The sequence below is a fragment of the Melanotaenia boesemani genome, chromosome 16 (assembly GCF_017639745.1).
Source record: "Melanotaenia boesemani isolate fMelBoe1 chromosome 16, fMelBoe1.pri, whole genome shotgun sequence".
Lineage (NCBI taxonomy): Eukaryota > Metazoa > Chordata > Actinopteri > Atheriniformes > Melanotaeniidae > Melanotaenia > Melanotaenia boesemani.
In genome coordinates this window covers 28,070,584-28,131,531 of record NC_055697.1, presented here as the reverse complement: position 1 = coordinate 28,131,531, position 60,948 = coordinate 28,070,584, and the positions used below count along the sequence as shown (strand labels likewise).

General features: G+C 39.9%; 1 protein-coding gene across 3 annotated transcripts; it reads left to right on the top strand.

Annotated features, from left to right (window-relative positions):
• The first annotated feature begins 403 nt into the window (after window positions 1–403).
• LOC121656146 (zinc finger protein 239-like) lies at window positions 404–12,733 on the top strand. 3 transcript variants are annotated; one of them, XM_042011206.1, is made up of 4 exons: window positions 404–482; window positions 3,044–3,185; window positions 11,661–12,199; window positions 12,536–12,733. In XM_042011206.1, the coding sequence occupies exons 2-4, from the start codon at window positions 3,081–3,083 to the stop codon at window positions 12,687–12,689; spliced, it is 798 nt and encodes a 265-aa protein (XP_041867140.1). In that variant the 5' UTR covers window positions 404–482; window positions 3,044–3,080; the 3' UTR covers window positions 12,690–12,733. The 3 variants fall into 3 exon arrangements, with proteins under 3 accessions (XP_041867140.1, XP_041867139.1, XP_041867138.1); XM_042011205.1 differs by having other exon boundaries at window positions 11,661–12,367; XM_042011204.1 differs by having other exon boundaries at window positions 11,661–12,733.
• Window positions 12,734–60,948: the final 48,215 nt, after the last annotated feature.

Genomic DNA, 60,948 nt, shown 5'->3' with positions numbered 1-60,948 from the left:
CAAAGAAAGTCATCTGAAAAATTTAAAACTAATTTGAAGCTGAAAACAACAGTCGTGACTTCCTAAAAAAAATTCTGAAGCCACTAACTTTCTGTCAGAAAGAATTCCAGTTTTGTCCTTGCTGCTGCATTCACGGAGCACCAGGAACACGGGGTTTCAAAACTACTAGTAGGAGTCATACATGATAAATGCATCCACTGTTTAGTCATTGTTAATAAATATATGAAGTAAGTTTTAAGTCTTTCGTTTTTCTTCAGTAATGCCGCCATGTTTTAGTTTTATATAACTTCGGGTTTACCTCGAACTTGATAGAAATATGAGTTGAGTTGTCATGTTTCCTACGTACCTGAATGTAGCATGCTAGCTGACAGTTACGCATGCGCCACAGTGTCTAGTTCGAAATTGTGATATTTTGGCGGGTACAGGCGGAGCAAAGTGCTGTTGGATTTTCTGACTAAAACCAGAATTGAAAAGGAATAACAAAAGGTAAGGGAGTTAGTTGTAATTTAGGTTCTGTTCAAGGATATCTTGACAATCTTTATAGTTACGTAAAAATGTATACAGACGCAGCCGCGAATCCATCAAGGGCAAATGGCACGCCATTTTCACTATTACCATAGTTGCCGTTGTCAGTTGGATCTCGGCGCAAAAAAAAAAAAAAAAAAAAAAAGTTGGATCTCGGCGCTGCTGTGAGAAGTGTAGGAGTTTTTAAGGTCACTTCTCTGTTTGAACTCAAGTTCATACTTAATCAGTATAAAAAAAAAACAGTTACTGAAAAAAAGCACTGCTTCTGGACTCATATCAGTCCATCACTTGATTATAATGTCCCCTCCTGTTTGATTTATTGCTTGTGTTGTTCCAACTCTCACATGTAAGTCGCTTTGGATAAACGTGTCTGCTAAATGACTGTAGAATTGAATAGAATACTCAGAAGGTGGATCAGATATATTAATTAAAATCCAGCAAACACTGTACCGAATTCAAATGATGGGATCAGTAGTGGCATTTCTTTGGTTGCCAGCTCATTTTGGGGTGAGAAGGAATGAATGGGCAGATAGGAGGGTTAAGGAGTGGTCCAAGAAGCAGGGTGTTGGTTTGACAGTTAACTATGGTAAAATGGAAGTAAGAAGTATCATTTAACATAAAATTAAAGAGCAATGGCAGAAACAGTGGGAAGAAGAAAGGAAATGACAAAGGTTTTACAGAGTACAAAGGACTGAGGGAGAAGGGAGGAGGTTTATAGGACACAGAAAATACTATAGTGTTATATCAAGACTAAGGGTGTGTCCCAAACCGCGCACTTCTATACTTCGAACACTACATTTAAGTGCTTAGTGCGCTGACACAGAAATTTCAGTAAAAACTCAGTGCACTGAAAGTACCCGGATGCTGCCCTAAACTCGGCTAAAAATCTAGTGCGAAACGATGGACACTACACGCACTAAATGGACGCCATCTTGCTGACGTAGCGGAAGGGGAGGGACTTTCAACCAGTTTTTCAGAGCTGGCAGCCACGACTAAGCGGTACCGATGCAGGCGGAGGGTATTTTCTACTGTTGTAAGTATGAAGTTATTTGATCAAAATTCTAATATAAACTGCAGCATGCTTCTTATCTCTTCAATCCCTGATGACAGTTATGGACCTGATCATTTGTTGGAGGCTGCAGTAGAGTTAGCAACGTAAATGTTAGCAGTTTTATAGCCGATTTCGCGGATCTAGATGGGCTATAAGTGTTAAAAATGATTAATGCTATAGGTTCCGTATGTTTATTCATGATGGTTGAACCTCCAGATGAAGCACTGCAGGGTCTCTGGCGTAAACGAAATGGTCCCTGATCTGAAAACTGATTAGGAAACACCGCTGGTTAGAGAACCGGTCCGTTTCGATGGTACCACTGACGAAGCCGTAGCTGATTGTACATCACTTTAAATAAGAGTCTGCAAAGTACCCATAAAGTACATAATAATGTTTGCTTTTATATAACCTGCCATTCTGTGTTCACCGTAGGTCACTGTGGCATCAAACTACCGAGCCAGCAGTGGCACTGAGGCATTTACCACCTGCGGGCCAGGACGCTGCTGTGGAGAAGAGGAGGCGGCAAGAGAGAAATGTTTTAATAAAAAGTTTAAATAAAATGTTTTCTGTATCCCTGTTTTAGCGTCTTCATTACTGCTTTTCATATTTTAAATGATGGTTTCTAGTATAATCGGTTTCCTGTTGCAGACGTGAACGTATTAGTGTAAACACCAATAAAACACATGTATAATGTAACGCACTTAAATTCAGTTAAGATATCTTTGCTTATTTAAAAGCTGTTTTTTAGTGTTTTAAATTGCACTTTATACTAACAAGCATGGGGGAGACATGCAAAGACACATGAACGTGTGCTGATGGTTTCTATTGTTATCTGCTGAGATAGATTAATACAGTGGAGGCCACGGTTCTTTGTTTCACTAAGGAGGCCTTTTAAAAGGCATTTAATAGCATGCAAACACGTATGTTAACGTGATTTTGGAAGAAAAAAAAAGTATATTAACAGAGCGGCGCTGCTAAGCTGGTACGTCACTACCGGTAAGTGCAAAACGTTAGTGCTCAATTTGGATCAGGACTAACCCACAATAGTGTGCACTACAGAAGGTAGTGCTTAGTGCGCACTACGCACTACCTTCCAGTGCACTCATGTAAGTGTGCGGTTTGAGACACACTGTAAGATTGGGACATACTTGGCTTAACACTGTGTAGGAAGTGAAACATGACACAGGTTGGTGTACATACTGCAAACGAAATGATAGAACATGTAATGATTTACTGCAACAGATATGAGATAGAAAGGAAGGAAATGTTGGATAAACTCAGGGCAATGAAAGTAATGTTTGAATTCCCGGGTATTTTACAGGATAGCTCAGGAGATGGTATGTAACTGATTCATAATTAATTTACTATCTAAAACAGCTGATTAAGAGAATATAAGGGACAGTTTTTTAATATTTTTGTTTGTTTGTTTTCTCTCTGTCCTGTCCCACTCTCCTTACCATTTGGTGGCAGTAATGTACATCTGTACATTGTTTGCCAATCGCCAATGAACTGCAGAAGAAGAAGAACCAGAACGGAGGAGCAGACTCAAGACCAGAACCTGACCAACAGGAACAAAGGAGACTCGTCCTCTGATACCACCGGTCAACAGGTCAGTGTTGAGGACACTAAAAACACGAGGACGAGTCTCGAGGCTCTGTGTCTCATCCTTTGTTTCTTTTTTCTATCAGAGGTGAAAAAAGAAAAGTAGTAGTTTGTGTTTTCATGTTTTTACTTGTTAAAAACTGCAAAGTATCCGACTTCCTCCCGGACAGAACCCAATGTAGGAGCTACATCTGCAGTACAGAGTAATGGAGATAATATATCATGTTACTTTTACCCAAAACGGGGCCTTATGGTGCGTTCAGGTTGTCTCATAATTCTGAGAATTGTTGACGTCATTATCGAGTAGTTGGCGTTCCTACTTTTTGACGGAGAAAAATGCCTCAATTATGGCTGTAATTTACAATGCTCGAGGGCAGCTCATTAAATGCTGCTGGACAATGTCTCCATCGAGCAGCACTGCTGAGTCATGGTAGTTATTCCTGATAGGAAATGTATCTTCCAGACTAAGGAACATGCACTCAATGAGTTGGATCCACACCAGAATAACAACATGTAGGTCACTTCAGTCATTGTTTGAATGTTGTTCCCTCAGTGAAGTTTTCAGTTCACGGTAGCCTCCTGAAACACAGGCCGGTAGCAGGCCAGTAAAATGCTGGGAGGATGCAATGATTGTTAATCTCAGTTAGTTTACTTGATATGAAACAGAAATGCAAAACTCTACACGGTATTTAATAGCATTAGTTCAACGCTACCATTTTAAATTAGCACTATGTAACTTTTCCCACCTTAAAACTGCATCTCTGATTAGTTTTGACGGCACAGTGACATTTATAATGTAGATTCCTGGAGCTGTCGTTGCCCAGCGGCGTCCAGAGGCTGAGAAACTAAACTTCACAACTTATGCTTCCAGGACGCTGCATCACGTTACAACTGAGTTTCTCTTTACACATCGAATCACACACTAACAACTAGATATCAACACACTGGCTGTTAGGCTAGGATGCTGCTGCTGGGATGCAGGATGGATGCTGAATTAACTGTTGTTAGGGGTCACTGAGAAAATCTGCCACCGTTCCATAGTTCTTGTTTAGAGGCAGAATGACACTTATTATATTGATGAAAACCTAATGTTTTGCATTTATAGGTCTTTTTTGTACCAGAATAAAAGGCCATGCTGTAGTACAGCCTGTTATATTTGTTGTATGTTTGGTAATAGTTAGTTATCTGTGTATTGGTTGGTTCAGATAAGGAGACCACAGTTTATTAGTTAATTTGTTTGTTAAAGCTATAGTTACTCCTGGCCACAGGGTGGCAGCATTGTTCAAACTAAGGTTAATTGTGAAAGGAAAAAGAGATGAATACGGCTAAGCAACTCAAAGCTGTAAGAATGTTTATACGCCTATTAAACCAGTGAAGAAGACGAGAGTGTCCCGTCATTTATCCGCAAGCGACCTCAGCTGAACCCAATAATATTCTCTATAAAGCCCAATCTATGTTCCAATATCTGTTTTTGTTTTTGTATACCCTACACGTTCAAAGGTTTAGGATCACTTTCCCATTGCATTTAATGGGAAAGTGACCCAAAACATTTGAGTGGTAGTTTATATATTTTTATTTTGCACATACAGTCCAGACTCCATGTTCTAATGAATATTATTTTTTTTATTGAAAGAATATGTTGGACAAAATGTATAGTCCTTTTCTTTAACACAGAGTATTTTAAAACATATTTTGTTTTGTTCGTATTTCAGATTATGTTTTCGTTATTCTAGTAAAGATTTACAGGTCTCTGTCTTTATAGTGAGATTTGAATAATATAGTTTTCTGGCAGTATTTTCCCTTTGCCAGATATAGTATCCTCTAAATATAATACACAGTTTCAGTTCAAACTTGAGTTTTTTTTTTTATTTATTTATCATGTTTACACACGTCAGGTCATCTGTCGTTATTCTCGCAAATATGGGGAGATTTAACTTACTCTACTAAAGTATTGAGATTCTGTTAGACTGTATTTTTCCTTCAGCCTGAATCTGTTTCCTCATGAAGAGGAATGAATGAAGAAGAACTTCCTCATATTTACTAGAAAAATGAAACATGATCTGTGTGTAAAATAAAACAATTACAGTTTTAACACACTGGTCTTCATAGAAAGAGGATACTGATTTTGATAAAGCAAAAAAACAGCCATAAACATCTACCACAGCACGTGTCTCTACTTAACTTCCATCCATCCATTCATTGGCTATCCCTGTTGCTATCAGGTGAGAGGTGGTTTACACCCTGGACATGTCACCAGTCCATCACAAGCCCAACACAGATAGATAAACAACCAGTCACTCACTCCAGCGGAGAATACAGAAACATCAATGAACCTAACATGCATGTTTTTATGTGGGGAACTGTTGTAGAAGAATTACCAAGAGTCCAGAATGAGTAAAAGTATATGAGGTTTATTACAGGAGAAGTATAAGAAAAAAACAGACCAAAGCTGCAAATTTGCAAGAGCTGTCTTGTTAACTCCAGGGGCAAAGAAGAGGACTCTGATAAGTTACATTTTAGGAATCAGTTTTATTCAACCTGATCGAAGCTGAAGGCCAGTCTCTGGGCTGATAAAAGGAAGGAGAGTCTGTGAGGCGCCGTTCCCTTATTGTTTTGCCCAAACAGGCTGCTATTTTCTAAACAACTGTTCGTATCAAGCTGCTGCCCCGTCAGTCTCAACCTTTCCCCATATCATGAGTCTGGAAGGAAAGTGGTCAGCCTGACCTCACACAAGAACACACCAGGAGAATAATAACGTCAATGTTCTATATAAAGGAAAATACACATTATAAAATCTAATTGAGGATAATAAAGGAATAAACTTATCATATGAATACAAGAATGATTCCACTTGTGATTGTTATATGAGTAAATATGATTGATTACCATATGCATTAAAATTACTTCCACAATTCCCCTCTTCTGATTAAAAGAAAACCACGTATTTCTGCTAATCACAAATCATCATCAAAGGCATGAGGAAAAAAAATCACAACAAAAGGAATCAAGAATGTAAATCAAAACACCACAACAGACACTCATCACTGCAGAATGAAACAGGGCAAACACACCTACAAAAAATCTGGAACGACCCCATCACAACAACAGGATGAGCAAGAAGGAAGAAAAAGAGCTGCTGTTTTTGTATGGGAAATAAGAATAAACCCATGAAGGAAATGAGCGAAAGCAAAGTCTGGAAAAATCACAGAAAACAAACCACACCACACATCACATCAGACAGGTGAGTCATCCTCACTGTCAAAATCCAGAGGCAGACCAGTGTCATCATAGGAAAGGGGGCAGTTGTTAACGACAACAACAGACTGAGCAGGGAGCATGGAAGCCATAGAAGCAGCGAGCGTTTTGGTCAACACAGCCTGTAGGCAAGGGAAAAAACAGGAGGAGAAAAGACAAAACAAGAGGAGAATGGAGAGCACAGGGGTGGCGAATTTAAGGTCGACCTGCCACCAGGGGGCAGAGGACAGCCAAGCCCACAAGTCCCCACCCCGGCGGTCATCAGGAGAAGCCATCTCCTGGAGAAGAGCATGTAGGTGCTGCTGAACAGAAGTGAGGTTATCAGAAACGTCGGGCACCCATGTGCAACATTAAGACCCAATTACCTGACACGTACCGCCCTGCTCAGCCAGCAGGAAATCAAGGGCCATCGTGTTCTGGAGGGCCATAACACGGAGGGCTTTGAGCTCAAAGACTCAAAACCAGAAGTAACATTAGCAGTAAGGTTCTCAAGCTCCACAGCCAAGCGATCCATATTGTAAGCATTATGTACAGTACCATATGGAGTAATAACTCCACCAAGAAACTTAGACCAGGAAGTCACCCTCTCCCTCTTGTGGAGGCGAGAGCGGAACCTACGAATAAGTGCAGGTGTCAGAGAAGAGGTCACACGGACATGAGGAATAAGATAAGCCAGGTAGCAAGTGCCACACCATGAAACAGGCAGATAAAGGTAGGACTTGTAACCACAAACCCACACCATATTAGAAGGACAGCCATAGCGCTGGGGTGAAGGAAGGAAAAGGTTAACTGACTGCAGACCAGAACCTGAAATGCCAAAATCAGCAAAGGTGACATTAGACTGTACAGGAAATGCAGAGGACATGTTACATGGAAAACGTTCTTCACGTACAAAACCACATGGCGCAACAACAGTGTGATTCCAAAACAATGAAGTCCCCAGATGGTAAACAGATGAAGCTCCGCAGGGGAGGTGGAAGCAGACCGATGCAGGGGGAGTGTGAGTGGACAGAGGAACAGCCATCACGGCGTAGAAACAACTTTATTGGTACGGGGGGGAAAGTGGAAGGGAAATGGGCTGGCCTGAAGGAGAAGTCCTGGAGCCAGGGGAAATGGGGTCGTAGAAACTGCAGATCCAGGAAGTGGGTGACATTGTGGGTATTCGCAGTGAAAGCAGCAAGGACACTGAACACTGTGGTAAGATTCACGGGCCAAGGCTGAAGGAGGGGCGATGCAGGGGTCGCAGAGGGGATCAGGGAGCAGAAATAACAGGAGGAATTTGAAACTTTCAGAGCCGTTTGCTTAGCCAGCTGGTACCAGAGGTTATCGTGGACATCATAATGATCAATGAGGTGACGTTTCACCTCCTCACGGCGTCGGGCGGCAGAAATAAGCAGGAGCCACCACACCAGCAGGAATGCAACAAGCCAGAACAGCAGGACAGCGCAGCATCTGCACTCAAACACCTGAACCCGTTTCAGGAACATGACCGGTGGTAGTCACCACTTTTCCACAAGGGGACACGAAAAACCAGGGTTTAGCAGCGTGATCACTCAGACGAAGCAGGTTCTACCTCAGACAGAGGAGAAGATGAAGGAGGAGGTGATGGAAACCGCTTGCAGTGGCTGGCGTGGATCCAAGTGGCCCTCTCGGCAACTTTAACAGCAGTGTCAGTGGCCAGCAGAACCTGGTGAACCTCTGGGCCTTCCAGTGTTTCCGTCTGAAGTTTTTTACCACCACCCAGTCACCTGGTCTGAAATCATGCAGCGTGGTCTCGGCAGGGATTGGGAGTGCGGACTTCACCATCTGTGAAATGTCAGAAAGCACATGGGACAAGGTTTTGCAGTAAATCAACATTGAGTCCTCACACACTGAGGTTTCAGGGAGTGGTCTGCGAGCTGGCCCAATACCAAGACCAGAGGGTCTGCCAAAAGGATCTCGAAAAGACTGAGATTGAGCCTGGATCGTTTCCTCATGCGCATATGTCAGGACATATAATAGTCCAATAGTCCAAGAGAGGCCTGTTTCTGCACAGCACTTGGTCAGTTTGGCCTTCAAAACTCTATTCTGACGTTCAACTGACCTGGCTGACTGCGGACGATATGCACAATGGTGTTTTAGATCGATACCCAGAAAAGCTCCAACCTGTGACACAACCTCATAGACAAAATGTGAGCCGTTATCAGAGCTGATCCTGCGAGGAATTCCCCCGCGAGGGACAGTGTCGGTCAGCAGAGCCTTAGCGACTACATGGCTAGTCGCATGCTTGGCAGGGAAAACTTCAACCCACTTTGAAAACATGTCACACATCATCAGAGCAAAGCGCTTACCTTCAGCAGGGCTGAGCTCAACAAAGTCCAGCTGCAGGTGTTCAAAGGGGATGCTGGGCGGTTCGTGAGCTGCTGGTGGCATCTTTATTGTCTTACCTTACCTTTACAGCACAGATCATGCACGATTGACAGAAGCGCTGAGCATAAGCACTGAAGCCACGTGTGTACCAGTGAGTAGATAAAGCCGCCATGTCACCCTTTTGTGCTGAGCCCGACTAGGCCCCATGGGCAAAGGCCCGGCCACCGAGCGCTCGCCTCTGTGCCCCACCTCCAGGCCTGGCTCCAGAGGGGGGCCCTGGTGACCCACGTCCGGGCAAGGGAAACCCTGGTCCTTGCTTTGTTATCATCATAGGGGTGATTTGAGCTGCACTTCGTCTGGTCCCTCCCCTAGACACCTGTTTGCCATGGGTGACCCTACCAGGGGCATGAGCCTCCGACAACATAGCTGCTAGGAACATCAGGACGCACAAACTCCTCCACCCCGTGGCGGCTCACGGAGGCGATATTAGGGCTGGGCGATATGGACTAAAAATAAAATCTCAGATTTTTTTATAACCAAATCCGATTTCCGATTTTAATCAATTTTTTTTTTCTTTTACAAAACATAAATAAACTTATTAAAAACATTTATTTCTTTACATAAATGAATGGCAGCAAAAATAAAGAATACAATGTCATAGCTTTTCCACCATATAGACAACTTAATATCATACATAAATATGCAACACAACAGCATTCGTGATCTCTTTCCATCTGGATCCTTATCATACAGGATCCACTGCAGAAACAATTCCCCTGATGAAGGTTGTCTCTTAACTAGGGTTTGTGGGTTAAAGTGGACTTCTGCATCTCATAGAGGGCAGCATTTCTCACTGCAGTTATACGCACAGCTAAATGCCATGCGTGAGTGAAGGGTCACTTCACTGAAAATCTGTCAGACAAACACTGTTCTTGTGTGGAGAGAGGGCTAAATCTGCTGCTAACTAACTATGGAAAAAAATCCAGATTTTCATAAAAATAAATCTCCTGAAATGGAAAATTCGATTTATGGATTAGAAGATATAGTGTTGATGAGTTTCTTAAATCCTGGGTTGTTTACTGTGTTAACTGAGCGCTGGTCTTTGACGAGAAAAAAAAAAAAAAAAAGTTATGTTTGTTTATAACGTTTATCTCTCTTTTTCTCTGGGAGCTGCTGGATTATTTAGTCTCGACTCACAAATTGAACATTTTTCTATTCTCTCGTGTCACGTCACAAGCAAGCCCCCGTGTGCACGTCTACGTGAACGAGCTCAACGTTTCACATGCACGAATGTCACCTGTCGTTTGGCTGGAGGAGAGCAGCGATTTTCGCTTCATCGCGCAAGTTCCATAGAAAATGAATAGAGAAGGAGCGACGTCACCTCCCGTGTGTCCAGTCCATAACTTGAGAGGTGTTTGCAACTCCAGTTGAATAAAACCAAAACGGCTGGAGCTGTGGGAGGAGTCTACAGCAGAGCGCTGCAAGTGGCGCTCGATTTGTAACTGAAAACAGCACAAGAGTAAACTGAGAAGGAGCAAATAATCGGACCATCTCATTTTTATGATCTTTAAAAACCCAGATCGTAATTGTGATTAAAATTCGATTAATCACCCAGCCCTATTTCCTTGTTGACTTGCTTAGCTGAGTTTTCCTGTGCTGCATGGGTTGAGGCGCAGTTAAAAAGTGCTAGAAAAGTGTGATCATATGACATCACTTTTTCTACCGTTGTCAGAACATCTACTGGTTTTGTTGTGAACAATACAATATTACACACCCCCTATTGGTTACTTTACTTTGCTTCTATATCATGTTGGGATGTTGGCACCAGAAAAGAGAAATGAATGACACTTCCTATAAAAGACCTATAAGAAGTGTTCATGTGATTTTTTTTACACATTGTTTGAGTGGTGAGATTAATAATGCATAAAATTGTAATAACCATAAAAGCTATATTATTTCTTTGATTATAGATTCTTTGGTAGGATTATAATTGGCACATCCTTCCCAGTACAGACACAAAAACTTCAATAAAAAGAAGAGATACATCTGTATGTTCAGCGTCATGTTTGAGGCTACAAACAGGTTTGATGTGAAGCAGAGACTTTCTGAGTTGGAGAGAGAACAGTATAGTATTTAAGTTTGAAAACAAGGAAGTTTGCTCTGAAATCTAAAAAGTAAATACCCTCATATTTCTCTACCTATCAGTGTTGTTAGGGTTCTTGTGTCTTCATTGATTCAAAGCATTTTACAATACAGGACTGGACCAGACAGCATCCTCACATTCAGACTGACACCTCACTGAGACTAAAGCAGCTTCAGGGTTTTGAGCACAGACCACAACAACTAACCACAGAACAAGGAATTACATGACTTCCTTCTGCTGTGTCTGCAGTGAGCCAGTTGTAAATAAAAATCAGTTTATGGTACCAGAGGTCTGAGGGTAAAAACACAGCAGATATACTGATGGACATCAGGAACATAAATCGAAGTGACAGCTGTATCACCTCAGCTGAAGAGGTGTCTCCTGTATGAAAACAAACAGCTTAGAAATTAGTGCTTCCACAAAATGCATGAAAATGATAAACAGAAAATGAATGTAAACTCAACTGTACAAAAAAAACTCATGAACTAATTTCAGAATGCTTTTTAAACGTGAATGTGTTGTCAGAAATTCTGTCTTGGCAGGCCTCAGAGTTTACACTTCATTTTGGAGATACTGACACCTCTTATCAGGAAACTTCAGTCTGGCCATGTCCAGATAAATAGGATGTAGTCAGCATAATTTCCTACAGACTGTGACCATTTAGTCTCTTACACTTAGGTCCATAACACTTAAAGTTTGAATAAAATGTAAATGTTTTCTTCCTGGTCATTACAGAAACATGGAGGCCAAAGGAGACTTAAACGTCACAGTGGTCAAGGCTGTAAGAAAGTCTTCATTGGTGCATCACAACCAAAGAGATGTAGGAAGACTCACGCTGGAGAGAAACCATACACCTGTGATCAGTGTGGAGCAGCTTTCAGTAATGCAAGTCATTTAAAACGTCACCAACGTAGTCACACTGGAGAGAAACCGTATAGGTGTGATCAGTGTGGAGCGGCTTTCACTCAGTCTAGTGCTTTAACAGTACACCGCCGTATTCACACTGGAGAAAAACATTATACGTGTGATCAGTGTGGAGCAGCTTTCAGTAATGCAAGTCATTTAAAACGTCACCAACGTAGTCACACTGGAGAGAAACCTTATAGGTGTGACCAGTGTGGAGCAGCTTTCACAGAATCTAGTGATTTAAAAAAACACCAACGTATTCACACTGGAGAGAAACCGTATAGGTGTGATCAGTGTGGAGCAGCTTTCACTCAGTCTAGTGCTTTAACAGTACACCACCGTATTCACACTGGAGAGAAACCGTATAGGTGTGATCAGTGTGGAGCAGGTTTCACTCAGTCTAATGCTTTAACAGTACACCGCCATATGCACACTGGAGAGAAACCGTATAGGTGTGATCAGTGTGGAACAGCTTTCACTCAGTCTAGTGCTTTAACAGTACACCACCGTATGCACACTGGAGAGAAACCGTATAGGTGTGATCAGTGTGGAGCAGGTTTCACTCAGTCTAATGCTTTAACAGTACACCGCCGTATGCACACTGGAGAGAAACCTTATAGGTGTGATCAGTGTGGAACAGCTTTCACTCAGTCTAGTGCTTTAACAGTACACCACCGTATGCACACTGAAGAGAAACTGTATAGGTGTGATCAGTGTGGAGCAGCTTTCACTCGATCTGGGGATTTAAAAATACACCACCGTATTCACACTGGAGAGAAACCGTATAGGTGTGATCAGTGTGGAGCAGCTTTCAGTCAGTCAAGTCATTTAAAACGTCACCAACGTATTCACACTTAAGAGATACCACACATGTCCCAGCAAACCACTGATTTTCTGTCAGCATGAAGGCATTAAAATGTTGATCTAAGTTGGATAATTAAATAAGTTGGTTACAGTATGTCTCCTGTAGTATGTTTCCTTTTCATGGGGGTATTTCATGACAGTTGCTCAAGAGACATCCGGAAAAGTCAAACCAGTACCATCTCCTACTTAAGCCTCATGTCGTTCTAGGAACACAGCTCAACCTTATTTAATCCAGACTGGCTCAAGACAGACTTGCATAAACTCAGTCCACACACCTGGGATGTCTAACAAGTCCAAATGAAAAGCTGTTGACAGGAGGGACACTAGAGGCAGAATGCGAGCACCATTCTCCTCAATCGCTGCCAGGAAACCAGGACTTTTTTTTTCTTTTACATAATTTTCCACAAATATCTACATCCCTTAGAGGAAAGTCTGTTTATCCTCTTTTTATAAAGGTTTTATGTTTTTCTTTATTTAAAACCTAAAAACGGAAATAAAAATGTGGTTCTTCAAAAATATCATATGGTGACTCTTCATTAAAAATATATCTATTAAGTTGCCTTTTTGAAAAGTCTCGTAACATTTGCGTCTCTAAAGCAGTTTTATTTAGCTGGCTGAGGAAAAAAAAGGCTCTTTGGATTGGAAAGGCTGCAGACCCCTGAACTAAACACATAAACAGGTTTAGCAGCAGTTTTCTCTTTAAACAGCAACAGTTAAAATATTTCATCATATATATATATATAAAATCAAATATTTATCAGAAAGAAGGATAAAATGTTCAGGATTTACTAACTAAAAGGTAAAAAGTCAGCAGGATGAATTTAAAGCTGTGAAGCTGTTTCCTTCTTAACACAGAAGGAACAATATGTGATGAATATCAGCATCAGGTGAACAGACAGAAAGCAGGATTAGAATCTCACAGCTTCTAGATGGTGAGGAGAGAGAAATATTCACAATATGCACAATAACTTCCATCCATGCACTTTTAGTGCTTCATTATCCAGATTTCTGGCCTATAAATTCTCTAAATCTGCATTCTTAGCTTGACTGTTTAGCTTAACCTCTGCACCTGCACCCTCCGCTACCGGGAGTTAAGGGGTGAACATCTCGTTTCCGAGTGTAATGTCAGGTCTGTAGATGTAACTTTAAACGTGTGGTATCCACAGAAAGTCCAGAGTCTCAGCTACCAGCTCAGTAAAACCATTTCTGTCACCAACAAACACAGTTAAGACAACAAACAATTCAAAGAGCAGCTACACAAAGTCTGAAAAATATGTAAACACAAATGATGTCTCCCCGTGTCCACCCCACGGCATGAACACGAACAAACGACTCCTCTACTGAAAGCTCACATCTCACACAGCTGGAAGGTTCATCTCGCTATGACCAAGATTCACCAAAGCAGAGGCAGAAGAAGGTCCAGTTTATGCTTTACGTTTGCAAAAACATATTCATATAATGTCTTTCCTTTGCTGACTTGCATAAATTAAAACCACATTTATTAAAAAAATAATAATAAATAAAAAGTTTCCCATCCAAAAATCGGGATGTTCTGCCATCTGCATGGGTTTAGACAAAGAGAAACGTCGGTTCTTCTTAAGTTCCAGACAGAAAACGTCTCTTCATTTTAATAAACCCGTTCTCTCCTGATTACATCAGACGCACCGCTGCAGCAGGGAAGGGAGACATGGACGCCACGTTTCTGTCATCAAAGCCAGCGCCCAGCAAATAAGAAGAAAAAATTAACGCAAGGAATTAATGCCGTTAGTTAAGCGTTGCATTAGTTAAGCGTTGCGTTAGTTAAGCGTTGCGTTAGTTAAGTGTTGCGTTACTGCGCGATTAACGCGTTAACGTATAATTTTAAAACTCACCTTGTCATTTCCATCTGAAGAGATGGTCTTGCAGAACGACTGATTGAACTGTCATTGTGGCTGTTCTGCCGCTGTTCTCCACACAATACAAGCATATTAATTAGCCACATATGGCTTGGCCTTTAATTCAGAATAAGTAATGAACTTAGACTTCAGATTAATACTTAACCCTGTAGTGTGATTAGTGACATCACTATTACAACCCCTGGCAAAAAGTATGGAATCACCAGTCTTTGAAGAGCGCTCATGCAGTTGTTTTGTTCTGTAGAACAAAATCAGATCACAAACATGACACAAAACTCTAGTCATTCCAAATGGCAACTTTCTGGCTTTAAGAAACAATAAAAGAAACGACGAAAAAACATTATGGTAGTCAGAAAAGGTTACTTTTACTGACCAAGCACAGGGAAAAAATATGGAATCACTCAATTCTGAGGAAAAGAATATGGAATCAGTCTATTTTTTTTCCTTTCCCTAAATGAGCACCTGCTTCAGATTAGATCTGCTTGTTAGTCTGCAGTTAAAACCACACCTGTGACCACACCTTGGAGACCTGTTTTACCAAGGGGACTGGCATGAACCATGGCTCCCACACAGGAGATGTCGCCTGAAACAAAACAGAGGATAATAAAACTTCTTGAAGAAGGTAAATCTACACGCAATGTTGCCAAAGATGTGGGCTGTTCACAGTCAGCTGTGTCTAAGATATGGACCAAGTACAAGGAACATGGGAAGGATGTTCAAGCTAAGCGCACTGGTAGACCAAGAAAGAAAACTTAAGGAAATATGTCTTAAAAACAGAAAGTGCACAACAAAACAAATGAAAAACAAATGTGAGGAAATTGGAGTCAATGTATGTGACCGCACTGTGAGGAATCGCCTAAAGGAAATGGGATTTTCATACAGGAAAGCAAAACGAAAACCATCATTGACACCTAAACAGAAAAGAACAAGACTACAATGGGCTATGGAGAAGCAGTCATGGACTGTGGAGGACTGGATAAAGGTTATCTTCAGTGATGAATCACGGATCTGCATTGGAAAAGGTGATGATGCTGGAACTTTTGTTTGGTGCCTTTCCAATGAGATTTATGAAGAGGACTGCTTGAAGAAAACATTAAAATTTCCACAGTCCTTGATGATATGGGGCTGCTTGTCAGGTAAAGGCACCGGGGAAATGACCGTTGTGACTTCCTCAATAAATGCACATGTTTACACTGACTTTTTGGACAGTTTTCTTATCCCATCAATTGAAAAGGTGTTTGGGGATGATGATATCATTTTCCAGGATGACAATGCATCTTGCCATAGAGCAAAAACTGTGAAGGCATTCCTTGAAGAAAGACGCATAAAGTCAATGTCATGGCCTGCAAATAGTCCGGATCTCAGTCCAATTGAGAATCTGTGGTGGAAATTGAAAAAAATGGTCCATACCAAGACTCCAACCTGCAAAGCTGATCTGGCAGGGGTTGTAGCTGTGCCCCGCTATCTTTCAGCCGATGTTAGTAAGTACAGTAAGTGCCGGGCTGACTGTACAATATCAGCCTGATTAACCTCCCATCAAAAATACACATCAAAACAACAAAATACAGAATTTTACAAATAGTTCTCAAATGAAAAACTAAATGTGTAGGTGTTATTAATTTAATAAATCGTGTAATATAAGGAGATAGCGAATGTCTTGGTTAACCATGGTTGGTCGCATGACGTTAGCTTTGCTAGCAAAACTAGCTAACAAAGTTTTGATGGCTGAACACCACATATTTAAAAGTTACCAGTAGATGTGAGATATTACGCTATGTTAAAGAGAACTGTGTTAGGTATTGGCTATATTTTTCATATAGAAAACCGACACATACAGTCGTTTAAAAGTTAAATACCAGAGGCAGCTGGCCCATAGGGGGCGCTGGGGCACTGCCCTCCCAGATGTGGAACGGGAAAAATATATATGTATATATTTTATATATTTATATTTTTTAACAAAATGTATATCATCAATGTCATTTTTACTTAATAGTGTGTTCCTAAATGCAATCTAAACTATATAAACACCATTTCCACCAGCTGACTCTCATTCAACAGTCAATTTCCCCTGACGTCCCAGGTTAGTAACATTTTGGTCTATTAATAGAATTCTTCCTGGGCGCTAGTGAAAAGCTCCCCCGATTGTAGCGAAATAGCCAATTGTGTACTGTTACTGGGGGGAAAACAAAAAAATTCATCCAATTAGCGTCGCTTAATTTTAGGATTTGGGGGCGCTGAAAATTCAGCCCCTCAGGAAATGCCGCGAAAGGGATGAGGTCACAGGTTACTCATTCGAAGTGATAATGGCGCTGTTAACCACAGTTGAGGGGCAGCTTCCACCAAATTCGGTGAGATCCCTTTTAAACTACCCTTTTGCGAGAAGGACGATGGTAGAAAAAATATATCTTAAGGAGCTGGGACCTGACAAGCCCGAAATAGCCATCACCCAGCCAACCAAGGAGAAAGGAAAGGCCTATAACAGGACCTTTAACAGAAATTGGTTCCAGCGTAAATCCTGGCTAACAGGCTGTGGAATATCTAATGCGCTTTTTTGTTTCCCCTGCATAATTTTTAAAAGTGACAAGTGTGATTTGACGTGGACAGATTCTGGACAGACTGACTTAAAGCACCTCTCAGAACGCATTAAGAAGCACAAACGATCAAAAGTTCACATGGAAAACTGCATAAAGCTAGCTGTGGTTGGAAAGATAAGCATAGCGGCGCAGCTGGACGAAGGGCACCGCATCGCTGTCAGAAGGCACAATGAAGAGGTGGATAAAAACCATCATATTTTATCTAAGATCATCGACTGTGTGAAATTTTGTGGTGCTTTTGAACTATCAATGCGGGGACATGATGAAAGTGTTTCTTCAGACAATCCTGGAATTTTCCGAGGTCTGGTGGACTTAATGGCATCCATAGATCGGGACTTGAGGGAACACCTTGAAAGTGCGACTGTATTTAAAGGCACTTCAAAGACGGTTCAGAATGAGCTGCTGGACTGTATGCTGGCAGTTCTGCAAGAACGGATCGTGGATGAGGTAAAGACAGCAAACTTTTTAGCTATCCAAGGTGATGAAACTACTGACATTTCCACACACTGTCAGCTAGTCCTGGTGCTGAGATACATCGACCAACGCAACAACATACAAGAGCGTTTTTTTTAATTCATCAAGCTACCCAACGCCTGTGCGGATGCAATAGCTAGCGCCTTAGTGGAGAGGCTGCGCACCATCCTTCCCGAGGGACAAGAAAAAAAGTTGATCGCCCAGGCCTATGATGGGGCTTCAATAATGAGGGGTGCCACTGGAGGAGTGCAGCATAAGATCCAGGACATCTATTCAAACGCTCACTACGTTCACTGTTATGCCCATCAGTTAAACCTGGTAATGCAACAAGCAACATCTCACATCCCTCAGATCAGTCACTTTTTTTCCGACATGGGGGGATTTGCTTCTTTTTTCACAAAATCAAGCAAGAGAACCGCAGTGCTGGATGAGGTGGTGGCGCATCGACTTTCAAGTGCATCGTCAACACGTTGGAACTTCAACAGTCGTGCTGTTAACACCGTGGACAAGCACAAGGGTGACCTGGTGAAGTGTTTTCAGATCATCCGGAACAGAGAAGCATTTGATGGCCCTACAAAGAGAGAAGCCGGCGGCTATGTGAGGATGCTGGAAGATGAAGCTCTTTGTTTTTTCCTAGCATTGTTTCATAAGATCATGCCACACGTAGACATGCTATATAACCAGCTGCAGAAGAGAAACATCGATGCTGTCTACATCACAGGAGCCACCCAGAGGTTCATTCACAGCATGCAAGCTATCAGGTAGGCTAAATGCATTAATAATAATCATCATCTTTAGAGCATTTTATACAGAGAATGTAGCTCAAAGCTTCAGCAGTTTGGCAAAGGAACACAAGACCAGCCCAGTAGCTATGTTAATATGTAGTGTATCTATGATATTTCGATGAAAATATAATGTGATGTTTAGATGACATATAATTGCCAGTAATTGTAACACTACGGAAGCGTGGAGCTGTCACCCAAATAAAAAAAAAAAATCGGACCTTATCACGTTATAACGTGATATGTTTATTGTAAAAACGTAAAACGTATCACGTTATAACGTGATATGTTTATTGTAAAAACGTAAAACGTATCACGTTATAACGTGATATGTTTATTGTAAAAACGTAAAACGTATCACGTTATAACGTGATATGTTTATTGTAAAAACGTAAAACGTATCACGTTATAAAGTGATATGTTTATTGTAAAAACTTGAAACCTATCACGTTAAAAAGTGATAAGTTTATTATAAGAACATAGCCTGTACTGTATGCAGATGTTGTTACGACCTTTATTGGAGCAAAATACATTTTATGGAAAATATACTCATCAAGCAGAAACATTTCAGTTCTTTTTGACAATGATTAATTGTTCTACTCTGGTTTATTGTTGTACAGAAATGTGGGACAGTTATGAGAAACACGTAGGTCACCTGCCTGCGCACCTCCAATAAAGGTCGTAACAACATCTGCATACAGTACAGGCTATGTTCTTATAATAAACTTATCACTTTTTAACGTGATATGTTTTACGTTTTTACAATAAACATATCACGTTATAACGTGATACGTTTTACGTTTTTACAATAAACATATCACGTTATAACGTGATAAGGTCGGAATTTTTTTTTTATTTGGGTGACAGCTACACGCTTCCGTAGTAACACAGCCTTGGGTTTGATTAATATATCCCTCGCCAGTTTTCAGAACTTACTCTCAAAATTCCTGTATTGGATCAGGGAGGCTGTTCCTAATCTGGTGGAGGATGAGGAGTACAGAAGACAGGTTTAGGAGCCACCCACAAAGAAACGGAGGACACTGGGAGAAGGCACGCAACACCATTTGAGCACTGGAGGTGAGCACTTGCTGCTTGTTCTGATTTGAACCAGATCATCAGATCAAATCTAATGAAGATGCTGGCTATTTGATATAGTAATCCTGACTGAAATGTATATTGTCATAATATACAATATTTTAAAAAATTACATGTCATTGCATAGGTATGTGACACCATTATGAGCCATGCCAAGGAGAGGTTTTCATTCACCAAGTACCTCGTCAGCGCCACTCTGTTGCAAGGAGACTTGTTCCAGCAACACAGCAGAAAGTTCCCAGATTCAGCACTGGAAGCCACAGTGGAAGCCTATCCCTCATTGGATAAGGCCAGACTTAAGACAGAACTGTCCTTGATCTATGAAAACGAGGAGTTTCAGAGTTGCAGTGGTGCATTGGCTCTCTATCAGGTTTTGATTGAAAACAATCTTCAAGACACATTCACTAAAAGCGTAAGTCTTCTAAACATCCTCATCACCACGCCGATGACAACATCAGAGTCAGAGAGGTGCTTCTCTACTTTAAACAGGATAAAGACTTTCCTTAGAAACACCATGGCACAAGATCGGCTCAATGCTCTGGCCATGCTCTCCATAGAGAAAAAACTTACAAGAGACATTCCTGACTTCAACAACAGCTTCATTGAGAAATTTGCCACACAGAAAGACATACGAGCAAAGTTCTTTTACAAATAATAACTCTCCACCCCATTCAGTTCATCTTCTCTCTGTCTGTCAATTTGTGTAGGTTCAGTTGATATCATAGCTGTACCTGAATTTTGTTTTTGATACCGTTTTTTTTTTTTTGTTTTGTTTTTGATTCTGTTCCTTTCTAAAGCCTAAATTCCTATGTGAATTGTTAATATACTTTATCTGTGATTTTGAGAAGAAAATTAAATTATTATTGTGGAATTTAAGCCATTTTCTGACTGTTAATTTGAATGGTTATACTGGAGTAGGCAGGGAAATTTAGCGGCACATCAGCCCCTTCAAGAATTTTTTTCACCAGCCGCCACTGTTAAATACTCACCGGGGAAGTATCGCCCAGATGTGCTGCCATCTTTGGCTGCCTGAGCCAAGTCAACCGCTGACCAAAGTGTCCGTGTCAGGTGACTGATGGAGCGTGAAATGATTGGCTGAATGCCAGTTCAATGTTATCCTGGATTGACTAGTTATCCCAGTAGCCCGGGTGTTAAAACTAATTTTCTGACAGCGAATTTTAACCACCGAATTTGGCGTGTTGAATTTGGCAGTCTGATTTTTTTTTTCCTTTGAATTTTGACTCGACATTTCAAACACTGAAAAAAAAAACGAATTTGGCCTGTTGAATTAGGGGAATCTGATTATTTTTTTTTTTTTTCATTTGAATTTTTATCTTCAAATGTTGACTCCTGAATTTTAAAACACTGAAAACATAGGGGTGAAAATAAGCAATTAAAATTTTGAAGCATTTAATTAAAATTAAAAAAAAAAATCAGATATGTTAATTCGCTGCATAAAATTTTGCTGCTTGAAATTCAAGGGCTTATAAAATTCAAAATCTGGTGGAACAGATTTACTTCCATATGTCTTTGTTTCATTCTGTGATCAGAAACCTCTTCATCATGTTGAGGAATGCTTCAAATCCTAAAAGTCACCTGAAGGAGTGAGGAGGCTGCAGGAGGAGCTATAAGGAGGATAAGTGATGGATTTCTATGTTCAACACATTTTTGATCAGAGCAGCTGAACATTGATTTTAGATGTTTACTGACTCACGACATAAACACGGATCCTGTGACTGAAAGCACTAAATTATAACTGTCACTGGGATTTTATTTACCATCTGATGTATAAACATCCATCCATCCTTTTTGTCCTGCTTAGCCGAGGTGGGATTGTGGAGGTAGCAGGTTCCATACCAAGCTCCCTCTGGATGTGTGAGCTCCTCACCTGATCTTCTACAACACTGGTTATTAACCCTCCATCCACTGTTTGCTGGGCCACATACACACTGTAAAGCAGTTTTTAACCATGGGGCCAAGACCTTGCGCGCCACCTACAGCGCAGCAAAACAACAACAAAAAAAGTTCAGTTCAGCTATGGGCAACACAAGCACATATGTTATCAATTGGAGACACTAAAGCAGGGATCATGGATCCTGGCAGAGCCGGTATCCTGATGGTTTGACCTACTCATCGTAGTGGCATACCTTTGGTTAATGCGCATGCGTACCACAGAATGTGGCAAAACTGTGCACGCGCCAAAATTGACCGATCGATTCAGCGTTCCTCCAACTTCTGTCATCAGAGCGTAAGCACACAGCCGACTGTGAAATTATTAGCGGTACATTTTTGTGAATGGTTGTTTGTCCCCTAATTGTTGACTGGTGACCTGTCCAGGGTGTACCCTGCCTCTCACCTGTTAATGCTGGGATAAGCTCCAGCTTACCCGCGACCCGTAAGCATGACATCATTTTTTTCTTTTTTGTGGCTGTTTTGTTTTGGGTTGTTTTTTTTTTTTTCTTTTTTTTAATAAATATTTTGGCTTTTGCTTATTTGGTAGCTTTTTTTTCATTAATATCAGAGTACACAAAATTGAGTTTGTGCTTTGAAATTCATCATTTTAGAGAGAAAGTAGAATCATCTTAGAGTTGTGAAAAATAATTTAGTATTTACCATTGAGTCAACCCAATTCCCTGTATTATTATTAAGAAATATATTAAACATTCTTCTAGAGCACTTAAGAAGCTTGTGAACAAACAGCAGGATGACTGGGACCTGTACCTTGATGCAACTCTTCTTTCACTGCGATCCAAAATGCACCACCGTTAATGTTAATGTATGGGAGAGAGGCCAGATTTCCATCAGAGGTGCCTGTTGAACTGCCAGTAGGTCTGTCTTGTTTTTCAGAAATCCCACACATGCTCGCTGTCAGATCAACAACAACTATTCAGACACATTGCCCATATTGCTCAGCCTTATCTGAAATTTATAGTTTACTTTTCATGTTTATAAATATATACCAATTTTGTGTTTGCCACACAATCCAAAAATCATCTATTTTGTTGTTGTAGCTGTCATCAGTTATCCTCCCTGAAGACTGCAGGGACTTTTTCAAGGAAAGTCAGAAAACTTAAGACATCACAAGAGAAAACGTCAAGGAAAACACTGAATTGTCACAACAAAAAATGACAGAGGCATTTGCAAAAAGAGTCCAAAAAAGTACAAAATGAGGAGTATAAAGAGGGAGATGAAGTTCTTGTGATGAATGCATGAAGAAAATCTGGTAAGGATGAAGTCTAGAGGCAGACTTTACGGGACCGTAAAATATTGAGGAGTTTTCAGGAAAGATTGCAACGTTAAAATCACTGCAAGGCACCTGTCTAAAACCAAAATATAACATCAGTCACCTGAAACCGTACAAAAGAAATTATCTGGCAAAAATGAAGTTGGGCCTGCTTTGGAAGACATACTTTCACAGTCAAAACAGAGTTCAGCATCCAGGACAAGTGAGCAGGACATTACAAGGGAGACGTTATCATTTTTGTTGGAGAAGAAGAATGTCAGGAAGAGTCAGGTCAGTCCAGTCCACAAGTTTCATCCCAGTCCAGGACCCAGGTTCCAGCTCAGACCAGTCCTCCAGTCGCTTCCCAGTCCAGTCCTCGGGTTCCAGATTAGTCCAGTCTTCAGGCCCCGGCCTCGAGTAGTTTTCCTGAACAAGGTGCCAAAGAAACTGAAATATAAGCGTGCTGGTTCTGACCGGTCTTGACCTGTTCCTGGTCATGTCTGCATATGTTCTTTACAGAAAAGGAAACCTGTTAATATTTACAAGACTAATTTGAAATGATTTGTATTGCAGTCCACAAACTGTGGTCTTCTAAAGATACAGGACAAGTAGAAGCAACTGTGGGACCATACAAACTGTATGACACGTCCTTTCAGTCACTGTCTGGAAAAGGTTGGCTTTCAGATGAAGTAAAAGTACATCTCTGTTACATGCAAGTTCACTCTTTCACGGCTGTATCTGATTAATTTAACACCTGTTTTTTACAGATCATTGATTCATACCTACATTGCATTCTGAAATCAAACACGATAAATGCATCTGCAGTTTCTGAATAACTTTTAATCATTTATCTGTCAGTTATAGTTTTTTATTGTCTTTAGAAATTTTAATAGTAGAACCATACTTTCACAGATACCTGTGCAGAGGTTGGAAGCAGTAATTGGATCCTCTGTCTTTCATCTTGGCCAGTTCAGGGTAGTTCAAAAGGTCATTTTAAATTCATTGCAGACTATTTGATGATATACACACACATTTTGGAAGGGAGGATTTTAAGTGCATTTTGCCATGTCAAGATGAAGTTACTCACACCATCAGCTTGGATTTGTCCTGGTCTACGCCCCAGCACAAGAGATCAGTGTTCATAACCACAGACTCATGTACACGCTGATGAAAATGGTGAAGCTGCACAGACCTCAAGGGTCAAAAACCAGCATGAAGAAGAGAAATAATGTCCTTATTCAGAGTTGATTCTAAATAGTTTAATTTTGTATTTAATTTTTAATAATATTAAAAACTTCAGTGCTGCCTGTCTGCGGTCTGAAGAGTTTAGTCATTTACAGAGTTGACTTTAAATAGATTGGAATATTTTTATTAAGACAATTTTCAAACAAACAGTTCAAAACTGCACTGCTGTGAAGTCAGTAATTTCAGGGGATCAGAAGGAGGCAATCAATATTTTATTACCTCTTAATGTAGTATTATTATCACAGTCAAATGCGTTGTCAGGTTCAATGATACTTTGTGTAGCACTGTGGTGATGTTTTCATTAGAAGTTACCAGTTCAGTGTGCTTGACTCAATAAGGCAGTAACACAGTGAGTCCTGGAATATGTTGTTTTGGTTGTTAAATAAGCAAAATCATAGCAAAATCATTTTACACATACAGCAGCAGACACATTCGAGCTTTAAGCAGCTTCAGGATAGAGAAGTACTTCTAAGCAGCCTCCAAACAATCAAGGATACAGATAACATCCTCTGTGGTATGAATAAATGGGATGTAAGAAAAGACAAGTATACTTTTAATAAAATTTGTAAACTGTATGTGAATAAATCACAGAACTTGTGTTGCATTAAGGTTACAATTATCCTGTCATAATAATGTGCTTAGATCAGGGCTCAGCAGCTCCGGTCCTTGAGGACCAAATTAAATGGTCCCAAACAGATTTTTAAGTTCTGCACAACGACCCATTAGATATAGAGTCTGGTGTGTTGCAGCAGGGAAATGTCAATCTTGCAGGGCGGCAGCCCTCAAGAACCAGAGCTGATAAGTCCTGGCTTCGATGACATCAAAGCCAGGCAACTAATCAAATATCTTATTAGTGAAATGGTTCTAATATATGAAAACTTATTAAATATCTCATTCCTTAAATACCTTATAAGTCCTTGGCAACCTTATTACCAAATCTATGTAGGACAGTGTCACATCTGGAATGCATGCACATGATTTCTAAGGCCCCTGATATTCGTTTTGAAGCCATCGCTTTCTGCACAGCATCTGCTGACTGCGATCCTCCTGGTGGCCAGGTAATGACACTGTACTTTCAGCTGTGGAAGGCAAGTGAGATACAAAGATTAAAACCACCAACCACACACTACAACAGAAGATAAAGGTTTGTAAATAACCTAAATTCGCATTCATTCCTTTTGAAATGTACTTCTTAAGTACTTTGTGTGACTTCATCTATAGCCTACTGACAGCCAAACACTTTCAGGCTTTTCCATTTCAGCCTGAACATAGTTCCATTTATTTAACACTATAAGGGTGTCCATCACAGTTAGAGAAATTATTATAGCCCTCCAGACCAGGAGCCCTGTGCATGAGAAACTCGACAACGTAGATGGAACAAAACGCAATGCAGCTAAATACAGAGAAGATAGATTTTTTTAATAAAGGAGGAAGGCTAGCCCTCAGTTCTTACCTTAAGACTAGAAAGTTAAAAACTAACATCCACATCATGAATCAAGGAAAAACATTTAACTTTTGGTTCCAACATTCATTCATCTCCTGGTACTTAACACCAAGAGAAACAACTATTATTCTTTTAGCAATCGTTTTCTGGTAATCTGGTGTCTTAGAAACAGCTGAAATGAGAAAAAAGCCAAACTCACATTTACTTTAAGCTTTCCCAGAATGAGCGTTCAACATTAAAAACTCAGCTTCTGTAAGAATAGTGACATACACCATAAAAAAACTGGCTTACAGTTACATACAGAACTGAATTTAAGGTCCCTTTTGAACATATGAGATATGTTTAGTGTGGATAAACCTGGAAAGTGTCTCAGATCTGGAGAGAAGGTCAGTGAGATCCCAGAGTAGAGACCAGATAAGCTGAAACGTTTCAGTCATTATGCTGCCCTCTGCTGGTAGCAGCTGGTAGTGGAATTTAAAGAAGGGTTGCCTCAAACATAGTTATTTAATAGAAATATTTTTATATAACCACCTTTAAGTAAAACTCTACTTTCACTTGTCGTCACTCAGTTTTACACTTCCACATATTTTTAACATGTAAGTACTTTTATTAATTTCACTCATTTCATTTGCATTTTAATGCTTCTTAATTCAAAATAATCTTGATGCATTATGTGATGGATTTTATTTTTCTCTCATTAATAAATCTTTTGATGTTAGTTTTTCCTAAAACTTGATCTAAAGCACTCTGAAATGCCTTTGTGTGTGAATTAAACCACTTTATAGTTTTCAAAGAGTAAGGCAGGCCTCTCCGGGTGTGATAGAAGACCTCAGATACATTCCTACTCAGTGTGTTTTGGATTAAAGAAAATAATTACAATCCTATATAAAGCCAGGAATGTAGCATAAGTAAAAAAGTGAGGATAGTTTGGTTTCTTTCCCCCAGTGCTCCATAATAAACTTGCCTCTGTGTGGAGAGCAGATATTTACCTGCAAACGTTCAGACAGAGGCAGAGTTGAGTGTTGCAGCAGGATGGAGTTCTCTAAATCACTGCTGGTCCCGGTGACCACAGCGCTGCTGGTTCTGCCTTTTCCTGTCCTATTTGCCATGACGTGCTCCGACAGTCGACGGTCATGTGACTCGTCTGGGATGTCCAGGAGGAGGAAGACAACATCAAAGCGGGAGAGGAGGGCAGAGCCCATTCTATAGACAGACAACAAGTAAACACAAGTGAAATGCTACAGTAACATGGTTATATCCTCTATTTTAGGTTGTAAAGCATATCTGGAGGAGTCTAAAAAAAAAGAAAAAGTCTAAAATTTATTTAGGCTTTTATTTAATAATGATTCAATATATTCTATTCTATTAAACTATTAAAAGTTCTCCATGTCAGGTACAACTACCTTAAAGCCCTTTATTAACATGAAAATATATTCTATAAACACAGATGGTGCAAACTGCTCTGTTAACACATTCCTGCTTTGTTTCTCTACCTTGGTCAGCCAACACCAAGGCACCGGCCTCCAGAGCATAATCCCCCGTTCCTGCATCTCGGGACAAACTCACTGTTAATCCTAGAGGAATAAACAGATAATATTCATTTTCAGATCTGATTCTATTAAATGAAAAAAATGATGGAAAAAAATGTTTTAACTGTTCGATCATTCTATAATTACAGAGTTTTCTATTTACCTTGAGGTGACGTATTTCCCATGCTGCAGGGGCAGAGACAGCACGTTTGTGCAGGTCTGGCACCTGAAGGCCATCCTGGTACACAGAGGTCTGATGTTGCTCACTCTGACCACTGTTCCCTTCACAAAAACCAGCCGTCCGAACACACTGGCACGTAACGTCCGCAACGGAGTGAGCGGTTCATAGTTATACAGCCTATAGGAGATTTAAACAGATCAAATCATCGTTATTCATGCTGGACAGTCACACAGTAACGAGGAAACAACTCACTGTACTTTCTTGACTGTGCGCATTACCTTGCGCTGATGTGAGGAATATTGATGATTGGTGTAGGAAGCTCGCCCTTTTGTAGCTCAGCAGCTTGTTTCTCCAAATCTGTAGTCAACACCTAAAACACGCACACATCATCTATTAGGATTCACATAGAATATCTATTCAGTCGACCATTTAAATACCCTGCTAATAATCATACAGAGTGGGAAATAACAGTGAAATCATTTCTGTTGAACTTGTTTTTTTTTTACATTAAATATTCATTTCTTATATGACACCGTTGAAAATAAAACACTACACAATAAAACAATAAAAACCAATGAAAATAAAAATTGATAAAAGATAAAAACAAGAATACAACTAGAAAAATAAAACACGCAAATGTCAAGCTCAGTTTTGTTCAAATGCCAGAGCAAAGAAGTGGGTTTTGAGTAAAGACTTAAAACCAGCGACATACTGAGCAGCTCTGATGTGAAGGGGAAGCTGTTCCACAGCTTTGGAGGCAACAGCCCTGGATTTAAGTCTAGCAGATGACCTCAGAGGACCTCAAAGTCCTGGCTGGAGCATGCTGGTGTAGCAACTCTGATAATTATGAGGGAGCAAAACCATTTAGGGCTTTAAAAACAATAATTAGCATATTATCATTAGCCAAAGCTAACAATGCTAAGTAAACCAGGAGAAAGGAGCAAATCCATCAAGAAGCCACCAGCCTGCAGGTTGAGTAACCACTCCCAGCTCTGCCTCCGTTACTACAATCAATCAATCAGTCAAATTACCTTGTTTATTACACAGTGTAATTTTCTAGTGAGCAATTACAAACGTTAAAACAGTTCCTTTCCCTCTTACGTGGTCCCACAAACAATTTGGATCAAACTACATCGCAACAAAGCGCTAACAAGCACTAGAAACAGTTAATTACTGCTCACCTGAGTCAGGTGACACTTCAGCCTCACCACATGTGTTTCTTTAAACTATCATCACAATCAAAACAGCATAATAAAAACTTATCAGCCTTGTAGTTTCTTGTTCTTTGTCTAATAAAGTAAATGTTAGCTTATCAAGTGAACTCTGTGGCAAACGGAATACATCTCGAGGCGTTAACGTCCCGCTTTGACCAGCGAATGTTTCATTACATCTACTTGTTGGATTGAGTATCATAAGGGAAAAATATGGAGTGTAACGGAAATTAGTTTCTTTATATTGTATAAAATTCTATTAAAACAACGGTATGGTTGTGTTAATTTATAAAACTACATATAAACTTACCAGTCAATTAGAAATACAGAGTATACCTGAACGCCGCACACTATATTTTTTGCAGACGGCCTGGTTCTTTACAGTCAAACCACTGCAGCTTTTATGGGTTTTCCTCTATCAGTCACTTCATTTGTTTAAATTCAGGACCCTCTTTTAGCTGCACTCTGTTCAGACAGCCAGTCGAAAACGACCCCACATGCGCTACGGCAAGCACGCAAGCCATTGGCTGTATGGCATGTCACGGCGAAAGTGCTCATGGGAATTGTAGTGATTCTAAGTGAGTCTATAGTCTGTAGTTCGTCCAGGCTCACACGGTCTGGCGTCATGCTGACGTTCTCGAGTGAGTGACGTTACAAAGCACTGGGCGTGTCCAATAGAACCTCTATGACAGAGCTGTCAGGTTTCAACTTTAGTTTTAAACAAAGACACACAGAAATAGGTTCACTGGTTTATAGATATTTTGTTTTTACAAAGTACTTAAACATGTCTTCAATGTATTTACAGACCACACAAGGAAAACACAAGGAACTTTGTGGCAACATGAAAAACAGCCTTCTTAAGGAGCTTCAACAGGAAAACAACAGTTTAAAAGAGGAAATACAATATCTTCAACACATGATGAAGAATAATTATGAGATGCATAAAGAAAACAATGGCCTTAGGCAGGAAATCAAAGACCTGAAAAGAGAACTTGATAAGGCCAACAAAACTCCAAGAAATCCTGGATTTACGCAGACTGACTGTTTAATTACAGAAGAAAATGAAGCGCTCCACTATAAAATTTCCAGTCTGGAAAGCGACTTGTCCATCCTAAGGATAGACTTGCAGTTAAAAGATGTAGAAATTGAAGGGATGAAATCTCAGAAAAAGGTTGAGGACCAGATCTGTAAAAACAACAAATCCAAAGAAGGCGTGCAAAGAAACGTCGGGATGTGGAACTGGACAGCTGGCTGTGTTGACAAACAGGCAGTTCTGCAAGAAAAACTGTCTTTAAAAGAGGCCGAGGACGATTTACAACGTAAGTTGACAGTTAAAACATGGTCGCAGGAACGTAGCATCCTGACAGATAAAATTAAAGTTCTGGAAGAAAAACTTAATAAGGCCAACACAGATCTGAAAAGATTTCAAGTAGGTGAGGATGCCTACCAGTTAAAAGAAAATGAACTCCTCAAAACGATTTCTTCTTTAAAAAGCGCTAATTCTAACCTACAAGAAACAATAGAATCTCTCAACTTAGAGAAGACGAAATTAGAAGATATGTTACACACTGAGGAAATTAAGACGACAGAAATGCAGAGACAGCTGAAATACCAGGAGCGTAAACATGAGGATTTAGTGAAAGACTTAGAAAAACAGCTACAAGTTAAAACTGATGAATACCAGAAACTTCATCAACGCTGCCTGCCTTTAAAAAGGGATGTGAAAGATTTCCAACATAACTTGACAGTGAACAAGAAATTGTCGCAGGAATATGATATCTTGAGAGACAAATTTAAAGTTGTGGAAGAAAAACTTTATAAGGCCAACAAAGAGCTGAGAAGATTTCAAGATTTAGAAATGCAGCTACAAGTTAAAACTGATGAATACCAGAAACTTCATCAACGCTGCCTGCCTTTAAAAAGGGATGTGAAAGATTTCCAACATAACTTGACAGTGAACAAGAAATTGTCGCAGGAATATGATATCTTGAGAGACAAATTTAAAGTTGTGGAAGAAAAACTTTATAAGGCCAACAAAGAGCTGAGAAGATTTCAAGAGTTAGAAATGCAGCTACAAGTTAAAACTGTTGAATACCAGAAACTTCATCAACACTGCCTGGCTTTAAAAAAAGGAAATGAAAGATTTACAATCTAATTTGACAGTAAATAACAAATTGTTGGACATCCAGAAAAACAAAGTTAAACTTTTGGAACAAGAACTTGATGTGACCACTACATATCTGAGAAAGCTTCCAGAAGGTAAGGATGACTCTTTGGAAACGTCTACCCTATAAGAAAGATTAGAGGCAAGGCAAGGCAGTTTATTTGTAAAGTACAATTTATGTACAGGATAATTCAAAGTGCTTTACATGAAACAAAAGCATTACAGATATTGAGAAATATTAAAAGATTTAGTGAAAGACTTAGAAAAACAGCTACAAGTCAAAACTGATGAATACCAGAAACTTCATCAAAGCTGCCTGCCTTTAAAAATGGATGTGAAAGATTCCCAACATAACTTGACAGTGAACAAGAAATTGTCACAGGAATATGATATTCTGAGAGACAAATTTAAAGTTGTGGAAGAAAAACTTTATAAGGCCAACACAAAGCTGAGAAGATTTCAAGAGTTAGAAATGCAGCTACAAGTTAAAACTGTTGAATACCAGAAACTTCATCAACGCTGCCTGGCTTTAAAAAAGGAAATGAAAGATTTACAATGTAATTTGACAGTAAATAACAAATTGTTGGACATCCAGAAAAACAAAGCTAAACTTTTGGAAGAAGAAGTTGATGTGACCAAAACATATCCGAGAAGGCTTCAAGTAGGTAAAGATGACTCTTTGGAAACGTCTACCCTATAAGAAAGATTAGAGGCAAGGCAAGGCAGTTTATTTGTAAAGCACAATTTATGTACAGGATAATTCAAAGTGCTTCACATGAAATAAAAGCATTACAGATATTGAGAAATATTAAAAGATTTAGTGAAAGACTTAGAAAAACAGCTACAAGTTAAAACTGATGAATACCAGAAACTTCATCAAAGCTGCCTGCCTTTAAAAATGGATGTGAAGATTTCCAACATAACTTGACAGTGAACAAGAAATTGTCACAGGAATATGATATTCTGAGAGACAAATTTAAAGTTGTGGAAGAAAAACTTTATAAGGCCAACACAAAGCTGAGAAGATTTCAAGAGTTAGAAATGCAGTTACAAGTTAAAACTGTTGAATACCAGAAACTTCATCAACGCTGCCTGGCTTTAAAAAAGGAAATGAAAGATTTACAATGTAATTTGACAGTAAATAACAAATTGTTGGACATCCAGAAAAACAAAGTTAAACTTTTGGAACAAGAACTTGATGTGACCACTACATATCTGAGAAAGCTTCCAGAAGGTAAGGATGACTCTTTGGAAACGTCTACCCTATAAGAAAGATTAGAGGCAAGGCAAGGCAGTTTATTTGTAAAGTACAATTTATGTACAGGATAATTCAAAGTGCTTTACATGAAACAAAAGCATTACAGATATTGAGAAATATTAAAAGATTTAGTGAAAGACTTAGAAAAACAGCTACAAGTCAAAACTGATGAATCCCAGAAACTTCATCAAAGCTGCCTGCCTTTAAAAATGGATGTGAAAGATTCCCAACATAACTTGACAGTGAACAAGAAATTGTCACAGGAATATGATATTCTGAGAGACAAATTTAAAGTTGTGGAAGAAAAACTTTATAAGGCCAACACAAAGCTGAGAAGACTTCAAGAGTTAGAAATGCAGCTACAAGTTAAAACTGTTGAATATCAGAAACTTCATCAACACTGCCTGGCTTTAAAAAAGGAAATGAAAGATTTACAATGTAATTTGACAGTAAATAACAAATTGTTGGACATCCAGAAAAACAAAGCTAAACTTTTGAAAGAAGAAGTTGATGTGACCAAAACATATCCGAGAAGGCTTCAAGTAGGTAAGGATGACTCTTTGGAAACCTCTACCCTACAAGAAAGATTAGAGGCAAGGCAAGGCAGTTTATTTGTAAAGCACAATTTATGTACAGGATAATTCAAAGTGCTTTACATGAAACAAAAGCATTACAGATATTGAGAAATATTAAAAGATTTAGTGAAAGACTTAGAAAAACAGCTACAAGTTAAAACTGATGAATACCAGAAACTTCATCAAAGCTGCCTGCCTTTAAAAATGGATGTGAAGATTTCCAACATAACTTGACAGTGAACAAGAAATTGTCACAGGAATATGATATTCTGAGAGACAAATTTAAAGTTGTGGAAGAAAAACTTTATAAGGCCAACACAAAGCTGAGAAGATTTCAAGAGTTAGAAATGCAGCTACAAGTTAAAACTGTTGAATACCAGAAACTTCATCAACGCTGCCTGGCTTTAAAAAAGGAAATGAAAGATTTACAATTAAATTTGACAGTAAATAACAAATTGTTGGACATCCAGAAAAACAAAGCTAAACTTTTGGAAGAAGAAGTTGATGTGACCAAAACATATCTGAGAAGGCTTCAAGCAGGTAAGGATGACTCTTTGGAAACGTCTACCCTATAAGAAAGATTAGAGGCAAGGCAAGGCAGTTTATTTGTAAAGCACAATTTATGTACAGGATAATTCAAAGTGCTTTACATGAAACAAAAGCATTACAGATATTGAGAAATATTAAAAGATTTAGTGAAAGACTTAGAAAAACAGCTACAAGTTAAAACTGATGAATACCAGAAACTTCATCAAAGCTGCCTGCCTTTAAAAATGGATGTGAAGATTTCCAACATAACTTGACAGTGAACAAGAAATTGTCACAGGAATATGATATTCTGAGAGACAAATTTAAAGTTGTGGAAGAAAAACTTTATAAGGCCAACACAAAGCTGAGAAGATTTCAAGAGTTAGAAATGCAGTTACAAGTTAAAACTGTTGAATACCAGAAACTTCATCAACACTGCCTGGCTTTAAAAAAGGAAATGAAAGATTTACAATGTAATTTGACAGTAAATAACAAATTGTTGGACATCCAGAAAAACAAAGTTAAACTTTTGGAACAAGAAGTTGATGTGACCAAAACATATCCGAGAAGGCTTCACGTAGGTAAGGATGACTCTTTGGAAACCTCTACCCTATAAGAAAGATTAGAGGCAAGGCAAGGCAGTTTATTTGTAAAGTACAATTTATGTACAGGATAATTCAAAGTGCTTTACATGAAACAAAAGCATTACAGATATTGAGAAATAGTAAAAAACAGCAACACATAAGAATTACAATAAAATCATAAATTACATTAAAATGATTAAAAGCAAGATAAGCTAAAAAGTTATTGTGAAGAATTCATGCCTAGGTGCATGAGAAAAGAAATGTTTTTAACCTGGATTTAAAAATGTCTACATTTGGTGAAAGTTTCATCACCACTGGCAGTTTGTTTGCAGTATAACAGCTAAACGTTTAGTCTGGACTCTGTGTCCGGACGAGTTGACCAGAGTCTTTGGATCTAAGAGCTCTGCTAGGTTTATATTCTCTGAACATATCACAGATGTGTTATGGACTTAAACCGTTCTGGGATTTGTAAACAATCAGAAGGGTTTTAAAATCTATTCTGTGACTGACTGGAAGCCAGTGTAAAGATTTCAAAACTGGTGTGATGCTTTCAGATCTCTTAGTCCTGGTTAGAACTCCAGCAGCAGCGTTTTGGATGAGCTGCAGATGTTTAATGCTGTTTTTAGGAAGTCCTGTTAAAAGACCACTACAGTAATCCAGCCTACTGGAGATGAATGCATGGATGAGTCTCTCTTGGACTTTCTGGGAGACTAAACTTTTAATTCTGTTGATATTTCTGAGCTGGTAAAAGCTTCTTAATGAAGCTTTGATGTCAGATCTGAATCCATCAACACTCCAAGGTTACGAACTTGGTCGGTGATTTTAAGAGCCCGAGTCTCCAGGTGTTTACCAATGCTGACCCTCTTCTCTTTGCTACCAAACAGAATAATCTCAGTTTTGTCTTCATTTAATTGTAGACAATTCTTCTCATTCAGGTGTGTATTTGCTCCAGACACTCACACAATAAGTCTATTGGGCTGCAGTCGTCTGGTGACAGAGACACATAAAGTTGTGTATCATCTGCATAACTTTGATAATTAATGCTATAGTTCTGTAATATTTGACCCAAAGGGAGCATATACGAGTTGAACAGAAGAGGTCTAGGGACTGACCCCTGGGGGACTCAACAAGTCATGGCCATTCACTCGGATTCATAGCTGCCGATCGTAGCAAAATAACTCTGGCCTTCTAAATAGGACCCGAACCAGTTAAGGATCGCTCCAGAAAGTCAAACCCAGTTTTCCAGCCTGTGCAACAGGAGGTGATCTACAGTGTCAAACGCAGCACTGAGATCCAGCAGAACCAGGACTGATACTTGAATCCATCATCTTCAATAAGAAAAAACACCAGGAGTTAAGAGTTAGAAAACAGCTACAAGTTCAAACTGCTGAATACTGGAAAGTTAATCAATGCTGCCTGCCTTTAAGATGGGAAGTAAAAATTTTAAAACGTGACTTGGATAAGAAGAACAGATTGTTGCAGGAACTAAGCAGACGGAGAGAGAAAGATGAACCACAGCCTGGTGTGGCAAATAAACCCCCAAAAAACATGGGTAAGCATCTTTCATTCGAAAAACCACTAATGAGACAACAAGAGGACTGGACAGAAATAACTGAGTAGGAAAAATAACAGGTTCACAACCATTTTTGGTGGCTGTAACAAAACCTCAATGATAATCTCCAACAAAAAGACTAATCATACATAAAATCTATATGAATGTAAAATAACACGAAAGCCCAACAAAATAATTACATTTACACACAAAATAAAAATGCTTTCATATACACACACACACCATAACATATAAAAACAATTAAATTTACAAATAAAATATAACAATAAAATCTATCCTGCAACTTTTACATACATTCCTTCTCCAGACACCTGAATCAAATGGCTGAATTCCCTCATGTGCATGTCATTCAGCTCTGCAGAGGCCTGGTAATGAGCCATTCATTTGATGTAGGTGTGCTGGAGAAGGAATGCATCTGAAAGGATAGTAGCTCTCACGGACTGAACTTGGGTACCCCTGCCCTAAAGAAACACATTGCACTGGGGTTCAATGGTAAATGGTAAATGGTCCGTATTTAGACAGCACTTTACTGTACGTAGAATGATACCCAAAGCGCTTTACATCATACATCACATTCACCCATTCACACACACACATTCACACACTGATGGCGGAAGCTGCCATGCAAGGCCCATCAGGAGCAATTAGGGGTTCAGTGTCTTGCCTAAGGACACCTTGACATGAAACTTGACTTGGCCGAGGATCGAACCGGCAACCCTCGGGTTACAAGATGACCGCTCTACCTTGCTGGTGGCTAGGTGGTTAAGTATTTAAAATGTAATGGAAGCATCTAATGTTAACTAGTTTTTTAATAACACCACATATGTGATTACAGGTCAACCAGCTTAATGATGGAGACTGACCCAGATTGTGGACTATCCCTGCTTCTAGGACACACATCAGTTACATGCACACAAAAGTAGACGGAATCAGCTGAAGAAAGAGACACCTCAAGCAGCAGAGATGGAGGTCCACCAGGATGCAGTCACTGGAGAGCAACAGACCATGAAGAGGACACCTGATCCTGGAGAGGAAAGCAGTCAGCTACAGACCAGAGAGGACACATAAGGCTGGAGAAGATGGTGATCAGCTGATCACAGAGGATAAGACACATGATGTGTACAATTACAGTTGGAAGTTTTTTTTATACTATTTGTGCAAGCAAAAATGTGCAATTTTTTGTTTTTGTACATTGCTTAAACATGGATAATAAAGTGTGTCAGTTGCATTTTTTGTGTCTTTTTGACTCTTTGTTGCCTCTCTTAAGCACATATACAACCAGTGTCAGTTTTGATAATGAAAATTACATAAAATTTAAATTACATTAAAACATCTTGTGGAGATAAATACTGAATATGATACATGATTGTTAACATAATACAACATATACTATTGAAAAAACTAGATACAGGAGCAAATAAGTAGCCAAACTGCAGTAGGGGCGGGTGAGTAGGTAGGTAGGTAACTCCCCCTTGTGTTCTGGCATCCTGGCTCCCCCTTGCTGTAGCATTCAGCGGCCTCACAGCCAGATTTGAACTCAGGTCTCCCCAGTGGGAGGCAGAAGCCCTGCCAGCTGTGATTCAATCTCTGATGGTACACTGGGGACTTCAACCCAGGTCTCCTGGACCAAAAACTACTTCGGTAAACATTACGCTACTTCTATACTCTGGAAAATAAAGTACAGTGGTAGTTATGTGATAGTTTTCTCTATTCCTATTTAGGAATCAGCAAATTCATTCATTCATTCATTCATTCATTCACTCACTCACTCACTCACTCACTCACTCACTCACTCACTCACTCACTCATTCATTCATTCATTCATTCATTCATTCATTCATTCATTCACTCATTCATTCATTCACTCATTCATTCACTCATTCAGTCATTTACTCTTTCATTCATTCATTCATTCATTCATTCATTCATTCACTCATACATTCATTCATTCATTCACTCATTCATTCACTCACTCACTCACTCACTCACTCACTCACTCACTCACTCACTCATTCATTCACTCACTCATTCATTCACTCATTCATTCACTCACTCATTCATTCACTCATTCATTCATTCATTCATTCATTCATTCACTCATTCATTCATTCACTCACTCACTCACTCACTCACTCACTCACTCACTCACTCATTCATTCATTCACTCATTCACTCATTCGTTCATTCATTCATTCATTCATTCATTCACTCATACATTCATTCATTCATTCACTCACTCACTCACTCACTCACTCACTCACTCACTCACTCACTCACTCACTCATTCACTCACTCATTCATTCACTCATTCATTCATTCACTCATTCATTCATTCACTCATTCATTCATTCATTCACTCATTCATTCACTCATTCATTCATTCACTCACTCACTCACTCACTCACTCACTCACTCACTCACTCACTCACTCACTCACTCACTCACTCACTCACTCATTCATTCATTCACTCATTCATTCATTCATTCATTCACTCATTCATTCATTCATTCACTCATTCATTCATTCATTCACTCATTCATTCATTCATTCATTCATTCATTCATTCACTCATTCATTCATTCATTCACTCATTCACTCATTCATTCATTCAACAGCACATAAAGGTGATAAAAGTGCTTTCCAATAACACCAGTGTAAATGCAATAAAAACAAAAAGTTCAAAAAGTGGAGGTAAGAACATTTTCCAGTCAAGTTTGGTTTTCATAAACCCCAAAATTTGACTATATTTAGCGTATGCTGGTTTTTGTTCTTACACGAGTTTGATAAATGAGGCCCCAGATTCGTATCAACGAACGCTGAAGTCGTCGTCTTTCAGTCCCTTTCTTTGTTGAGCTCACATACTGAAACGCTCACACACAGGGAGGAGTATGTAAAGGGTTAACAGTTGTGTTTCACAGGAACCAATGAGAATGGGGCACCACAACAGGAGGTTTTTCAGAAGGTGGAAGCAGAGCTCAGCTCACCCAGGGTGCTTGCTGTATATTCACCCACTGCAGAGACTTGGGTGTCAGCAGACACATCATCGTTTGGTCTCGGAGCTGTTCTAAGCCAGAAACATTCAGAGAGCGGTGGATGGAAACCAGTGGTGTTCATCTCAAGAGCTTTGCTGGATGCTAAACAACACTATTCTCAGATTGAGTAGGATTGGCTGTGACCTGGGCATGTGAATGGTTGCAATCATACCTGCTTGGCATGAGATTTACACTGGAAATGGATCACAAACCACTCATCCCATTACTGAGCACAAAAGCACTGGACATGCTTCCCCCTCGAGTTCTGAGATTTTGCTTGAGATTGATGAAATTCACGTACAATACTGTGCACGTTCCCCAAAAACATTTTATTACTGCAGACACGCTGTCATTAACACCAGTGAGATGTGCAGTCACTCAGGCTGAGAAAGATCACGAAGCAGATGTTGAGATATTCGTGGACTCAGTGAGACAAGCACCTCCGGCTACTGAGGGGAGACTACAGCAGCTGGCGCAAAAGCAGAAGGACGACCCAATCTGCAGCACACTTATTCACTACTGTCGAACACGATGGCCTGACAAAAGCCACTTGCTATCTGATATTGGACCGTGCTGGAACGAGAGACAGAACCTGTCGCTGGCTGGAGATCTTCTTCTACAAGGACAAGAGATTGTAATCCCCAGCTCACTGAGAGATGGCATACTCAATATCCTCCATCAGGGCCACCAAGATATAGTCAAGTGTCGAGCCAGGGCCCAGCAGTCAGTCTGGTGGCCAGGACTTTCTGCTGACATCAGCCAGAAAGTAAAAAAAATGTCTCACGTGTATAAAACACAGAGCGACATACAGAGAACCCCTGCTAACCACTCCTGTACCTGAGAGGCCATGGCAACGTGTTGGTACAGACATATATTTAGCTGGAACAAGAACAACTATCTGTTAGTGGTTGACATTTTCTCCCAATATATTGAAGTTGCCCACCTCAATGTCGCTACAGCTAACACAGTCACTGCAGCTTTAAAGAACATTTTTGCCCGGCATGGCGTCCCGGAACTACCGATGTCCAACATTGGCCCTCAGTTTGTCGGTGCTCTCTTAAGGACTTTGCCATTTAGTATGGGTTTACTCACATACTAGCAGCCCAAAGTACCCCCAGGCCAATAGTGAAGCAGATCAAGCTGTGGCAACTATACAGTGTGTGCAGAATTATTAGGCAAATAAGTATTTAGATCACATCATCCTCTTTATGCAAGTTGTTCTACTCCAACCAGTACAGGCTTGAAAGTCTACTACCAATTAAGCATATCAGGTGATGTGCATCTCTGTAATGAGAAGAGGTGTGGTCTAATGACATCAACACCCTATATCAGGTGTGCATAATTATTAGGCAACTTCCATTCCTTTGGCAAAATGGGTCAGAAGAGAGGTTTGACGGACTCTGAAAAGTCAAAAATAGTGAGATGTCTTCCAGAGGGATGCAGCACTCTTAAAATTGCCAAGCTTTTGAGGCGTGATCATCGAACAATCAAGAGTTTCATTCAAAATAGTCAACAGGGTCGCAAGAAGCGTGTTGAAAAAACAAGGCGCAAAATAACTGCCCATGAACTGAGGAAAATCAAGCGTGAAGCTGCCAAGATGCCACTGGCCACCAGTTTTGCCATATTTCAGAGCTGCAACATCACTGGAGTACCAAGAAGCACAAGGTGTGCAATACTCAGGGACATGGCCAAGGTAAGGAAGGCTGAAAAACGACCACCACTGAACAAGACACACAAGATAAAACGTCAAGACTGGGCCAAGAAATATCATAAGACTGATTTTTCTAAGGTTTTATGGACTGATGAAATGAGAGTGAGTCTTGATGGGCCAGATGGATGGGCCCATGGCTGGATCAGTACAGGGCAGAGAGCTCCACTCCGACTCAGACACCAGCAAGGTGGAGGTGGGGTACTGGTATGGGCTGGTATCATCAAAGATGAGCTTGTGGCACCTTTTCGGGTTGAGGATGGAGTCAAGCTCAACTCCCAGTCCTACTGCCAATTTCTGGAGACACCTTCTTCAAGCAGTGGTACAGGAAGAAGTCAGCATCGTTCAAGAAAAACATGATTTTCATGCAGGACAATGCTCCATCACACGCATCCAGGTACTCCACTGCGTGGCTGGCCAGAAAAGGTCTAAAAGAAGAAAAAATAATGACATGGCCTCCTTGTTCACCTGATCTTAACCCAATGGAGAACCTGTGGTCCCTCATCATTGTGAGATCTACAGGGAGGGAAAACAGCACACCTCTCTGAACAGTGTCTGGGAGGCTGTGGTTGCTGCTGCACGCAATGTTGATCGTGAACAGATCAAGACACTGACAGAATCTATGGATGGCAGGCTTTTGAGTGTCCTCGCAAAGAAAGGTGGTTATATTGGTCACTGATTTGTTTTTGTTTTGTTTTTGAATGCCAGAAATGTATATTTGTAAATTTTGAGTTGTTATATTGGTTTCCCTGGTGAAAATAAATAAGTGAAATGGGTATATGTTTGGTTTTTGTTAAGTTGCCTTATAATTATGCACATTAATAGTCACCTGCACACACAGATATCCTCCTAAGATACTAAAAAAGCCCCACTCCAACTTCCAAAAATATTCAGCTTTGATATTTGTGAGTCTTTTGTGTTCATTGTGAACATAGTTGTTGTTCTATAATAAAATTAATCCTCAAAAATACAACTTGCCTAATAATTCTGCACACCCTGTAAAAGGCTTGTGGAAAGAAGGTGGGAATTATGCTAAATGTCTGCTCAGTTACCGAGCCACCCCACTGGAGAATGGTTTCTCTCCAGCACAGCTCCTCATGTGAAGGCAGACGAGAACACCATTGCCTCAACTTCCCAAAGCTCTGTTCCCACGCTGGCCTAACATCAGAAAGTTCCATAAGATGGAGACATAAGGAAAGAAGAAACAAGAAAAACTATATAACAAACGTCACAAAGCGCATCAAACGGACTTGTATCCAGGTCAGACTGTATGGGTCACCACAGGAAACACTTATGGTACAGTTGTACAACAAACAGCAGTCCCAAGGTCAGAACAGATAAGGGACTGTTAAGGAGGACCCGTACACACCTGAGAGCAGCTCATCAGCCATCAGCTGCAGCAGAGACCCACGTTCCACCTGGTACAGGCGTTGGATGTGATGTCAGTACTGCAGGTGATACACGTACCACACAAACAACTCAACATGCAGCGTTTGTCACAAGATCAGGCAGACTTTCACGTCCACCTAAGAGAACGGACATATAAAGAGATCTTTGATCTTTGGACTAAAGATTCATAGTATAACAGAATATTTAAGAAAAGAAAAAACATAGTTTACTGGTAATTACTTAAAGAGGGGAGATGTTATGTAAATGCTTAACAGTTGTGTTCCACAGGAATCCACAGGAACCAGTGAGAAGGATTGTTCTTGTGGTGTGCTGGTTCCTATCAGGAAGTAAAGGACACAGTAAAACAGTTCGCTCTGTCAGGGTATTACACTGATAACAGGAGGTTTGAACCTGGGGACGGTGGCCTTTCTGTGTGGAGTATGCATGTTCTATCTGTGTATGCGTGAGTTCCCACCGGGTACTCCGGCTTCCTCCCACCGTCCAAAAACATGCAGGTTACGTTAATTGGCCACTAAATTCTCCCTAGGAGTGAGTATGTGTGTAAACACCACATTTAATTAATTGTAAAGATCACATAACAAGGATCCCGGCCTTCAAAGACCAGGACTGAGAATCCCTGCTGGAAAGAATGACATAAAAAGCTTGCAGAGAAAGGAGTAAATACCTAAATATCTTTCAGCACCTGCAGGATAAACACCAGCTTTGTATGCCATCATTATGGCAGATGACAGGAGTCATTAAAAGTGTTCAACGTGTGTGTGTGTGTATCTACAGAAGGGAGAGACGTGACATGGGCCCTTACACTACCCTCAAACAAAGGAGCAGATAGAGGTCCTGCAGCTGGATTGTTGTCCTTCTACGGCCTCACCACATCTCCTGGTATACTGGCTTGTCTCTTGGTAACTCTTCCATGCTCTGGACACTGTGCTGGGAGACAGTGCAAGTCTTGGTGTGCCATCCTGGTCGAGCTGCACTACCTGAGCAACTTGTGTGTGTTGCAGACATCGCCTCATGTTACCTCTAGTGGTTAGGGGACTGGCAAAATGCAAACATGACCAAAAATCATCCAGAAAGGACGAAGACAGGGAAATGGTCTGTGGCCTCCACGTGCAGGGTCATTCCTTTATAGGGTTGTCTTGCTAAATGTTTTTTTCCCACCTGTTGTCTGTTCCATTTGGCGTGTTTGTATATACGTGTGTGCGTGTGACTATGTGAAAGATTTCATTGAGTGTTTTTATTTTTATGTTTTTAATCATGTAAAGAAATTTGTGTTGCCTATGGCATGAAAGGCGCTTTATAGATAAAGTTTTATTTGATTTGATTTGATGAAGGCAGTGTCAAAAATTTGTATATATAAAGAATGGCTCGCAAATGAACGTCTCACAGCTGTGAATCGATTCCCATCGTTCATTTAAAAGAGTCGTTCAAAAGAATCGATGTGTTCTTGTTTATTTTTTTTATTTTTCAAAAGATCAGTGTTTAAATGTACTCAAATTTAGTACGATGATTTTGATGGATTATATCACCACTTACTGACCAAGTCATTTTGTGTGTTTTGTCAGGAAAAGTTTGCTTGTTTGTTGTCTTTTTAAATGAAATCGATCTAGTCTCTATGTAGAGGTCACCTTGGCTAGAATAACGTGTTAACGTTAAGGCAAGGCAAGGCAGTTTATTTGTATAGCACATTTCATGTACAGGACAATTCAAAGTGCTTTACATAAAACAAAGACATTACAGATATTTAGAAATAGTAAAAGGCATCAACACATAATCACAATAAAATAATAAATTACATTAAAATGATTAAAAGCAAGATAAGTTAAAAAGTTTCCGTGCAGATTTCATGCATAGGTGCATGAGAAAAGAAATGTCTTTAACCTGAATTTAAAAATGTCTACATTTGGTGAAAGTTTCATCTCCACTGGCAGTTTGTTCCACTTGTTTGCAGCATGACAGCTAAATGCTGCTTCTCCATGTTTAGTCTGGACTCTGGTCTGGACTAGTTGAACAGAGTCTTTGGATCTAAGAGCTCTGCTAGGTTTATATTCTCTGAACATATTACAGATGTGTTCTGGACCTAAACCATTCTGGGATTTGTAAACAATCAGAAGGGTTTTAAAATCTATTCTATGACTGACTGAAAACCAGTGTAAAGATTTCAAAACTGGTGTGATGTGTTCAGATCTTAGTCCTGGTTAAAACTCTAGCAGCAGCGTTTTGGATGAGCTGCAGATGTTTAATGGTCTTTTTAGGAAGTCCTGTTAAAAGACCATTACAGTAATCCAGCCTACTGGAGATGAATGCATGGATGAGTGTCTCTTGGTCTTTCTGGGAAACTAAACTTTTAATTCTGTTGATGTTTCTGAGCTGGTAAAAAGCTTCTTAGTGAAGCTTTGATGTGGCTGCTGAAAGTCAGGTCTGAGTCTATCAACACTCCCAGGTTACGAACTTAGTCAGTGATTTTAAGAGCCCGAGTCTCCAGATGTTTACCAATGCTGACCCTCTTCTCTTTGCTACCAAACAGAATAATCTCAGTTTTATCTTCATTTAACTGTAGGAAATTCTCCTTCATCCAGGTGTTTATTTGCTCCAGACACTGACACAATAAGTCTATTGGACTGCAGTCATCTGGTGACAGAGACACATAAAGTTGTAGATTTAACTTTTGATCATAAAATTTCAGACTGTTTACAGCAGACATCATGTTACAGCTGTGGAGATATAATCTGACACGTTTGTATAAATTGTTTTTTATAAAACTGTTCATTAAATCAAATCTGCTCCCATATCTGAGCAATTTAAATCATTGATTGTTTAATTTATAATTCAAACACAGATTTAATTTACTTTTTGTGTTTTGTACATTATTTTATTGATGTTATTCTGAATAGATTCATACCCAAATTAATTCTTTTAAATTTGCTACAGATCATGACTTGTTCCTTCTCTAACGTTTATATTGAATAATTTGGTGATACACACGATGGAGGTTATGACTAAGTTGTAGTCTGTGCAACCTAAATGTAGACTGTGAATGTCTGAAAAGAAATAAAAAGTTAAACCACTTCCTGCTGTGTTCTCCTAAAAACTGAAACAAGTTTGGTGTCAGATTAGAAAGGGGCTCATACTAATAATAGATTTCAAGAATTATCTGGAAAAACATAAGAAAAGAAAAAGTTTGTTTCAGTGTTTAACTTTATTGACGACTGACTCGGGCCAGACAAAACATCGGTTTTGTTAGAAAACCATCGCATCTGAAAAGCTAGAATAATATAAGCATCTAAAACACAATTTCATTTTAAAATATTTCAGTCTTATGAAGCTTCTTGGGAAAAACAAATTTTTTTATTAGCTGTATTTAATTTTTTAATTTAAAAATAAAAGAAGACTTTATTGTTAGAGCTGCTAAACAGACACACTATAAAAGTGTTGCATGCATGATAAAGGGACATTTTGTCTTTTGGCTTTTTTCTAGCAGGGGCGGAGCTAAAGGGGTGGCCAGGGTGGCATCTTCCACCTTTGAAATCTGATTGGACCTCAGATGATTGATTGGAGGAGGACAGAAATGTCTTTCCAGACCTGCAAGGATCACCAGCAGGGTTTGAATTACACAGGGGCTTTCAGGGAAGCCTTATTTTCAGTTGTGCACTGTGACTTCACAAGTCACTTGCGCATGCAAGCATATCTGTGCTTGTGGCACAGTCACAAATATGGTTACTGCCCCAAAAACCTTCTGCTACCACTGCATGCTGCTTGTTTAATCACAAATAGGGACGGGAAGTTCACTAAACAACCACAAAGAAGCACAGTAGCTGTACGAATGCTCCCAGCACATGACCAACGGTGCAGCTGTCCATGGTGCTGAAGATTTAAAGCGACAGTGCACCCAAAATTTTGTTCTTTGAGCTATAAACAAAACAGTATGACGTAATTGGGATGAAAATCACATATATTGTTGATAAAATGAGTATTTTTTAAGTTTATTTTAAAAACGGGATTTTGTGGGTAAAAAATGGGTCATAGCGTCCTTTACAGGGTTAAACCAGGTTATGTTTTTAGTGACATAGAGAGGTTAGCTACATCATGAGAAAATATTAAAAACCCCCCTAGCCTCTCCCTCCAGATGGAGATAGGCAGGTCCTCGCCTTGCAGGCATAGAAAACCACGCCTACCAACACCTATGAAGGGATTTGAGCTTATCTGGAGTAGATCTGCTAGTTTCAGACTTCTGTTCTTTCACAGAGTTTCTGATTAAATATTCCTGCAATGGGATGGATTTGTGCTTTTGAGGGATGTAAAAGTAACACCGGACTTTATTCTTTACCTGCTGATCCTCATCTGGACAGAAGTCCGATTTGGAGTCAAGTCAAGCACTTAAGTCCCATTTCCAAAGACTTTAGACATGGCTTGGACTCTGCCGATTTAAGATTCGTGAGCAATCTTTTTTTTTTTCTTTTGCAATGATCTTCCTTCTGTCTGACCTCCTGTCTGCTGCCATTACCCCGTAACTGCAGCGCCTGTAAACACAGCTGTAGCTGCAGCACCGCAGTAAATTTAGGCGATTTAAACTAAATTAAGAGCAACATTCATGGTATAAAAGTAGAGGACTCTGGATCCACTACATCTACCTTCATCCAGCTTAAAACCTGTGGAGAGGTTATACACTGTAATATGAAAGCTAATGTTAGCATTAATGTTAGCAACGAGCGTAGAGCCACAGCGGTGTTGCTACCTTTGTACTAAAACAATATTAACGCCTTCTGATTGGCCCCACTGGATGTGTTCAGAAGACGAGCGAAACATTTACTGAACAGTTTCCATAAACTGTGACTTTGCCATGATGATGGTAAACTGGGATCAAACTGGGATCAGATCCACTGTAAAGAACACAGTTTTAATGGGGCTGTTTATTAAGACAGCTGTTGCTGATTTATGAAAGTAAGAAATATTTATTTTCCCTGCAAGTATTGGATTTAAATAGATTAAAATACTGAGTTTCTATTTTTATTATTTACTTTCAAAAGGTTTAAAATAAATATTTTCTGTACTAATCTTGCAGTTGTTTCAAGCCCTTATTAAGATTTCTGATGAACTAGAGCGGGGATCACTAGAACCTGTTGAGCCACTGTCCTGCAGATTTTCCATGTTTACCAGCTGCAGTACACCCGAGTCAAATTATTAATGGGTCATTAAGAGGCTTGTTGCTGCAGGGAAACGTCTAAAACCTATACACTTCAATTTTTTTCTTTATATTCCTGTTCGATACTCACAGCACTGAAGTTGTGGGGATTGATGTCGCTCTTCATCGTCTTCGTTGTGGTTCCTTTTGGTCAAGCCTGGAACTCCATTCATGCAGAACTTCTTCCTTAATTGCAGACAAGTGATGTGTGTAACTAATGTAGTGTTAAATATTGTCAATGGAAATACTTCATAAACTCCATTGTTATAACAGGGTCCAGACCAACCGATGATCAGGAGGACAGATTTGTCTTTCTGAGGCTTCTAATCACTATTATCCATAGATTGTCTGTGATGGCTGCTCCTGCTAGTAACTGTATAAAAACACATCGAAAAAGAAAAGGGGCTGAACCATGAATCAATGTTCGGTTTCAATTAAAGCTTGTACGTAAACTGTCCTCTTCGTCATGCTGTTCATATTTTTCCATAATCAGACCAGGACGACACCTAACATGAGAAAAGTTATTGAGACATTGACTTTGTGTGTATATATATATATATATATATATATATATATATATATATATATATATATATATATATGTATACACTGATAGATGTCCAGGGCCTACCAGGGAATGCTGACACGGATGAGGACGCGGATCAACAGTAGAGAGGCTGACACTGTTGATACCTTCAAAATGTACACGGTCCTCATTCATCTTCTGCTGAATTTCACAGTTTAATTTATTCTCATGAACCGTATCTACAATTAGGGTCTCTTGGTGTGGGGAGAACATATGTGTCCTCCCACCCCCATGTGGCAGTCTTTGAATTCTACAAAAAGAGAACATGCAGATACAGAAATATACATGGAATACTAGGCCTACAGTTAAACTAACCCTCCATTACAATCCTATAGTCCATTGTCACAGTGATGTACTGAAACATATTTACTTACAGTATACAGTGGTACAGTATAGACAGTGTAGTATAGTCATACAGTAATTGCTGTCAACATTTACAAACTGGAATGTCAAAAAAGGTAATTAAGTGATCTCTTCTCTAAATCTTCAATTTATGGTGGACACAGTTGCACAAATGCTTATACCATAGCCTAGAACATGATCAATCACAGTAGCTCTGATTTCATCAGCTATTACTCTTCTTTGTCTTCACTGACCACCTCGAACACCTCTCACACAAACTCCTCCTCCTCCTCTCAGGTTTCTATCCATTGTAGTGTCTCACAAACCAGTGCGCTCTGAACTGGCTTATATATGCTCCTTCACATCATTAGCCACAAGTGGGATGGCAAGTTGTGTCCAATCATGTGAAAACTGATTATGATTTTGCCAAAAGAGTGATTGATTCAATCAGTGGGTTCAGGCAACTGAGCATTTGGTTAAGACAATAGAGCTTAGTGTTTTAGTAACTGAGAAAAACTGAAATGTAACGCATTTAAGCTCAACATACACATTCTTTGCGCTATCAAGCTCAGCGGTCAACAAAAATTATGGCTACCCACCCCTCCTCCCTCTTGACAACTCTTTAAACTACTTTTCTTGCTTGGATTAAAAATTCCTTGCAATTAAGGCTGATTGGATGAGTTGAGGCGTTTATATGACGCATTTGTACTCTGATTGGATGTTTCATTATGTTTTAATAACGTTAATTATGTTTCAACACAACAGACAGGAATAATACAGGAAATGTAAAAAAGAACTGAAGTCTTTTCTGCTGATTTCCTCTTCTTCCTCACTGACTTTGGAGAATCATGTCTGGCCATCTATTTTTTTTTTACTTCCTTAAAGAATCAGACATAGATCAGAAACCATTTCCTATCTATCACATTTGAGGTAAACTTTAAATGTAAAAGACAGAACATCAGCACACTGAAGGACTCTTTCACACACGATTGTGCAACATTCAACGGTAACTATGACTTTTTACAAATGAAGATCTTTTATAGAGTGAAAACTGAATAGTTTGCAACTGTTTCCCCAGTAACTAAATTTTTTTCTGTTCTTTTGTATGTTTTTATTTTAAGACTATAAAGCAGCTAAGAGGCCAGCAAAAAATCATAAACATGAATTAACAAACTGAGAAACTGAGAGAGGTGCACAAAACTACACTTTAATCAGTAAAATTATTAATAGTTTTTTATATTTCTTTTTTCCTGACCAAAAGTAATTTTCATGACTTGGTTTTCAAGTGTTTCTTCCTTCGTCCATTTTAATCCAGATATCTCTACCCTGGTGTAATTTGGTAAACTGTGTGTGAGCATAACACTTATGGAAATATGATGAACAGCTTGCCGTCATTTCAACGGCAGGTTTTACACTGAAGAATGGAAGATTTTAACATCAACAACACTTCCAGGGACAAAAACTACAGTTACAGCAACATCAGCAGTTACAACATTAATCAAAACAGCAACTATGCTTCATACTGATCCTATATGCGTTGGAATGGATCATCATTTGTTCTGGACTTCCTTTGACTCTAGTGGCCATTGCTGCAGTTTATTCTCTGGTGTGTATTAGATTTTCTTTTCTTCAGTATAATAAATGTATTGTTCCTGATGTGTTCTGGTATAGAGGACTGACTTTGTCTCAGCTGGGCACAATACATTAGATTGCCATCCATTTTCTTGATGCTTGTAGGCTTTCAGCGGCCTAAGTAGGGACGCCCAGACTTCTCTCTCCCCGGCCACTTCTTCCAGCTCATATGGGAGAATCCTGTGGCGTTACCAGGCCAGCTGAGAAACATAGTCCTGTGGATTTGGAAATTTTTTAACAAGAAACTACATGAGCAGAGATCAGACAGTTTCATTACAGATTTTGTATGATTAAGAAGCAGTCACACAGAATTTTACAGAGGCTGAATTGGGCCTTTCAAAGGGAGTATTTAGAGGGTGGATCACATATGAACAAGCAGGACCAGTTTCTCTTGGAAAGTACCAGATGAAACAGACAAATCACCTCATTAATGAGCTTTCTAGAAGGCATCCAAACCAGATGTCGGAGCCACCTCATCTGGCTCCTCCCACAATCAGAAAACTTTGCAGAGGAGCAAGAACTCTAGTCTGAGCATCCCCCAGCCTCTCATTTTAGCCACTTTTATTTGCAATCTTATTCTTTTGGTCACTACCCACAGCTCGAGACCACAGGTGACGGTAGGAACATAGACTAACTGGTAAACTGAGAGCTTTGCCTTTTGGGTCAGCTACATCTTGAACATGACAGATCAATGTAGAGTCCACATCACTGCCGACGGCACACTGAACCAACTGTTGATATTCTGTTCCATCCTTCCCTCAATCCTGAACAAAACACCAAGATACCCTGCAGAGAATGTAGTACTGATCCACTATTCCATGGCCACACTGATTATCTTAAATCCAAGGTTTGACTATCCCATGAACCCTCCTTTCTAGGACCCCAAAATAGACGAGAGGCTGAAGAGTGTAATTCCCCCTGTAGTTGGAGCACACATTCCAGTAGCCCTTCTTAAAAAGGGGACCACCAACCCAGTCATCTAGTCTAAGGGCACTGTCACTGATGTCCTGAAGATGTTGCAGAGGTGTGAAACAAGGCAGCCCCACAGCATCCAGAACCTTAAGGGTCTGTGGGCAGATCTCATCCACTCCCAGGGCCTTGCCACCAAGAAATATTTTAACTATCTTAGCAACCTCAGAGATGGAGATAGGAGAGCACACCCCTGGATCCTTCCTCATCGCAAGTTGTTTTAGTGTGAATGAGGAGGTCATGGAAGTTTTCCCTCCACTGAGCTACATCAGAGTCAGAGTCAGCAGCATTCAATCGCCACTGTACAGTGTTGATGGTGCACTGCTTCCCCATCATGAGCTGCCGGATGGTGGACCAAAAGCTCCTCAAAGCTGTGTAGAAGTTGTCCTCTATGGCCTCACCAAACTCTTGCCACACTTGCGTTTCTTTTCCACTGCGACAATCAAAGCCACACTCTACTTAGGCTGCTGGTTCCTACCAGCATCTTCCAGAGTCCAATAGGCAACAAATACCCAATAAGACATCTTTTTCAGCTTGACAGCATCCCTAACTGCTGGTGTCTACCAACAGGTTTAGGAATTACAGTTGCCACAGCTCTCATCGGCTGCCTCAAAAATTGAGGCATGGAACACAACTCAGATTCACTGTCCTCCGCCTCACTCGGACATGCATGAAGCTCTGCTAGAGGTGGATTTGTAGCTCTTTCTGACAAGAGACTCTGTCAGATGTTCCCAGCAGACCCTCACAACACATTGAGCTTGCCAAGCCTGAACGGCATCCTCCCCCACCATCTGAGCCAGTTTACCACCAGTTGATGATCAGTTGACAGCTCTGCCCCTGTATCCTTCCGAGTGTCTAAGACATGAGACCACAAGTCTGATGACATGACTACAAAGTCAATCATCAAACTGCGGCATACAGTGTCTTATGCTTATGCTTGAACATGTTTGTCGTGGACAGTTTGAACCAAGCACAGAAAGCCAATAACAGAACTCAGTTCAGATCAGGGGGGCCTTTCCTCACAATCACGTCCTTCCAGATTTCACTATCATTGTCCATGTAAGCATTGAAGTCCCCCAGCAGAATGAGGGAGTCCTCATTCAACAATCCATCAAAGAACTCCGAAAAGGGTGGGTACTCAGGACTATTATTTTGGGGCATAGTCACAAAGAACAGTCAGGACACGTCACCCCACCCAAAAGCAGAAGGAGGCTACCCTCTCATCCAATGGGGTAAACCACAACGTACAGGCATTAAACTGTGGGGCAATGAGTATGTCCCACACATGTTCAGCACCTCTTACTGTAAGCAACTCCATAGTGAAAGAGTCCAGCCCTTCTCAAAGACACAGGTTCCAGATCCCACCAGACTTTCCTACTGCCCCTCCAACAGATGGTGAGCTCACAGAATGGGGGGCCTGTGTCATTCCTTCAGGCAGAGCCTGGCTGGATCCCATTGACATAGGCCTGGTCACTAGGCAGTTGCCTCTGTACCCCTCCTCCAGGACTGGCTCCAAAGTGGTGCTCCAATCACTTGTGACCAGGCAAGGAAACGCTGAGTTCAGTAGTGTCCATCATAGGGGTAATTTGAGCACCGCTTTGTCTGGTCTGTCCTTTTTGTCTTGGGCAACCCTTGGGCGTGAAGCCCCAAACAACATAGCTCCTAGGATGTTAGTGACATGCAAACCCCACAGTAAGGGAGGGTACAGTGAATTACTTGAATAATAAATGGTTAAGTTGTAATTTCTGGAGAAAAAAAATTAAATATATTTAGAGTTGAAGTTCCAAAATATTTCAAGCTTATTTATCTACATTTATCAGTGTTTTCACGCAGGTACGAAAAGACCATGTTGCTCCAGTCTACATCATCAACCTTCTGGTTTCTGATCTCAGCTATTCAAATCATTGCTTTTTTCTTGGCTTTCCTTTCAAGCTTAACAAATGTATGTTCCTCAGATTTTATTTTGTTTTTTATGATTTTTCATGGTTTTATATTCTGTGTAGAACTATTTTAATTAAATGTGCTATATAAATAAATAAAGAGGACTTGTATGTCTTTATCATTTCAAAGAATTTGGTCATTTAGCCTGACAGGTAGTAAATAAAAAACATTGAAGACTGCAACATATTGATCAGTTTTGAGCCAACTGATCACCAACTTCTACTCTGATCAGCTCCAACTCCAAAAGGAAATAATACAAGGAAAAATCCATTTCCATTCATATCCCGGAACGTAACACACACTATGATACAATACGTGCTAGCAGCATTGAAACGACTCCAATCTTAACTCAAATAGCTGTTTGTTGTGGTGGACACAGAAATGAACTCAAGTCTTGATGGAGAAACTGATTTCTGACTCACTTAGAAGTATATTTGTTTAAAAAGTCCTTTTAAGGAGGAAGCTGCAGCTGGAGTCAATACCATACTTGTACCTAAGTGACTGTAGTTTGTTCTGTGTTATTTACTATTATTTAATATTTTCTAAGGTTATTGTTATATTTCTAGTCAAAATTCCAGATTTCCCCCAACTTGTTGACCTTTAATCATGCATGCTGGTTAGACAAATAATAGCATGCGTACTCATTACTTAAAGAAGAAAAGAAGAATTGTTTAGAGGCAGCTTACAACGCACTGCCACCCAAAAAAACAGTAAACACCTGAATTTAACTAAGGACATAGGTAAGAGCCTCCCATTGGATAATCACTACATTGAAAAATATATTTAAGCTGGCAACAAGTTATTTATCCCTCACTGAGTAGCTGGTTTCAATTCAATTCAATTCAATTCAATTCAATTCAATTCAATTCAATTCAATTCAATTCAATTCAATTCAATTTCTTTATTGTCCCCAAAGGGAAACTGATTTCGCAGCCAAAACACACACATAGGACAGACATCACAACAAAACATCAGCAAACAAAATCTGAACCGAAGGCATATGTCAAAAAGAGAGATTCTCACAATTCAAAACATTAAATGAGCTTAAAAAACATTAAATGAGCTTAAAATAAGTTAAATAGAGTCACAGCTAAAAACAAAATAAAACAACTCTGTCACCTTAGGCCATTGCTGTTAAGCAATTGAACAGCAGTAGGGACAAATGACACTTTAAGTCTCTTTGTCCTCCCCAAAGTGGCCTTGAAGCGACGGCCAGAAGGTAATAAAATGAACTCATTCTGGAGAGGGTGGTTCGGGCAGTCTAATATAGAATGGGCTTTCCTCAACACATTTTCATTAAAAATGGACAAAAGACCCTCCTGCTGGGATCCAGAAACTTTGCCAGCAGCTTTGACTAAGCGACCTAAGCGGTTTTTATCTGCCAAACTTAGGCTCCCGAACCAAGCAATAATACAAAAGGATAAAATCGATTCAATTACACTTTTGTAAAAAAGAGACAACATTTTAGTGCAAACGTTAAAAGACCTCATCTTTCTTAAAAAGAATAACCTCTTGTGAACCTTTTTTGAGGTTAAGTCAATGTGAGACTTAAAACATAATTTGTTGTCGAAGACCACACCCAAGTATTTATAACTGACTACCTCTTCAATGGCAGCTGCTTTAATAAAAGTAGGCGGGGGGTTTGACGGAGACTTTCTACCTGTGGAAGATGGGAGCACATTAGAAAACATGCCATTCACCTTCACACATTGGGACCTATTAGTAAGAAAATCTAAAATCCAGCCAGTCAAATTAGGATGAATCTTAAAGGTCCCATATTATGCAAAATTCACTTTTTAATGGTTTTGGAACAGTCATACTGGTCCCCCCGCATGTGTAGGAGACCCGTAAGTGTGAAACTCTTTCAGGCGCTCTCTCTCCCCCGTGCTCCACCTCTAGGGAAGTAAACGCTGAAGTGAGCGAGTTTGAAAGCGTGTACGTTAAGACGTCATAAGGGACAATAACCACTCCCCACAGAGCGATGGACCCGCCTACCGGCTCTCAAAGCACGCCCTCTAAAAATCACCTAGCGCCCAGTGTTTATCCTTTTCAGCAACCCTCGTTAGCGGACATGGCTAAGCGACAGAAGCACTGTTCTGTTTGTGGCTGCATAAATGAACACGAAAACGTTTTTTTACTTCCATCCACTGAACCCACGAGGACTGAGTGGATTAATTTTATTTTTGGAGGAAATGTACCCGGAAAACTTCCAAAGGTTTTGCATGTCTGTGGCCAGCATTTCAAAGAGGACTGTTTCCACAACATGGGGGCATGGAAAGCAGGCTTCGCCGACCGTTTGAAGCTGAAGCCAGGTTCAATACCAACTGCCCGTGACACAGCTGGCAGGTAAGAGCTGGCAGTTATTTTATCGTTTCGGCCTTATTAGTCTGATAGCTTGAAAATATATTAGCACTGTTGTAAATGTAGCCAAGTTACTGTTTCTACTGTTTGTATCCGGTGCCATTGTGCATCAGATTGGTGAGCGTAGCTAGCTGTGTTCTCCGTGCGTTTCGGTTTGGGTCGGGAATGGGGGCTTCAGGAATGGGTTCCGGTGTTCCGGCGTTTGTTTATCCTTCACTACGCTGTAATCAGCGTCTAGTAACCGCTAAGGCCTAACCTGTCAATCACCTCATGACGGGCGATGCGATGGGCGGAGCCAACAGCTGAGCTGCTCCACCAGGGTTCCGCCCACCATAAACGGCACATTTCTGAAGCTGCTAAAAAGAGGGAGGTGAAGAGAAGCCGCTGCACTCAAACTGAGGGTCGATTTGTCCATACCATGGCGGAAATATTTCATTTAGATATTAATGAATGGTCTCAGATTGGGAATAAAGTGTATAATATGGGACCTTTAAAATCACTAAGCCTTTCAACCAATAAATAGGGTTGCAAAGTGTTAAATGCGGACGAAATTTAACACTTTGCAACCCTATTTATTGGTTGAAAGGCTTTTGTAAACAACCATGTGGAAAGACCAATCCTGTGGTCATGGAAAAGAAAAGAAGTTAATCTGTCAAATCATTGGCATCAAGCCAAGGTACAATACTCGTCAATTACAACCTTTTCATGTACCTAAATATGTCACATCCAGAGCTCAGTTTTCTTTAAGATACAGAGGCTGCATATTATGGAAACAATTTTCACACCTGGCAGAAAGTAATAGATTATTTAAATCTTATAAGAAATGTTTGAAAAAAGTTCTAATTAAATCCCATTGATCTGTGGAACTGTAACTTATATTGTATAAATTGTAAATTAACAAAAATGTAATTCTTCTGTAACGTAACTTTGAGGTGGAGGCTTTAAAATAAGCCCGTATGGGTTTTTGCCTCTCCCTGCACTGGTACTGTTTGTTATATAAATAATCTTTGTATTATGTCTTTTAACATGTGCTAAATAAATAAAATAAAAAAAAATAAAATAAAATAAGCAAACATTGAAGAAAATGCTGAAACTACTAAAACTGGGTCAAAACCTGTCCAACACATTATTAACACATTATTAGGATAGTGGGGAAACATTGTCCGCCAGGAAAAATGAGGGTGAGGAAAGTCTGCTTTGTTTGGGTATTGTGAATGTACAAACAGTTTCTGATTCGAATTAAAGAAGCGGATTCGGTCTGTCTACAAACGCAGGGACTGACTATCAACTGTTATAAAATACAGCTAAATGATAACAGCTAATACAGTTTGAAAATAAGCCATTAAACATTGTCAATTCAAGCAACATACATAAACATAGAAAACATGAGCAGTTTGTGCATGAGGACAACAGGGCGATGCACCACCAATGAAGAAGGGGGGGGGGACAAAAAAACAACACAGACAGGCTGTATGTCACTGACCAATCAGCATGAAGCTGCCTTACTTGAGTTCTGCCCTTTCGGGGTGATTTCAGTTAGGTTAAAAATTGCCCTGAATGCTCTCATTATCTGTCATGTAGGATTTGTTTTTTAAAGAGGAACTATAATGCAATGTCTATGGCAGCGCTATTCAATTCGGTCCTACGAGGACCGCAATCCAGCAGGTTTTCCATGTATCCCTGTTTCAACACACCTGCATCAAATTAATGGATCTAACAGCCAATCAAGTTCTGCACAATGACTAATTAATTTGAGTCAGGTGTGTTGAAACAGGGATACATGGAAAACTTGCTGGATTGCGGGAGTTTTTGAGGATGATTTGTTCAAAGAATTTTTGTAGTATTTTGTGCTGATTTTCTCTGTCATTGATTATTTTTCTTTAACTTCCTTTGAGAATCAGATATAAATAATCAGAGACAATTTCCTTTCTCATACATCTGTGCTGGGTATTAGATTTGCAGGACAAAACATCAACGCACTAAAGGTGTTTTTTATGTGATTCTGCAGCATTAAAAGGTAAATATGACTTTATTTACACACACAAAGATCATTCATTGAGTGAATACATAGAAAGTCCATGATTTACAACTGTTTTGTTATGTCTAAAAATGTTCTCTGTGTCTGTATTTTCCTGTTGAGGAATGTCTGTGTTGAATGCCGAACTGAAGTACAAAAGCATTCTGATGTATGAGTCTGTAAGTTAGCTTGGGAATATTTCTAATATGATAAAAACAGGAACAAACCAGAAACTTAATATGTGCATCCAAAGTAAAACCAGAAAGGTTATGCACGGTTCCTAACAGAGGATTTAGCCACAAAAACCAAGAGATCCAAATTATTCCATACATGCATTTTTCTGGTGCAAATATCCTTAAAGTGGTCCCACGTTTATTGCAGGGGTTACAATCTGAAAACACCCCGCAGTAAATGAAATCGACCTTATTATTTTTTCACAATTCAAATGTATGTTAAGGCTTAATTATGTTTATAGACCTTTCCCAAACTATAATGAACATTTTCAACATTCTGACACACTTTATCACTTATCACTTAACTTTATCAAAAACCTACATATATTTAACAGCATGAATTTCTTAATAATTACTCATCCTGTAAAATATATTACAGCTTCTCGTTACAGACAAATTTTTGGGACAGGCTCCAGCTTCGCTGCGACCTTGAATTGGAATAAGTGGTATACAAATGAATATAAATGATGGTGTGAGACTAGATTGCCTCACCCAGACATCCCAGCTGGAGGTAGTCAAGCTTTAAACTGTGTCCCAACCATAGACTTTATATAAAAAATGGACGAAGCCTCCGTGACATCACCCATAGGTTTCTGAAGAGCAAAAGTGAAGCTCGTTGGGCATTCCCACCGTTGCTACATTGGTAGCGTCGCACGTCTTGTTAGTCCTTAAAAATCCAAAAATGGGCAAAGAGGTGGAGCTGGGGACTGTGAAGGTGGGAGTAGATGATTGACAACCATCAAACTCCGAGCTGCCTGTAGCAAAGAGCTAACCGAGCTAACCCCGAGCAATGGTAGCTAACCAGCTAACGGAGGTAGGTGGGCTAAAGATAAGGCACTCTGCTTCCTGCTTTGCTGCCGTGCGGACACTTCCTGCTTTGCTCTCCTTTCTGCTTGCAATTTATTCTTTTTTTTCCCCTTTCTTCTTTTTTCTTATCTTTACCGGCAAGAAATTTAGGAAGAAGGTCTCCCGGTCACTTATAAATCACTGGAACGAATATATTTTTTGATATATTTAGCTGATTGCCATCGGAGAACTAGTGGAATTATGTCTCCTAAGCCTGCAGTATCAGTGAGCTGCACTGAGTGTGAGCAACTTTCTTTGAGGATAACACAGCTGGAGAAGAGGATTGAAACACTACAAGACATTCGTGTGAATGAAGAATTTATTGACTCTGTTGTAGCTTCTGTGCAAGCTACTGAGTTGTCAAATGGATTGAGTCAAATCTTCATACGTGAAGGCATGTCGAATGTGGAGCCTCCCGCTACAGACCTGGCTGATACACTTCCTCGGATGTGTTCAAATGACACTGGAATAGCTGGGGAAAATCCCAAACCAGACCATCAGACTGATCTCTCCTACTTGAACAGCGTTGGTGCCAGACCAAAGTCATCAACCCTGGCCAGAACCTGGTCTGATGTTGTTCGTCGCAGAGGTAAATCCAGCAGAAAATTTAAAGCTCCAGCACTCACTCCACCACCTGAAGTCTCACTGCATAATAAATATGATGTGCTGACTCATATTAAAATGAGTGATGATGAATGTAATGCAAGGATCTATAAAAACTCAAGAAATAGCCCTAAAACTTAGCCCAGGGCTAACCAGACCAGGAGGAGAGGCCAAAATCCCACAAACAGGAGGACTAGAGAAGCTATCGGCACCTCCACACAAAAACCAATAGACACAATTCTGATTGGAGACTCTATAACACAGCATGTGAGGATGGCAAAGACCATCCACGGCGCCACACCGGGGCTAGGGGGTGCTACAGCCCCGTGATAAATCTGTGTAGCCCCATTAAGCCCCCCCAAGAAATTAGATTATAAAAAATATAATTATGAATTTATATATAATATTATAATAAAGGAATGTATTAGTTTAAAAACAGTTTGCGGAGATTCTCCGCTTGCATGTTTCTTCTGTGCACTGATTAAGAGGGGACAGAGGGCGGGCGGAAACTTTTTGTTGAAACTCACGCTAGGCTGAGGTGGTCCGAATCATTAGATACAAATTGTTTGCACTTCTCGTTGCGCCTGCACTGTGTAGTATGTTAAATTTATCTCGCAATCAGTTTAATTTCTTAAGTTATGTTGTGATCCGAGGCAATAAAAGCAATGCATAGTTGATTTCATTAATTATGCATGTAGAATAAATGCGTTTGTTGCATTCTGTATGTGTTGCTTGTTTATCACATGGTCGCTGTCTGGTGCTGAATCTTGCACCTTTCCACGTGAAAACATTTTTGCCGTTGCTTTGTGGCTCGTTGTAGGCCTGGTTATTTTGCTGAATGTTCTTTGGCTAATTCAGTTAAATTGCTGTGTATCTTAGCCACTTTTATTGAAAAAATCGATAACCTATGTATAAAGTTACCTAAGTCATGGAAATCTGTTATTTTCTTAGCACCCCCACGTATTGGTCAAGTCCCTCATTAGCACCAGGAGAAAAAAAATCCTGGCGCCGTGCCTGGCAAAGACGGAAAATTTAACACTTTTTTATGCATCAGTCAGGGAACTGACAGAGATCTTGCCGACCATTCTGTCTTCACATCCAGATGGTATGAAGATTATTGTCCACACAGGGTCTTTTGATATTCTGAGGAGGAAAACTGGCTCCGAGATCCTGAAGAAAGACTTTTCTCTGCTGTTGGAGAGACTGTGTCAGTTTGGAGCACCATGTTTACATTTCAGGACCCATTCCTACAGCGGGTAAAGGAATTGAACTTTTCAGTAGACTTCTTGGCCTGAACACATGGTTATCAAATGCATGTATCACCCATGGGATAAAGTTCATTGATAACTTCAATATCTTTTGGAACTGTAAGGAGCGACTCAGACCTGATGGTGTGCATCCAAATCTAACTGGGTGCAGATTACTTGCTGCACACTTGCATCATGCTGTTGGGACAGCAAACCCAAACATGAGTGTACAGATAAGAGTGAAGGACACAGCAGAGAGGTGATCAACTCCCAGCTCTCCCCCCTCACCAGACCCTCTTCTCCATATCACCCAAGGTCTTCAAAGGATGTCTCTATCCCAGTCTGAACCCCAGCGACCACCATCTACCAAGAAACACAGGGCTCCCCCTCCTCATCCTCCTCTTCTGTCCTCATCATCTGTCCTGGCAGAGCAGGGCACCGGAGGATGTGCAGGAGGTTCACAGAGCAGCAGCAGAATTCACAACAAAGATAACATGCCATGATGCGTTCAGGGTCCTTGCTGTAGTTTTGCTACGGCTGACAGCTGTTCTGAGATCAAGCCTGGACCCAGTAGGATTCCTGTGTTAGTTAGTAAAATAAGGAATCAAACACGGTCAGTTTGTGGGGTGAACCGATCTAATCTGTTAACTGTACCTTGTACAACTCAGAATACAACAGAGACCAGTGTAAACTTCATAAAACTATCTGTACTTAATGTTAGATCTCTGTCCAACAAGTCACTGTTAGTTAATGACTTCATCATTTCTCACAGTTTAGATTTTCTTTTTCTGACAGAAACATGGTGAACAGAAGACACAAGTGCTACAGTTCTTAATGACACAGCACCCCCTCATTTTAGTTTTATGAATAAATGTGGAAATGGGAGGAAAGGGGGAGGAGAAGCTGCCTTATTTAAAGATTCATTCCAGTGTAAAGAAATTTCATTTGCTGATTTTACTTCTTTTGAATATCTTAGTTTTATTTTAAGGGGCATTCCTAAAATCCTATTTCTAATCATCTACAGACGTCCAGGACACTGTGTAAATTTTATTGATGAGTTTTCTGAATTATTGTCGGTTATCTCTACTGATTTTAACCATTTCATCATAACTGGGGATTTTAATATTCACATAGATAACATGACGGATGGTAATGTCAAGGAATTTTCTTCCATATTGGATGTTTGGTTTGTCGCAGCATGTAAAAGAACCGACCCACATTCGAGGTCACATTCTGGACCTGGTTATTTCAAAGGGTGTTGATATTTCTTCTGTTGCAGTCACTGACTTGGCCTTGTCTGACCATTTTTGTATTTTGTTTGATTTACTGATCACTCAGAATGTCCAACCAACCTGCTTCTCCGTTAGGAAGAGATACATTAATGAAAGAACAAGTGCTAAGTTTGTGGAGGCCATAGCTATGTTACCAACAACCAGTGCAGAGTCAGTTGATGGACTCCTGGATCATTTCAATCAAAAAGTCTTGAATGTAATGGATGCTGTTGCACCAATAAGAATCAAGAGCAACTTGAGCAAACAGAAAACACCACGGAGAAACACCACTGTGGTTACCAGCCTAAAAAGAGAATGCAGAAAAACTGAGCGGAAATGGCGAAAAAATAAACTTCAAATTTACTATGAGCTGTACAAACAAAGCCTGCGTAACTATAACAATGAGCTGTGCAAGGCCAGAGAGCTGCATTTATCTGAAATGATTAACAGGAATGTCAACAATTCTCGCACTTTGTTTGCTATGATTGAAAAACTTACTAATCCTCCTATAGAGATAAGC

Excerpts from the sequence above, each read along its gene's own strand:
- LOC121656146 (XM_042011204.1), top strand. The coding sequence starts at position 3,081 with ATGAACTGCAGAAGAAGAAGAACCAGAACGGAGGAGCAGACTCAAGAC. Across the intron at positions 3,186-11,660 it reads CTGATACCACCGGTCAACAG|AAACATGGAGGCCAAAGGAG; the intron begins GTCAGTGTTGAG and ends TGGTCATTACAG.